The 70,625-nt window shown below is 45.4% G+C and overlaps 1 protein-coding gene across 1 annotated transcript; it reads left to right on the forward strand.

Moving 5' to 3' along the window:
- Positions 1 to 16,549: 16,549 nt before the first annotated feature.
- PTGES (prostaglandin E synthase) lies at positions 16,550 to 55,719 on the forward strand. The gene is made up of 3 exons (XM_066580514.1): positions 16,550 to 16,724; positions 27,294 to 27,376; positions 52,485 to 55,719. Exons 1-3 carry the CDS (start codon positions 16,620 to 16,622, stop codon positions 52,732 to 52,734), a joined length of 438 nt encoding a protein of 145 aa, XP_066436611.1. The 5' UTR covers positions 16,550 to 16,619; the 3' UTR covers positions 52,735 to 55,719.
- Positions 55,720 to 70,625: the final 14,906 nt, after the last annotated feature.

Here is a 70,625-nt window from a genome sequence, read left to right on the forward strand (position 1 = left end):
GCTGAGCAGCGCTCAAAGAGCCAATCAGCCATTGCATTGGTTCATCAAGCACTGGACTGATTGGCTGAATTGCATAACCAGCAAGTGATCCTATGTGAGCGGCTGAGGACTGCAGGAAGTGTGCCAAGGCTCTGGAAACCAGAAGGAGGGACATGGACCGAGCATGCTAGGTAAGTTAAAAAAAAAAGACAGCCCCCCCCCCAAATAAGACCTAGTGCCTCTTTTGGGGCACAAATTAAAATAAGTCAGGGTCTTATTTTCGGGGAAACACGATAAGTAGTGGCCACCTGTGTTCTGTATGATAGGTGTTTTGCTGTGCAAAACGCTGAAAAATTGAGCAGGTCCTGCTTTTTTCTGCACGTAAAACACATTCATGAGAACAAACTGATTGCAATCAATGGGTTCTATTCTCTGTGTTCTGCATGAGCAGATTTTGCATGCGCAAATATCCGTATGAACGCGGTCACGTGAGGAAGACCTTAGGCCGGTGTCACACAGGCGTTAGCACATTTGCATGCACCTTTGCAACACATATTTGCGCAATGGACACTGAGTATTTCCATGCGCATTTCTTTACTGTACTTTTTGAAATAGGTAATTAGTTCATTATGCGCTTTATCACTGCCCAAATGTGCAGGAAGATACAGCATGAACAAAATATGCTTATGTGAACAAACCCATTACAATTAGTAGGTTCTATTCACTGCAAATTTTGCAAGAGTGAAACGCTGTGCAAATATGTTTGTGTCAATAAACAGTGAATAGAACCTATTGATAAAGTCAAAGGGTTACAAAGTTAAAGGGGTTGTCCCGCGAAAGCAAGTGGGGTAACGCACTTCTGTATGGCCATATTAATGCACTTTGTAATATACATCGTGCATTAAATATGTGCCATACAGAAGTTATATACTCACCTTCCCTGCTCTGGCGTCCCCGTCTCCATGGTGCCGTCTAATTTCAGCGTCTAATCACCCGATTAGACGCGCTTGCGCAGAAGGGTCTTCTCCCTTCTGGTCAGTCCGGGCACGAGCGGCGTTCTGGCTCCGCCCCATCACGTGTGCCGATTCCAGCCAATCAGGAGGCTGGAATCGGCAATGGACCGCACAGAGCCCACGGTGCACCATGGGAGAAGACCCGCGGTGCATCGTGGGTGAAGATCCCGGCGGCCATCTTGGAGGAAAAGAAGGAAGAAGTTGCAGAGAGGGGATTCGGGTAAGTTACTTTTTTTTTTTTAATTTCAACACATCTCTTGGGTTTGTCCTGCGCTGAACGGGGGAGGGGGGGCCTATGCAAAAAAAAAGATTTCGGCGCGGGACAACCCCTTTAAGTAAATTGACCAAAGCGACATTGCCAAATGTTATTTCTTTTAAAAACATAAAATAAGATACCGTTTTTGTTTCTTCATTAACTTTACTCCTAATATAATAATAAAATAAAACAGTGTCAAACTGAGTAGACCAAAGACCGAAATAATGGTTGGAGAAGGACATAAAAAGTGGGGGAAAACACAAAAGGAGAAAATCTGAATTTTGCACCAAAACCCATTCCCTCAAGGATAAAAAATAAGTATTGCCAAAAGACCGTAAATCTATACTAAGGAGAAGTCTTCACCTATTTCCCTCTCCGTCCCAACTGGACCTCACAGACGGCATAATATCAATTGCCCGTCTTGCCTGGTCAGTGGCTTGCCGACCAGGGATAAATCAACCTGGTCTGGGTGAATGTACTGGCTAATGAATATATTTAGCCTTATGGACATAAATTTGGAGAGAATCTTTAGGTCATTATTAATTAAGGAAAACGAACGATAATTTTCACAAATTGAGTGGCCTCTATTAAGTTTTCGGATTACGTGAATAAAAGCTTTATTGACTGTGATGGATAGATAAGGGGTTTGTAGGAGGGTATTGAAATACCCAACAATGGGGCCACCCGGGGGGGGGGGTGTAAAATTTCTTATCTATATATATATAAAGACGAAAGCCCTCACTGACTCGCCACTAATTCTCCAACTTCCCAATGTCGTAGAAACATGAAATTTGGCACGAGCATAGATTATGTCCAAAATAGGAAAAGCTAATGGTCCCAACTCGATTATTCAATTCTAAGCGCAAAAGAATTAGCATCCAAATTTTATGCCTCGGCATCTCTAAAGTACCCACAACTTCATAAGATTTTCCGTGTGAACACCAGATAAACACCAGTACCAAGTTAACTCGGGCAAAGCCGGGTATATCAGCTAGTAGTATATGTTGGAGAAACAGTCTGGGCTAGGTGCCCTTGAACTTTTGACTGATTTTACGGCATCCCACGCCTTCTCAACAGTCACCTCCCTCTCAAGAATGTCCCTGTGTTCTGGCGTTAATCAGGGAAGGATCTTATCAAGTAATTTCTCGTAATCTCATAATAGAGGTCCAGAGAAGGGTTGGTTTTGTGTCGTTTTAGTAGGGCCTCTTTTTGCTGTAGTTCTGTTGCTCGTTGAGCCTTTATTTTGGAAGCTAGTTGAATGAATCTTCCTCTAACAACCGCCTTACGGTTTCACAATTGGTAGCATATGAAGTGTCTGCGGGAAGGTTATGCATGAAGAAGTCCTCAATAGTATCTAGCATCTCCTTGTTTACAGAAGCATTATTGATGAGGGACTCATTCAGCTGCCAGTATCCCGTGGATTTGTAGTTAGGCAGGTCTGTGAATGAAATTCAGTTTTTGCTTGGGCAATTTTGGGGATAAATCTAGCTTGTGTAAAGATGTGGTCTGTCCTGGTGTATAAATTATGAGCTACGGAGTAATATGTATAGTCTCTATCCGAGGGGTGAGAGTTCTTCCAAATGTCTACTAAGTTAAAGGAGTGCAGGAGCTTTGCGAATTGGTGGGCTGGAGCTGAAGGAGGAATAAGTTTAGATTTGTCTGAATTTGATTTGTCGAGGGAGATGTCCAGAGCTAAGTTAGAGTCTCCACCCACAACTATTAGACCTTTGAAATGTGGGAGCCAGGTGGATAAGAGATTACGCATAAATGGAAGTTGTTTAGTATTAGGGGCATAATAATTCACAAGTGTAACCTGTGAGTCGTTAAGTACATCTGAGACTATTAAAAACTTACCCTTGGGGTCTTGATGTATCTTCTGTAGAGCGAAAGATGTCTGTCCGGATATCCAGATGCCTATGCCTCTCTTTTTCTCACACGCAGAAGCCAAGTAATGTGTTGGGTAGCTACGGTGGAAGAATGTTGGGGTGGAGGCAGGGGCAAAGTGCGTCTCCTGAAGGAAAACAATGTCTGCACACATCCTGTGGTAGTATACAAAGACTGTACTGTTGTATCTTGTCTCCACCGGAACTGTGGGTGGAGACAAGGGGCTGTGCCGCAAGAGTAAGAAGGAGCACCCACAGCGGGCTATTGGTCCCCGACTCCCAGGTAATCCCCCCTCCCCGTCATCTGACCTCCCCACTGTTGTCAGTGTCCCAGCCACTTGTCTTTATCTGCTCCCTGCTCTGGACAAGCACTGTCCACCGGTCATTTCAGCTCCCCTCTGCTGTCACTCTCCCTGGCGCTTGCATGTCTCTGCTACCTGCTCCGGACAAGCACTCATCTCCCCTCTGCTGTGACTCTCCCTGCCGCTTGGAGTTATAGGCTCCCTGCTCCTGCGCTTTTCGTTCTGAGTGTCTGGACAGCGGCGGAGCTGAGAGGGCAGAAGGCACATTGCTGGGGACACTGACAGTGATGGCAGGGGAGGCTGAAAGCACCAGACATAGTGCTGATGGCAGGCTGGCGGGGAGAGTCACTATGGACAGCGCCAGAGCGGGGAGCCGATACATGCAACTGTCTGTGACAATGACAGCAGTGGTGAGATTACTGTGGGAGAGTGGTTCTCCCAAGTGGGGAGCAGATCAATTTATGCGCCAGGGACAGTGACAGCAGCGGGCACGTGAGATGTGGGGGTGGCATTTACCTGGGAGTCTGGGACCAATAGGCAGCTGTGAGCATCCCACTGTACTCCAACAGCACAACCTCTTTTCTCCACCCACAGTTCCGGTGGAGACTAGATACAACAGTACCTACAAAGACTTTGTGTCTTTTGATAGTTGAATTAAAATCCCTAGACGTTGTGTGAGATAAAGAAAATAGGTTTAACAGGCATAATTGGACAAAATATAAAAGTGGCTTTTAAGGTGCATGGTAATGAACAGGAGGTCAGAATGACCTAAAAAGAATCCATCTAGGCTACCCTGCCACAAAGAAAAATGCCTAATGCCCTGTATAGGAGAGAAGGGAGGCAATGATGAGAGGAAAGAAAGCAGACATGAGACAGAGAGAAACTGGGAATACAAGAATAATAACGAGTAAACTACAAGTGTGGGGAGATACATTCCCCAAAATAGTGTCACAATTGTGACAAAGGATAGAGGGATGGTAGATGTAACCATCAACCACCAGTCTATCATGGTAAGGAGCAACAGCTCCTGTAGCACATATCACATTCAAATGCAATAATATCAACTTCAAACTACATTGCAAGCAATTCAACTGTCAACATTAAACCCGGGTTATGGTCAGAAGGACCCCTGCGAGGCATGAGTAGCCGTAAACTATTCATTTAATGACAGGATTGCCGTATGACCTACAATTCGAGAGGAAGTCAACACCACCTTTGTAAAGCCATGTAGAAGAGAGCTCTCCTGAGGTGGCCAAACCACTAAAGTTCAGGTTGTGGGTCTTGCTTTCCATTAGGTTGCAGATTTCCAAAGCGGCAAGGGTGATCTTGGGTTTTCTGTAGAGCTGACCGGCAGCGGAGGCTCATTTGAGAGGACGCCAAGTTGGAGAAGAAGAGATTCCCCTTCAGCAAAGGAATGAAGTCTATATTTGTTGTTTATTCGTTCAGTTGCTTCCGAGTCTTCGTGACCTCGTGGAGCAGCCCACGCCAGAGCTTCCTGTTGGCTGTCGCCACCCCCAACTCCACCAAGGTCCAGTCCGTCATCTGAAGAATATTATCCATCTATCTTGCCCTTGGTCGGCCCTCTTCCTTTTACCTTCCACCTTCCCCAACATCATATTGCTTGTTGTTATATGAGAAGCATAGACAGAAAGGAAAAAAACATATAACATATGTCCCTATTTGTCAGACAAAGCAGAAGGGGCTTTGCACCTCTGTATCGTCCCTGGAGAAATATCAGTGAAAATTTGAACCTCATGACCTGCAATGGAGATGGATCGTCTCGCTCTGGGGACTTGGATAACTTTCTCTTTTGTAGAGTAAAAGGGAGGTTTAACGATAATATCTTGAGGGGGGCCTTCTTTATACTGTGCTGCCAGGGCCTGATGGGCTCTATCCAGTTCCATATGAGAAGGCTCGATGTCAGGGATAAGTGAAAGGAGGAGGTCCGGGACTGCTTTAGGGATGTGCATGATACTTTCAGGTAATCCCTTGATCCTAAAATTTTCCCTTATAGATCTATGTTCTAGATCTTCTATCTTCATGTTGGTGGCTTCCAGGAGTTCTTGTAGGTCCGACACCATCTTAGAATTTTGAATAACTCTGGACACCGTGGAGTCTATTTTGGAATCCAGTCTTCTCCCAATATTGGAAAGACCCTGCCTTAGAGTTTCAGTTATAGTCGCCGTAGTTTTGGATAGCTTGCTTGTAAGCATGCCTTCAAAACTGGATAGGAATATGGCGTCTGGGAAGTAATTTGGTTGGCATGGCGTAACTAGTACTGGTGTCGCAGAAGGGGTATCAGGGCCTTCTTGCGTTGTAGGTGTGAGGTCAGTGCCTTCCTGGCCGTAGAGATCTTGTGATAGACAATCTGAATCAGGATTCTGTGGGGGTAGAAAAGTTTAGCATCGTCCAACACTGCAAAAACATTACAGCTGGCTCTAGTAAAGCATTAGAAGTCATCACGAGGATTTCCGGACTTCAGCATATTTTTTCGCTAATACTCCATACCCGGCGAATTGACGAGAAAATGCAAATTTTAGCTGCAACTTGATCGCAGCTTTTTTCCATGCATTAGTTTTTCAGCCATGGTGCGGCCAACGTGAGAGGGCATCACCTCAGCCTAGTTTCACACGGTCAAATACGATATCCAGCCAAGAAACTCCGCACAATATCACGCTCATCAACGTGCATTTTACCCGCGGATGTGAGGCGCTTTTTCTGGCAAAAAAGCCTTGCAACGCTTCTGAAAAATTCAGAGTTTCACGCATGATAGAGGATAAGAAGTCTTTCCCATTGATTTCAATGTGAAGCCTAGCATCGCACAGCATGCGAGAGTCATGCGATGTAGTTATGGTTCCATTTAAATTAATAGGCGAGGCATTCCAAAAAACGCAAAAAAAAGCACATGCCGCAATTTTTTTCTTCACGGTATGACTGTGAGGGAGAACATCACTTATGTGTAAAACTCCATTGAAATGAATGGAGTTCATACGCGCAGGAGTTTTGTGCGCCCGTGTGAAACTAACCTAAAGCCACTTTTCGATGGTATATTTTAGCTCTGTATTTGGTCTATGTTTTGCGGGTTGTAATATGGAGCTAATATAAATCTATATATCTACTCACATAGCCATTTTTATTTCCTAGCCGTTTTTGTAAAAAAACAGTGCGCCCAATTTTTTGCATTTTTACCTCTGTAAAACGGGGCGGGAGCTAGTGTGCTGAGCTCCTGCCCCTCTCCGCCCCTTGCTGCTGTTTGCTAGGGGAGGGGCTTAGGTCCGCCCCATCCCGCCCCTCTAATTGCAAACAGCGGCAAGGGGAGGAGAGGAGAAGGGGGACGGAGTTTAGCAGTCATGCTGCTAAACTCTCTCCCACCTCCCTTCTCCTGCAGCTGTCATTGGCTCCCATAGGGGCCAATGCAGCTGCCGCCGCCGCCGGCATAGAATCGTCCGACCGGGCGCTTTTATGCTGCGGATATACGCCCCTGTGCACTGATGCATTGTGAATAGAGATGAGCGAACACCAAAATGTTCGGGTGTTCGTTATTCGAAACGAACTTCCCGCGATGTTCGAGGGTTCGTTTCGAATAACGAACCCCATTGAAGTCAATGGGCGACCAGAACATTTTTGTATTTCGCCGATGCTCGCTAAGGTTTTCATGTGTGAAAATCTGGGCAATTCAAGAAAGTGATGGGAATGACACAGAAACGGATAGGGCAGGCGAGAGGCTACATGTTGGGCTGCATCTCAAGTTCACAGGTCCCACTATTAAGCCACAATACCGGCAAGAGTGGGCCCCCCCCCTCCCAACAACTTTTACTTCTGAAAAGCCCTCATTAGCATGGCATACCTTTGCTAAGCACCACACTAGCTACAACAAAGCACAATCACTGCCTGGATGACACTCCGCTGCCACTTCTCCTGGGTTACATGCTGACCAACCGCCCCCCCCTCCCCCCCACAGCGCACACCAAAGTGTCCCTGCGCAGCCTTCAGCTGCCCTCATGCCACACCACCCTCATGTCTATTTAGAAGTGCGTCTGCCATGAGGAGGAACCGCAGGCACACACTGCAGAGGGTTGGCACGGCTAGGCAGCGACCCTCTTTAAAAGTGGTGGGGCGATAGCCCACAATGCTGTACAGAAGCAATGAGAAATATAATCCTGTGCCACCGCCATCAGGAGCTGCACACGTGGGCATAGCAATGGGGAACCTATGTGCCACACACTATTCATTCTGTCAAGGTGTCTGCATGCCCCAGTCAGACTGGTAATATGTACCTTAACAGTAACCGCGTTGGTGGTAATGTGGTGGTGACTGCGGACCTAGTAGCGCGGTTTTATTTTGTTGGTTTTCGGAATGTGGCCCGGATTAAGTGGGCCGTGGCGGGGGGATGGTGTGGGGGCTCTCTTGTTGTGTCGGTAAAGGTGAAATTCTTGGACTGCCACCAGACGAACCAATGCAAAGACATTTGCCAAGAATGTTTTCCCTGTTGGAGGAGGAGGGGGATGTTTTTGAAACACTACGTGTCCTCTCCACGTGTCCGTGGTTATATGCACCTTAACAGTAACCGCGTTGGTGGTAATGTGGTGGTGACTGCGGACCTAGTAGCACGGTTGTATTTTGTTGGTTTTCGGAATGCGGCCAGGATTAAGTGGGCCGTGGCGGGGGGATGGTGTGGGGGCTCTCTTGTTGTGTCGGTAAAGGTGAAATTCTTGGACTGCCACCAGACGAACCAATGCAAAGGCATTTGCCAAGAATGTTTTCCCTGTTGGAGGAGGAGGGGGATGTTTTTGAGGTACTACGTGTCCTCTCCACGTGTCCGTGGTTATATGCACCTTAACAGTAACCGCGTTGGTGGGAAATGGCCTCGCCGCCATCATGTCTTTGGGAAGCCTCTGTTTCCACACCCCAGAGACATACCATTAGCAGCGGTATAGGCAGAGCCCAGAATTCGTAACATTTCAGCCGTAGCATTAGGACAGGCCCCACTAACATATCAGTAGCAGCATTATAGGAGGAGCGCAGTCTTCGTTCCATGTCAGCAATAGTAGCACTCAAGGCAGGCCCCAGTAACAATTCCGAAGCAGCAGTATAGCGGGAGCGCAGTCTTCGTTCCATGTCAGCAATAGTAGCACTCAAGACAGGCCCCAGTAACAATTCCGAAGCAGCAGTATAGCGGGAGCGCAGTCTTCGTTCCATGTCAGCAATAGTAGCACTCAAGACAGGCCCCAGTAACAATTCCGAAGCAGCAGTATAGCGGGAGCGCAGTCTTTGTTCCATGTCAGCAATAGTAGCACTCAAGACAGGCCCCAGTAACAATTCTGAAGCAGCAGTATAGCGGGAGCGCAGTCTTCGTTCCATGTCAGCAATAGTAGCACTCAAGACAGGCCCCAGTAACAATTCTGAAGCAGTAGTATAGTGGGAGCGCAGTCTTAGTTCCATTTCAGTAGCCTTAGTATAGCCAAGGCCCAAGTTACATTTATGTAGCTAAAGTGTAGGCCAACCCCACACACCTTTCTGTACCATGAGTGCAGGCGAAGAACATACAAATTGCTATGATTACACTGTAGGTGAGGGCCCCAAAAAATTGGTGTACCAACAGTACTAATGTACCTCAGTAAAAATTGGCCATGCCCAACCAAGATGGCAGGTGAATCGCTTTGGTTAATGTGGCTTAAGTGGTAACTAGGCCTGGAGGCAGCCCAGTGTAACGAAAAATTGGTTCAAGTTAAAGTTCCAATGCTTTTAAGCGCATTGAAACTTATAAAAATTGTTCAGAAAAATTATTTGAGTGAGCCTTGTGGCCCTAAGAAAAATTGCCCGTTCAGCGTGATTACGTGAGGTTTCAGGAGGAGGAGCAGGAGGAGGAGGAGGAATATTAGACACAGATTGATGAAGCAGAAATGTCCCCGTTTTGGATGGTGAGAGAGAACGATGCTTCCATCCGCGGGTGCAGCCTACGTATTGCTTACGTATCGCTGCTGTCCGCTGGTGGAGAACAGAAGTCTGGGGAAATCCAGCCTTTGTTCATCTTGATGAGTGTTAGCCTGTCGGCACTGTCGGTTGACCAGCGGCTACGCTTATCTGTGATGATTCCCCCAGCCGCACTAAACACCCTCTCCGACAAGACGCTAGCCGCAGGACAAGCAAGCACCTCCAGGGCATACAGCGCTAGTTCAGGCCACGTGTCCAGCTTCGACACCCAGTAGTTGTAGAGGGCAGAGGCGTCACCGAGGATGGTCGTGCGATCGGCTACGTACTCCCTCACCATCCTTTTACAGTGCTCCCGCCGACTCAGCCTTGACTGGGGAGCGGTGACACAGTCTTGGTGGGGAGCCATAAAGCTGGCCAGGCCCTTAAAGACTGTTGCACTGCCTGGGATGTACATGCTGCTCGATCTCCGCACCTCCCCTGCTACCTTGCCCTCGGTACTGCGCCTTCTGCCACTAGCGCTGTCGGCTGGGAATTTTACCATCAGCTTGTCCGCAAGGGTCCTGTGGTATAGCAACACTCTCGAACCCCTTTCCTCTTCGGGAATGAGAGTGGGCAGGTTCTCCTTATAGCGTGGGTCGAGCAGTGTGTACACCCAGTAATCCGTCGTGGCCAGAATGCGTGCAACGCGAGGGTCACGAGAAAGGCATCCTAACATGAAGTCAGCCATGTGTGCCAGGGTACCTGTACGCAACACATGGCTGTCTTCACTAGGAAGATCCCTGCCAGGATCCTCCTCCTCCTCCTTCTCAGGTCATACACGCTGAAAGGATGACAGGCAATCAGCCGGTGTACCGTCAGCAGCGGGCCAAGCTGTCTCTTCCCCCTCCTCCTCATCCTCCTCATGCTCCTCCTCCTCCTCCTGTACGCGCTGAGAAATAGACAGGAGGGTGCCCTGACTATCCAGCGGCATACTGTCTTCCACCGCCCCCGTTTCCGAGCGCAAAGCAGCTGCCTTTATGGTTTGCAGGGAATTTCTCAAGATGCATAGCAGAGGAATGGTGACGCTAATGATTGTAGCATCGCCGCTCACCACCTGGGTAGACTCCTCAAAATTACCAAGGACATGGCAGATGTCTGCCAACCAGGCCCACTCTTCTGAAAGGAATTGAGGAGGCTGACTCCCACTGCGCCGCCCATGTTGGAGTTGGTATTCGACTATAGCTCTACGCTGTTCATAGAGCCTGGCCAACATGTGGAGCGTAGAGTTCCACCGTGTGGGCACGTCGCACAGCAGTCGGTGCACTGGCAGCTTAAAGTGATGTTGCAGGGTGCGCAGGGTGGCAGCGTCCGTGTGGGACTTGCGCAAATGTGCGCAGAGCCGGCGCGCCTTTACGAGCAGGTCTGACAAGCGTGGGTAGCTTTTCAGAAAGCGCTGAACCACCAAATTAAAGACGTGGGCCAGGCATGGCACGTGCGTGAGGCTGCCGAGCTGCAGAGCCGCCACCAGGTTACGGCCGTTGTCACACACGACCATGCCCGGTTGGAGGCTCAGCGGCGCAAGCCAGCGGTCGGTCTGCTGTGTCAGACCCTGCAGCAGTTCGTGGGCCGTGTGCCTCTTATCGCCTAAGCTGAGTAGTTTCAGCACGGCCTGCTGACGCTTGCCTACCGCTGTGCTGCCACACCGCGCGACACCGACTGCTGGCGACATGCTGCTGCTAACACATCTTGATTGCGAGAGAGAGGAGGAGGAGGAGAGTGCTTTAGTGGAGGAAGCATACACCTCCGCAGATACCACCACCGAGCTGGGGCCCGCAATTCTGGGGGTGGGTAGGACGTGAGCGGTCCCAGGCTCTGACTCTGTCCCAGCCTCCACTAAATTCACCCAATGTGCCGTCAGGGAGATGTAGTGGCCCTGCCCGCCTGTGCTTGTCCACGTGTCCATTGTTAAGTGGACCGTGGCAGTAACCGCGTTGGTGAGGGCGGGTACAATGTTGCGGGAGACGTGGTTGTGCAGGGCTGGGACGGCACATCGGGAAAAGTAGTGGCGACTGGGAACTGAGTAGCGCGGGGCCGCCGCCTCCATGATACTTTTGAAGGACTCCGTTTCCACAACCCTATACGGCAGCATCTCAAGGCTGATGAATTTTGCTATGCGGACGGTTAACGTTTGAGCGTGCGGGTGCGTGGCGGCGTACTTGCGCTTGCGCTCCAACAGTTGCGCAAGCGACGGCTGGACGGTGCGCTGAACTACACTGCTGGATGGGGCCGAGGACAGCGGAGATGAGGGTGTGGGTGCAGGCCATGAGGCGGTAGTGCCTGTGTCCTGAGAGGGGGGTTGCATCTCAGTGGCAGGTTGGGGCACAGGGGGAGAGGCAGGGGTGCAAACCGGAGGCGCTGAACGGCCTTCGTCCCACCTTGTGGGGTGCTTGGCCATCATATGTCTGCGCATGGTGGTGGTGGTGAGGCTGTTGGTGTTGGCTCCCCGGCTGAGCTTTGCGCGACAAAGGTTGCACACCACTGTTCGTCGGTCGTCAGGCGTCTCTGTGAAAAACTGCCAGACCTTAGAGCACCTCGGCCTCTGCAGGGTGGCATGGCGCGAGGGGGCGCTTTGGGAAACAGTTGGTGGATTATTCGGTCTGGCCCTGCCTCTACCCCTGGCCACCGCACTGCCTCTTGCAACCTGCCCTGCTGATGCCCTTGACTCCCCCTCTGAAGACCTGTCCTCCTGAGTAAGCGTTGCACACCAGGTGGGGTCAGTCACCTCATCGTCCTGCTGCTCTTCCTCCGAATCCTCTGTGCGCTGCTCCCTTGGACTTACTGCCCTTACTACTACCTCACTGCAAGACAACTGTGTCTGATCGTCATCGTCCTCCTCACCCACAGAAAGTTGTTGAGACAGTTGGCGGAAGTCCCCAGCCTCTTCCCCCGGACCCCGGGAACTTTCGAATGGTTGGGCATCAGTGACGATAAACTCCTCTGGTGGGAGAGGAACCGCTGCTGCCCAATCTAAGCAGGGGCCCGAGAACAGTTCCTGGGAGTGTTCCCGCTCCTGAGCAGGTGTCATTGTAGTGGAGTGAGGAGGCTGGGAGGAAGGAGGAGCAGCAGACAGAGGATTCGGATTTGCAGCAGTGGACGGTGTAGAACTGCGGGTTGACGATAGGTTGCTCGAAGCACTTTCTGCCATCCAGGACAGGACCTGCTCACACTGCTCATTTTCTAATAACCGTCTCCCGCGTGGACCCATTAATTGGGCGATGAATGTGGGGACGCCAGAAACGTGCCTCTCTCCTAATCGCGCAGCAGTCGGCTGCGACACACCTGGATCAGGAGCTCGGCCTGTGCCCACACCCTGACTTGGCCCTCCGCGTCCTCGGCCGCGTCCACGTCCTCTAGGCCTACCCCTACCCCTCAGCATGCTGTATTACCAGTGATTTGATTTCACAGGCAGGAAATAAATTGGCGCAAGACTGCAGGCCAAATATAATTTTTTCCCTTTTTTGAAAACGAAAGGCCCCACTGCCTCTAGTGAATGAATAATCTAAGTTTAATAACTGTGCTGTGTCCCTGCTTATGTGTCACAGAACGTGAGGGTAGCAGAGTTATTATAACTCTGGCAGAGCAGGTATTTTTTTCCCAATTAAGGAAAGCAAATGGCGAAGCCAGCAGTAAAACGTAGCTGGGTGCGTCTGATTTTTAAACGTTGCACACGCAGCCGACACGTACACACAGCCCTTAGGACGGACAGAGGCAGGACAAATAGATTTTTTTTCAGTTTTTTTCCACCAAAAGGCAGCACTGCGTATATTCAATGAACATGAGAAGTTTAATAACTGTGCTGTGGCCCTGCTAATGTGTCACAGAACGTGAGGGTAGCAGAGTTATTATAACTCTGGCAGAGCAGGTATTTTTTCCCAATTAAGGAAAGCAAATGGCGAAGCCAGCAGTAAAACGTAGCTGGGTGCGTCTGATTTTTAAACGTTGCACACGCAGCCGACACGTGTCCACCGCCCTTAGGACGGATAGAGGCAGGACAAATAGAATTTTTCTCAGTTTTTTTCCACCAAAAGGCAGCACTGCGTATATTCAATGAACATGAGAAGTTTAATAACTGTGCTGTGGCCCTGCTAATGTGTCACAGAACGTGAGGGTAGCAGAGTTATTATAACTCTGGCAGAGCTGGTATTTTTTTCCCAATTAAGGAAAGCAAATGGCGAAGCCAGCAGTAAAACGTAGCTGGGTGCGTCTGATTTTTAAACATTGCACACGCAGCCGACACGTGTCCACCGCCCTTAGGATGGACAGAGGCAGGACAAATAGATTTTTTTTTCAGTTTTTTTCCACCAAAAGGCAGCACTGCGTATATTCAATGAATAATAACTGTGTTGTGGCCCTGCCTACACAATTCTTTCCCTGCAGTATCAATGGAGGGTGCAATGCTCTGCAGAGGCGATTTTGAGAAGAAAAAAAATATGCAGCACAGCTAACAGCAGCCTGGACAGTACTGCACACGGATAAATATGGCCCTAGAAAGGACCGTTGAGGTTCTCGAAGGCTACACTCACTCCTAACACTCTCCCTGCCTATGCAACACTTCTGTCCCTAATGCCGGGTGCAATGCTCTGCAGAGCCGATTTTGAGAAGAAAAAAAAATTGCCACTGCTAACAGCAGCCAACACACAGCTATCAGTGGCCCTAATAAGGACCTTTGGGGGTCTTGAAGCCTACACTAACTACCAATTCTTTCCCTACAGCAGCTCCGGTACAAACAGCACTGTCCCTCATCTAACTCACACGGCATCTGAAGCGAGCCGCGGGAGGGGCCGACTTTTATATTCGGCGGACACCTGATCTTCCCAGCCACTCACAGCAGGGGGGTGGTATAGGGCTTGAACGACGCAGGGGGAAGTTGTAATGCCTTCCCTGTCTTTCAATTGGCCAGAAAAGCGCGCTAACGTCTCAGGGAAGGAAGTGAAAGTAACCCGAACACCGCATGGTGTTCGTTACGAATAACGAACATCCCGAACACCCTAATATCCGCACGGATATCAAGTTCGGACGAACACGTTCGCTCATCTCTAATTGTGAACTAATGCATCAGAGGGGCAGCGTATATCAGCCGGGGTGTGAAAACCAGGCTGATATACGCCCGTGTGAATAAGCCCCTATGGACCTTTTATAATGTTCTCATATGGAACTGGCTTAAGCTGAATTCATACGGCCAAGCGCAATATCAGTCTGAGATAATTGGACCAATATTGCATTTGTAAAAATGTGATTTTCACTGTGAGTGTGACGCAAATTGTGAAAAAAGTCGCATTGCATCACTGAAAATGCGATTTTCAGGTGTATGAAAATCACATGGGAGCTCATGCAGCGGCCGACGTATTCCGGTCACAAAGATAATTCCAGGACCATCTTTGCTGCCCGGCATAAAAGCGCCCAGCGCTATATTTGCCGACCGGGCGCTTTTACGCCACGGGAATACGCCTATGTGATCTGATGCATTGGAATCCAATGCATCAGATTGTAGCGTATATTGGCCGGCCATGAAAACGGTGGCCGCTATATGCTGAAGTGAATAAGCCCTAAATCCGCAGATACCCTTCAAAGATGGCTCCTGTTGCAACAGAATAGCAGGACTTTTGGTGAGTAAGGGCTCCAACACACTTGCGTTTGCGTTTCTTGTTAACGCGATTGTCAATGGGACTTTCTAATGTTAAAAATGCAACGCAGTGTTTGTGGCGCATTGCGTTGAGTTGCGTTTTTAACATTAGAAAGTCCCATTGACAATCGCGTTAACAAAAAACGCAAACGCAAGTGTGTGGGAGCCCTTACAAGATTATTTGTTATCTGGAGCTATACCCAAAGGAATCCTTCGTAAGGGTGGATTCAGACGACCGTATATGGGCTGGGTTTTCACGCCCAGCCAATATACGGCGCCTCTCTCTGCAGGGGGAGGAGGCTGGAAGAGCCAGTAGCAGTGCTCTGAGCTCCCGCCCCCTCTCTGCCCCTTGCCACTATTTGCAATGGGAGGGGCGGGGCGGTGGCAGAGCTAAGTTCTGGGACATAGCTCCGCCCCCGTTCTGCCCTTCCCATTGCAAATAGTGGCAAGGGGCGAAAAGGGGGTGGAGAGGAGGCGGGAGCTCATTACACTGCTCCCGGCTCTTCCAGCTTCCTCCCCCTGCAGAGAGGGACGACGTATATCGGCTGGGCATGAAAACCCAGCCTATATACAATTTTCTGAATGCGCCCTAAGTCTTCTGATCCAGAACTAAAACGGCTATGCAGAAAAGAAAAAGACTTTTCCTAAAAAAAGAATCTTATAATCAGGAGTTCTACTGATCCTGCATGAGGAAATCGCATTCATCAGATTCTAAGTCCTCGCAGAGATGCCAGCCAAGTACTGCTAGCTTACCGCGATCAATCCGGTCACTTTGGAGTACACAAAACAGAAGGTACAATAAGACACGTGTTTTACTGGATTGGCATGCTCAATAATATTGAGAAATGGTGTCAGGAATGCAGGAAAGTCCTATCTTTTCCCGGCGTGTGTAAAAGGGACCGGCCAGAATGCGCACCGTATGCGCTATGTTTTGTGGCTGGCCGATCTTGCACACCAAAAAAAATCGCCCATCTGAACAAATGCATTGGAATCCAAGGCTTCAGATAGTCGCGATTGCAGTTATCTGAGAGTTAAACCATGTGAACAAATAGCAGCTGAGAGTACGTTGCGGCTAGTATTTGCGAGAATGCCGCTCCCCCGCTCTTTACCGTCCGGCTCCTGTAGGAATCCATGGGATCTGCCAGTGTTGTGCTGTCAAAAGATAGGACAGGTCAAAAACGCATCGCAAGCTGATGCTTTCCAATGTTTGTGTGATGCGTCTTTAACATTAGAAGGTCCCATTGACAATCGTGTGAAAAAAACGCAGCGATATCGCATGAAAAAGACGTGCAAGAAAAACGCAAGTGTGCAGGAGCCCCTACTCTACTTTTGGCCCCATTCGATTAGTAATCCGTGAACAAATCCAGATGGTTCCAAACAATTCACTTGATTTCCTGGTAGGTGTTCCCCTACCTTCTGGTTGGCTGTGTCCGCTGAAATTAATGCCATTTAATAGATGCATTAGAATGACTCCAATTCTGGGATTATCCCTCCTTTCTCTGAGCTCCTCCTCCTGCCCCTACTACTACTACTGTCTGAGGTTCTCATCTAAGCTGCAGTCCAGGATAAGTGCTCCTTCCAGCAGCTGAGATGGAAAACAAAGTATTCATGTCGTTTGTCTTCTACAGCACCCTCCTCATACTGAAAATGTACATCCTGGCTATAATCACAGGGCAGATTCGGCTACGGAAAAAAGTAAGTCACAGTTTGTCAAACTTCTGCAAATGCAGCCGTCAGCCGGGAAGGTAAATTAGGGCAAGCAGAATGGAAAAGGTTCAACTTTCTCTTGCAGCCTGTTTACTGCTAGTCTATCCTTGGGGGCTCGCAGTGAATGGTGGGTGGATATATTTCTGGTAGAGCAGCATGTGGTGAAATAGATCCTAAATAGCCTGGGGAAAATGGAATGCCTGCGTAGAATGTTTAGTTTCTACCGGCGAGTAAATGTTTAATGGTTTTGGGCTCAGTGACAGTTGTTAACATTAAAACATGAAAGGGAAATAGATGAAGTGTGATGAATGTGTGTGTGGGATAAGAAGCCTGGAAACGGAGTGAAAGCCTCCAGCAACCAGGTATGTTTTTCAGAAAGGGTGCCCCTCTTGTTGGTGGCTGTGTTTGGTATTGCAGCATTCAAGTAAAAGAGCTGAGCGACAATGTTTCTGGGAAAAAATGGCAAACTTTAATCTCAACTTTTAAAGTGCACATTGCACTTGTTTTATTAGAGAATAGCTTAACTAACAATCCCTCCAGGCACAGCACTGGTATGAGCAACTCCGATGACCGAAGACTATAAACCATGAGGGTTATTACTAATAGTGCAAACTTATGGCACATTTATACTGGGCTATTGGCTGAATAATCACCCAAAATGGCAACTTCAAACAATAGTACAGTGACTATAGCGCAGGGTTGATGACTGACTGCTCGTCAACCCTGCGACTACCAGGGTGTCAAGCAGTAAGCCGCTAGTTTAGTTTCGCCTTACCAGAAAGTCATTGGATCAAAAGCGCTGTGGAGGTAAAGAATGCTGTGCAGGCGGAAATCCACTTTGGAACTACAGCTGACTTTGCATCAAACTCCGCCCCAATGGTGTAAACGCTTTTAATTTAATTATTTTATTTTTTTTTGTCATTCTGTGGATTTTGATCCATTTCTGCTAAGTGTCAATATACTTTTTTACATGGAGCAACTATTAGGTGAAAAATCGTTTGCATAAGCAACTTTGACTGATAGTCGTCCCAGGTAAGTGCCGGAGCCAGCGGTGTACTGAGTGAGAAATCACTCATCCGTTGCTTCATTTCAGCTCAATGAAACAAAGCGACTGAGGAGCGACTTCTCACTCGGTGTAAACAGGCAGTGGTCTATATAGTAACTGCCTGTTCAGTGAATGGAGAGGCAGCCAGAAGAGACCTCCAGCGCACTCCACCTCCACTCGCTGAACACATATCGCTGCTGTGTGAAAGGGCAGGCACGACCGTCATCCCGTGAAAAGCAGCCTCAGGCTTCATTCACACGGGGCAGCCATAACCAAGTCATGGCTGCAACTCCCATTTTAACTCCCGCTCAGACGGCCAAGGCTGCGGCACATATACGCCGCAGCCTCGGGATACCATCAGCCGGGCAGTGGACGTTTAGCTGCGAAACTCTCTCCCACCTCCCTGCTCCGGCAGCTGTCATAGGCTCCCATAGGAGTATATGGCGGCCGCCGTATTTCAGTCAAAGATGGTTCCAGAACTAACTTTTCTGCTGGTGTAAAAACGTCCAGCCTGAATGCGCACCGTATGCGCTAGCTTTGCCAGCCAGATATGTTTATGCATCTGGAAGACGCCCATCTGAACTGATGCAATAGATGGGTAGCGTATATTGGCCGGCCGTGAAAACACTACTGATATACGCTTGTGTGAAAGAGCCGTAAGGCTTTATTCACACAAGCATTTTTACGCGGCTGAGTAGCTGCGTTTTCGTGCCCGGACGACCATCTGAGGTATTGGATTCCAATACATTTGTTCACATGGGTGATTTGGACTACGAACAATCGCCCCGCGTGGAAAAATGGCACATATGCGACCGACAGTGACAGGAGCTTCTGCACGCGGCTGGAAAAGATAGTTCAGGGTCTCTTTCGACCGATATACACTGGTAGATCCAATAGACTCCTATGGCAGCTGGAAAAATAGGGAAGGGGAGGCAGTTTAACATCGTCCAGCGCAGGAAAAAGCTTACAGGTGCCTCTATCTAGGCATTTGAAGTCATTCCGAGGATTCATGCCGAGCGAGGGATTTCCGGACTGCGGCATATTTTTTTGTTTTTTTTTCTCGCTAATACGTCGCACCTGGTCATGTGGATGAGAAAACGTTAATTAAGCTTGGGACTTGATGGCGTCATTTCTTCATTCACACACTTCTATGCCGCATTCGAGAGACTGTAAAAACACATACTCATGTGAAGGGGCCCTAAAACATAGTAAATGTGGCGTAACATATCTGGAAGTATTGTGGTACAATTTGTGTCAGAAAGCTGTTGAATCCTGCCTACTACACCTGTGGGTCAGCAGTGGGTGAACTCAAAATTGTGTCCCCCCTCCCCCCTTCTCATTTATATAATGGAAGCCGTTCTGATTGAAACATTGCAGAACTGCCAATCCCCTAACATAATTAAAGGGGCTGTATGCCTTGGACATTCCCAATTTGTTAGCTTACATGATGTACTACCGCTTGAAACATGAGGGATCACCTGTAATCTATGCAAGGGAATCTGGCTAGTGTTCATGTTACCTACAGTGCCCCCCACGGGAGATTCCCTTTATTGTGGTCAAAGCTATCCAACTCCTGTCCTGAACATTGCAGTTATAGAGGGTCTGAAAATACGACCTGAAGGTTACGAGTTCAATCCCCGCGTGGTTCAAGTAGCTGGCTGAAGTTTGACACATCCTTCCGAGGTCGGTAAAATGGGTACCCGATTTTTATGGTGGGTTATAAGTAAATTACCTGAAAGCGCTGTGGAATAAGTTGGCATTATACAAATACCAAGATTTTTATTTTTTTTTTGTATTTGAGGGTATGATTCCATGTAGTGGTTGCACATAGCAGCTCTACAATCTCGGGGTATGGACCCACATAGCAGTAGCGATGTGGCCAAACACCCTTTTGATGATGCAGATCTGTGCGGCTTGCCAATGAATTAAAAAGGTTGTCTAACTTCAAATTAAGTCTTTAGAGCTAAATGGGTTAAAAACAAATGGTGCTGCTGCACTGTAATTCTCCTGTTCCAAAACTCTCGCCTCATGGGGCTCAGAATGCGAGCACTGATGCCAGGAGAACTGGTGGTGACACTGCTGCCTCTGATTGGCAGACAGCAGTCACCTGACTTCTGCTATCAACAGGCTGCAAGAATCAGGGGTCTGGATCATGAAGGAGGGTAATTTTCAGTAGTATTAACCCATTTGGTTCTGAGTTTTAAAATCTTAACTTTAACCGGACAACCCCTTTAAGTGTTCATAAATTGTTAATAGCTGCATGGTTTTAGGCAAACTACATAGTCGTTCACAACTTGCAGCTAATGAACACTTAAAGGGGATCTGTCACCATCTTTTTACAGCCCTCACTAAGAGGACCATAAGGTAGTGCCCATCACACACAGCAGACATATCCTTGTAATCTGTGTATCTGTGCAGTAGTTTAGGAGAAACTTCCACTTTATTACTAGCAGTAGACACAGAACTAGTCCTGTATATTCATGAGCTGCAGGCTAGCCACACCCAACTCTCCCTCCAGCCAATGATTGACAGTTGCCTCTCTATGCAGTAATAGGCAGACAGCTGTCAATCAGTGGCTGGAGGGTGGGATTGGGTGTGACTAGCCTGAAGCTGTAAGTAGTCCTCTGCATGTGCTGCTACTGATAAAATGGAAGTTTTTCCTAAATATTGCAGGGATCCTCACAGCATGCATATCGCCGTAATCGGAGTGACTGTCACTATCTTGTGGTGTCATCAGTGTCGCAAAAATATGGTTGGACTCTCTTTAATTAAGCTGCGTGTGCCCGCACTACTGGTGGGGTTGTCTGCCTCAGTGCGGCTGCTACATGGGACCATACTCTGAGACTGTAGAATATGTTGCCCCAGCTGCTGTCATATGCTTCTCAGTCTTGATTACAGGCTTTTCTAAAAAGGCATAGAACGTGTAGCCACTAAGCACTATAACGCCAATGAAGGATGTTTAGAGTAATTGGCAGGCTGGGTACACCTGTTCAATTACCTCAAATATCAACGTGGAGACAGGAATATCCAAATTTTGATAGGCTTTTGAGTATCATTCTTGGAAATGATAGGTCTACAGCACTCGCCATACGTCTACCTGGTGCAAACTGAACCATCAATATATTAAAACCACATAGTAGTAAAATAACCAAGACTACTCGGATACTGTTGAGGACATCTAGAGCTGCCATTGACCAAATGATAGAGATGAACATCTAAAAAGTGAAGTAGCTCTAGGTCCACGGCGAGTCAACTTCTAGTGCATTCTATGTAGTCTCAAATATCTTCTGACTTGCTGAGGCAGTAGCATGAAAACCTCATCTGTCTGCTGCACCTGGGATACCGATCAGTGTGCAAAATACATGCCCTGGAGGCATAGTACTGGGTAGGGGCAAGGGGCAAGGTCTATGGAGAAGTGAGTCAGTCTCTGGTAATGCATGCATCTTCACACTTCATTAGACCTACGTTGACTCTTAAGGACTAGTCAAAGCAGGATGCAATGTCTGAGGAGTTGGATATGGTGATGGGTACATTAACGAAACATTCAATTTCTCCCCCATATATATTTTTAAGCAAAACAAATCAACATGGTAGACATTACGGATAATGAAGCATGGCATAGCCTTTGCCAAGTGCACATTCAGCTCAATGCCAGTTCAGCTTTGAGCTAAGTAACTTGAACCAGACTGGTTTCTAGGTCCATGCTGTCTGACATTACTAAGGTGTGTGTAATTCAGAACTAGCAGTGTACACCTGTTTCTAATATGCAGGTTGACATCCCTTCCTTCAGTCTGCAATCTGTCAAAGGCTAAAGGCTGGCATCTGGTTGAACGAACACTTTTTTTCCCCCCCGGTCATTGCCCCATGTAAACATGCCCAACTATTGAATGACAAATGATAAAATGCTCGTTTGTCACATCTTTAATGACTTCATTTAAAGACTTCTCCAGAGCAGCACCAGTACTCTGGAACGCGCTATCCAAACTCTGACACGCAAAACTTCAGATGGGCTCTAAACACTTCTCTTCAGAAAAGCATACCATATCCCCTAAACCTGGCTTGCCGTGCTTTTCTTTTGTTTCCTGTGTCTCTAATGGTCAGCACATGACATCAAGTTCTGACCATAAGAGAAGCAGGAAGAGGAGTGCGGTGCTCCCATTGACTTTAATGGGAGTGAAGCCAGAACTCCCATTTCCTGCAGTGACCACTGATGACTGTCTGGCCTGCTGATGGATGAGAGTCCCAAGCAGAAGACTCCTGTCCATCAACTACTGATGGATTGGTAATCAGTTACAGCCCGGAATACCCCTTTAAACTGTCCAATCGTATTGTAACACATCTTATTTTGCTGATAAGGTTTAACTAACCGCATGAACTTGTGCATATTTTTATCTAGTCCTATATCCTGTCACACTTCCTGTCTTCCACCTAAAATGTGTGAATCTGTTAAAGATCAGTTGAGATATCTTATCAACTTCTGTTAAATCATCATGATAAAAGAGAAGTGTTAAGACGCTTAAAGTGTAAGAATAAATATTCTCCTACTGCAATGTTGTAATTATGAGCGAAAACCTTTTGGGAAAAGCATCTCCAGTCTTCTCATATGCCCTTTTCACAGGGAAGGTAAAATCCCTTTTGTGCAAGCATTTGAGTCATGCCTGGGTGACGACACATCGTGATTTCTTGGTGAGCTGTTTTTGCAGGGTGGTTTGCCACTGCCACCCCCCCCCCCTCCTCCTCCTCATCCCCCAGCAAGCTGGGTACTCATTTTACCGACCTTGTAAGGATGAAAGGCTGAGTCAACCTTGCATCGGCTACCTGAACCAAGTGGAGATTGAACCTGCAACCTTCAGGTTGTGAGCTAAGGACTGCATTTCTGCTGCCATAACACTTTGTGCCAGATGGGTCGGGAGGGGAGATGACTGTTTTTGCAGGGTGGTTTGCCATTGCCTTCCCCAATCTTAGGAGTCATTCATGATTTGGTGCTTGCACCAGGGGACTTTACCTTTCACAAGTACCTTAAGGGCTAATGCCCACGCCCGGATTTCTGCGCTGTTGTACGCGGTGGAAATCTGCGGCGTTATCCCGCAGCTATTAGGTTTTATTGAACCTAATGGCTCAATGTTCACGCTGCAGAGTTCCATTGCGGTATTCCGCAGCGTGAAATAAACCACGGCATGTTCTAAATGCCGCAGCAATACGTAACACGGCGTAGTATTGCGTGAATACATGTCCCCGTCCATCGCCGGCCGCGTAATTTGACACTGCCGGCGCATCATGCGCTGAACTGCACATGCGCGCCGGCCGTCCATGCGGAGAATTCGGAGTGGTAAGTATGGCGTTTGGGGGGAGGGGGTAGACTCCGCTGGCGGAGTCCAACACGGCCGTGGGCATGAGTCCTAATAGTGAGCTTTTCAGAAACTTTTTATTGCAAAGTGTATTTGTTTAATCTGATGTCTTGCTCCCATTATGCCAGAGAATGAGGCAGAGATTAAAAGGAACCTGTCAACATGTTTGAGCCCCATAAACTATATTATGGGGCTCAAAGGTGATGGAACAGGGAGCTGTGTGTAACTCACTGAGTGTCCCTGCAAATTCGCCACTCGCACTCATGACTATTTTCAGCTGGCTGTGTGATCTCCCATTCATCTCTATGGCAGAGCACACAGCTGGCTGAAAAGTCACATTGTGTGTGTGCGTGGCAACTTAACAAAGACACAGTGCAGGAACGTGAAGCCAAGCGCGTATCGAACAGCTTCCCCGACTCCCCATCCCCTCTCCTCTGAGCCCCGTATTGTAGTTTATGGCGCTGAAGCGTGACGACCGGTTCCCTTTGAAATCCTTGGTGTTCTGGCAGGATGCTTCTCCTTTGTTCGTGGCCAGCGGCCACCACAGACGTCACTACAGGCGCCATAGCAAAACTCGCAACGTGTGAAAAGCTTCTAGTTTGTTTGCGTAACATGTTGAATACAAGACTATAAAAGTATATAATGTTGCATGATAAAACGGGCTGTGTAATGTTATCCGGGAAAGAGCTGATTATGAATTCTGTGTGGCTGAGATGATGTGAGAAAAAACAGATGTGCTGCAGGGAGTTCTGGATTTCGCTCTACTTATGACGCCTATAATAAAAACCACCTCCAAGACCTCGCCGGGTCTGCGCCGTCATAGTCTGTGATTTAACAATGTTGCAATATAAAAAAAAAAAAAAAAATTATATATATAATTTTTTTTTATTTATTGCATAGCCTCTTGCACGTAGGTGATTTGTGGGATATCCCTGAGGGCAGCTAGTAATGTCTTCTATGGCATTAACCCTTTCCAATCCACTGTCTGACGTCTAAAGATAGTCTGATTGAGGGCTGTACAGCTCCGATGTCGGAAGACGTCTGGCAGGGTATTCTTACTGTATATTACTGGCTGCTCTGTTGTCGGGGGGGCTTCTCCAGCATGCCCCATACCGCAGTATAGGCTCTAGCCAGCAGATGGTGCCGTTGTATAATGGCAGAAAGAGAAAAACCCCTAGGAAACCCTGAATCCAAAATTTGATTGCAAAGGGTTAAACAGATAACAGGAGTTGGTGTGCAAATCAAGGCACCATGGATGATCCTCAGTAGACATTGCAAAGTCAGGAAATTATGAGCAATTTGTATTTCTGTGACTGTTGGGTCACGTTGCATGTTATAACTGACCATAGTCACAGTCATCACTTGTGATGTTGCTATGTGACCTTGTAATCTTAGTGCGGCTGTGTAGCCCTAGCCTGTATATATCTAATTAACCTTTGCATCCATAGCGATGCTAACGGTGATCTGTCACGATTAGAGATGAGCGAGCGTACTTTGTTCGGGTGTTTTTGCACTCGAGCACCGCTTTTTCCGAGTAACTGACTACTCCGACGAAAAGATTCGGGGGGCGGCGTGGTGGCGCGGGGGGTAGCAGTGGGGAACTCTTCCCCCCCCCCCCCCCCCCCCCATCCCAGCGCCCACCAAAATCTTTTCGGCCGAGCAGTCAGTTACTCGGAAAAAGTGGTGTTCGAGTGCAAAAACACCCGAACCGAGTACGCTCGCTCATCTCTAGTCACGATGCTGACATGAAGTGATGACTATGGATGTGCCCCCAGTCTGTTTTCTTTTGGATATATTCTGAGACTTTGGATGATCTGGATCCGTCTCCTAATTAACGGCTGTGCAGGGAGAGCCTCCCCTTGGATAAGGGTTTGCTGTAGTGCTGCGGGTATCTATATATTGTTGGAAGTGTATGGATGTGCTTGGATACTTTAAAAGTTTTAGTGTTCACAAGTGCCAGATCCACCGTGGATTTTTCCACTGCAGAAAATCTGTAGTGAATCCTCACCAAATGGGTGGATTTTGCCACAAACTGCCCTCTTGTATGAAGGCGTGAAATCTGCAGTGTAAATTGAGGTAGTAGAGTATTGATGCAGTGTCAATGTACTCCTAGGGGCATGTTCACATGCAGCTGACTTGCTACAGGTTTTGATGCAGATCTGCTGCAGATGGGCACCAATATGTGTGACAAAACCCCCAATTGGGTGCATTTAGGCTGCTTTCACACAGCTGTGAAAATCGCACTAGACGCATGAATTTGAACCCCAGTCTTTTGAACGGGGTGGGGTCATATGAGCGAATTGGCGCATGGTGGTGTGGGGGGAAAAAAAGGTTGTATTGCCCATTGTTTTTGATGGGACAAGAAAACTCATTGCACAGTGTGCGCTGTGCATGCGAGTGTGATGCAAGGTTTCCCACTGAAAACAACGGGAAACACTTGCTAATTTGGAGAATCGCAACCTCACCAAAGTAATGAGATTATTTTTTTTTTATTTAAAGAACTCCTTGCACCCGCCAGTACATCGCACGATATCTGGTTGAGGTTTACTGCCCGATATCGCAGTTGGCCGTGTAGAAGGCCTTACTTGTGGTGGGTTCAGTGGGGATTCTCTGCAGCGGAAAAATCTGCAATGACTATGTACTAAAATCTGCAAAAAATAAACATAAATCCCCTTTGATGGTGACAAATGGTGCATAGAACCGGAGTTACTGTTTAACAACTAGTAAATCTTTACACAAGTCTCTCCTTCAAGTATTACTAAAAGTCAAAAGATTTTCTTCCAGTCAGGCTGCAAAAAGCTAAATTCTATTGAGCAGGAGGTCTGGATTTAAAGGGTGTTAATAATTTTGCAATACATCTGCACCCCTGAAGGACCAGGCTGTTTTTGTACCTTAAGGACTACTTTCACCACTTAGTACTCATTGAGCGCTGTGTACTCAGGAAAGGAGAAGGCAAAAGGGGTTAAAAACCACTCTTGCCTTCTTCGGGTTCTCAGCTGTGACTAACAGCTGACAACCCAATCTGCTTCTGATTGATTGCAGAACAGGGGCTGACTACACAGGGTTTGTTTGTAGTCTGTAACCACCATGGAGATGTATAGGTGTAGTACCCCAGAGTTAGGGTCCCACAGCACTTTAATAGCTACCTCAAGTGGTATGTATGTGTACTAACATTTAGTTATGTATATTGGCCCTAAATGGCTATGAAATGGTTAATATCTGGTGTCTTTACTAACTAACTCTGAATGACTACACAGAATGCACCCTAACTCACTGTTACCTGTCAATCACCCCTAGCCAGCACTGGGATTGAGTAAAAGAATTCCCCTTATCTCAGGACTGGATAGTGGGTCAGATATAAAAGACAGAGCGTGGGTGGGGTTAGAGAGTTTAGTCTAGTTGAGGCCAGTCCAGGAGAGGCCGAGTAGAGAGCACAGTAGAAGAGGATGTAGGAGAGTCCAGTCCAGTCCAGGCTAGGCTAGTTTGGGAGCCCAGCCTTGGAGGAAGTCTTGAAGAGGAGTCAGTCTGGGCAAGTAGTCCTGGAGTCAGCCCCCAGTCTGGGCAAGCTTGCCCTGGGGGATTATTGCCAGGGAAGGTCTGCTTGTCAACAGGAAGGAAATTGGCCACCGCAATCGTGTGTCTAACTTGTCCCTGTCCAGTCAGCAGCCTCAGTGTCTACAGAAGAGCCTGCACTGTAACACCCCCCCACCCCCATTCCTCCACAAATAACCCCCCCCCCCCCCCGGTGCACCAACTGCTTCACTTAGCCTGGCTACCTCATTTCTTCTTCCAATTGAGAAAAACAGAAGTGAATGTATAGTTACCCCCTGTTGGACGGTGTTCTGGTTTCCAAGCTCCAGTAAACTGTGTGCCTTCGGTTTTACTGATGCTCTCTTGGACTTGTTGTTTTATTTCGTCACTACCAAAATGCACTCCCTAAAAGGCACTGGTGTCACAATGGACCTTCCGCCAATTGTTATCGCCCGTGCATCACATGATGGCGTATATCGGTCGGCCATAAATAAACCATAAAGACAAGGGTGGCGCTATTTCTTGAAAGTGGTGGTGGTGGGCGGGGGGTGGAAGCAGACCTATATTCTAAAATCATATCTCTTGAAAAAACTGCTATAACTGACACTGATATTTTGATGTTTTCTACAACAGGCTTTTGCGAACCCTGAAGATGCCATGAGACATGGAGGTGTAGAGTTCTATCGTGAAGATCCTGATGTAGAACGTTATAGGAGGTATGTGTCCTATACAATAAGGGGTAACTGCTCTTCAAACAAAGGGTACAGACACACAAAAAACACTAGTGAAACGTTAGTGCCAAGATAGCATTAGTTAACCTTTGGGCTTGGGATAAACTTCTGTAACTATAGTTCTTCTGTGCCAGCTTTCTGATCCGCTAGTTGCAGATCCTGTTTTTGGCTATCCAAGATGGTCACCATGATATTCTAATTACCTAATGTGCTCTGCTCATGTGGGAAACTCTGGCCAATCAGATCAGGTATAGTGCTTTACTAACAAGCAAGACCGGGTTTGTCAGTGCAAAAGATTTTTCTTCTATAACATAGTGGGACACACAGATAAAACCGCTAGATGCGTTTCGGACGATAAACGGCCTTTCTCACCAGGTAGTCTAACACTACCAATGCACTCTAAGGACTAGTCAGTCTGAAAAGAGTGTCGGTCATCTTGGTTGGCCGAAAATAGGACCCGGAACTGGCAGACTGGCGGGCTGGCTAGAAGGTGACTTAAAGAGGTCTACAAATAAGGCTCAATCATTATATAACAAAGTTGTGTTCTTTGTTTGTTTGTTTTTTTTTTTGTTCTACTCTTTCAACTTCTCATTAGTCCTCGTATCTCTGCTTACTGTTGCCGAATGAAAACCTTCTTGTATGCATCTACAGGCTGAAAATCCATTCTGATCTAAACTTTTTCTCAGCTGATGGACCTGTTAATGTCAGTCTAAACAATCTTCTGAGCTAAATACATCAGCAGCACAGATCTTTCTCCTGCCCTGATAGTTCGCTACAGTGTGTCAGTGCAGGGAAAATGTATCATCCTGGAATTTGGGTTGTTCCTACCGACTGCACCACATATACACCTTCTGGCAGCTGCTTATTTCCCACAGGAACAAGAGATATATTTTAGCCAACCGCAACATGGCCGATCTGAAGTGTATGACCACCCTGGCTTACGCAATGGACTCTTGCGTGTGGAGTACAAATGCCCAGCTGGTATAATAGAAGGCCGTACAGCTATTCTATGCCTCACTAAATAATTGAAACCAGACCTGGTTACCCAGAGTGAACAATCGGAACTCTGCTTTCATTTTCTAAACATCTATGGGCAACAAGACTACCCATATCTTCTGGCATTGTTCCTTTCCTTGTTGATCCAGATAGTGCCGTATATTTGGTGACTGTGTCCGGTACTGCAGCTTGGCTCCAGCGACCAAGGTGCAGTACCAGGCACAGCCATAACCAGATGTTCTCATAACCATAATTCTCATTCATTGTGCAGTTGGGGCGTACATTTACAGTAAAAAAGATAGAGAAGTTCCTCTGATATTTTTCCAGCCACGGAAGTCTATGCCTGTGCCTGAGTTCAAAGAACAGATTTGTGTGTGCTTCCAGCCCTCTGAGACAAGGCCAGAGAGTTAAAGCTGAGTTGCCTGCAAAAGAGAAAATGCAGAGAAAACAAGAGGACTTTCAACCTCCTTCTCATGTGTCCACGATGCGTTATACCCTGAGGAGAAATTGTGTGGTGTTACTAGACAAGGTGAGTTGCCTAGTTTACACATTATTCAAGAAGACGTGGAAGACAAGATGGAGACCCAAGATGGCACCCAGTCTTCCTCCTTACTACAGAATCCCGCAAAACTTTCCTGCCACTCAGTTCCTGCTGTGGTTGAGGGAAAAGTTGGGGGGGGGGGGGGGGTCACACCCACCACAGAGCAACAGCTGTAGAGTGCTGAGGACTGCCCAGGGAAGGGGCCACTCGTGCTGGTGGGAGCCTACTGAAGTTACTGCAGAGTCCAGCGAGAGTACCCCTGTGAGCAAGATAACTGCAGAGGTGACCCGGGGTATTCCCACAGGCTACCCGCCGCCAAGACCCCGCTTCTACTGGGGTGACGAGCCTGGACTGATGGGATTGATGCCCCAACTTATCTCCGTTTCACCTTCACCAGAGAAAAGACTAAGGGCGCCTTCAAATCTAGACTCTATTTCTCCTGAGCATGCTTCGCCTTCCAATGTTCCTCTAGCAAGAGAAAGGCTCTGGAGTCTTCAAAGATACCAAGCAGGGGATGGATGTGTGGAAAGCCGTTATCCCCGTGGATCTTAATCCACCGTGACAACCAGGAGGTGAAGGACGTTTTACCTGCACACCTTCTGCCCTTCATCAGAGAGTTTGGTGACAGGGACTTTTCCTTCACTCTTGTGGAAGAGCAGTTAGAGCGACCAACATAGCCAATATGTGTTGTCTCTGCTACCGTATCCCAGGATAGACGTGCATTTTCCCCAGATTGTCTCGGACAATGCCTGTTCCAGACTGTACACTATATCAGAGGCGTGCACAGGAGAACTCTTGTCCTATGGCTCTTTCCATGCCGCGTTCAGTAGAGATTTGCAGTCAAGAACAGAGTGAATAATGGCAACAAGAGTTTTTGATGTCTCCACAGTGAGGAGAGGGTGGACTTGGGAAATGGTTTTTGAGGTGTAGGTGACATGAGGGAGCAAGTGACTCAATATTTGGAGTGAAGGGAAGCTCAAAGTCACGCTGCTGGTGAGTTATGAAGGTACCACAGCCTGAGATGGAATCTATGTATAGACATAAAATCTCCATGCTTCAGGATCTGGGGGTTTGGTAGTACAAGTCAGACCCAGTTGTTTGTGGTATTAGTTTAAGCTTTTATTAAAATACATACTATGCGTTTCGGCCTGTATAGACACCCTTTTCAAGTATACAGATCAAGGTATAACATCATATACTTATACATTAAAACAGTGTGACAACTCACATTGGGTCGTTCTGCATCAGACACCAGCCGGGATTCAGTGACGTCATGAGTGGGGGGGGGGGGGGGGGGGAATCCCTCTTTACCTAGGTTACGGGAGACGGGAGGTGGAATGTAACGTGCATTCCAGATGTTTTCCTGCTCTTGGTCATCTCTAGGCAGATAATTTTTCCCTTGGAGATGATCAGCTGATGGGTCAAAACCTTTGCTGTTCCTAGTCTCAGGCACAACTCTCTCTTGGCCAAAGCAGGAGCCACTAATCAAACCTCTGCCGAATGGAGCAGATACAAAAGTAGCTAAAATGAACAAAGCTCTGTATACACAACATTTTGGCCTACTGTCAGGTGCATATGCTCAGAATGTGCATGGCTGACGGATCCTATTTGGTGGAATCCATGCAACTCAAAGCCAGGCGGTGTTCTGAGGCTAAAGCCATGCACTCATACATCTTGTATTATAGCCTCTGCACACCACCTGGTCTTCTGTTGTATGGTGGTTGTGTGTGGCTTTGTGCCTTATTTATGGTTCTGTTATCCTGGTGCTGTCTACCTCTTTATTGATTTGTAGAATAGCATCCATCGTTCAGTGGGTTTTTTTGGTTGTGTGGTTTTTTTAATTTATTTTTTTTTCTATACACATATTTCGCACAGACGTGGTGGTAGTGGGAACCTACCTCCTAAATCCAAGCAGACCATAAATGTATACAGTTTCTTAGAAATGTTCAGCTAAAGATGACTTCCTTCAAATGGATAACAGCAGGCATCCAGATCAAAAGTCCCACCCTCGTCAGCACACCCGCTGGTGGAATGCCAAGCAACTAACCCTGAAGGTGTCGAACACACGCTGACACTTCCAAGTAGGTCTAACAGTGGAACGCATTGAAGATTGACTTGGGCTCACCCAGAAGTGCTCACACAAGGCATGCATTCCAATGATGGGACGCATCAAAAATAAACACAAGCACCATAAACGGAAGGGACGATGGATGGAATAAATACAATTCATAAAGTGCACAAGCCAATAAAATAAAGTATCAATGAAAATGAAATGTACAGAAAATGGATAAAAACACAGTGCCTGAGCACACCTAAGGTGAAGAATACTAAAAACCAGGTTAAGTATATAAACAAAAAGAGGCATATAAATGCTCATAAAACACAAGATCATGGGGTGATCACGGAATATATCCTAATATAAATAAAGCGATTGTACCACAACTGCAAGTTATCACTTATCCATAGGATAGGGGGTAACTCGCTGATAGATCGGGGTCTCACTGCTGAGACCCCCAGTGATCTCAAAAGACCCAAAAGGAATAACAGTGTGGATACAAGGGGATCAAATATGGAAATATAAAACAAAGTATTGTTACATAGAAACAGTTGTGCCTGCAGTAGAGAACCGTGCAGGCACAGCTGAAGCGCCCTCTTCAGTTATGCTGTTACAGTAGCTAGCTATAGATAGATGTTCAGCCCCGTCTTCACCTAGCTCCATAGCTGAAGAGGGGTTTTGTGCAAAAACTGTACAGAATAGGCTAATAACATATTGCCAAAAATACGTATCGCCTATTCTGTCCTTTTTTTTTTCTTTTTTTTTTTTCCCTTTTTTTTTTTTTTTTATTTTTTTATTATATATGAAGTGCAGTTACTCTTTAAATACTCTAGGTCCGTCAATGTCTGTGGATTAACAATTCATGTTGGCCAAAAAGTAACTTTTACCAATGTCAACACCCACAGCATGAAGCAATCCAAAACCAAGTTTTGTTTTTGCTAAAGCTTTAATCTACTCATGTCACTTGTTTGGCTATATACCCCGTTGATGGTAGTTGTGATGTCACTGACCAGTACCATAGTGTCTCCAAAGCTCATCTGTATGGAAGCAGAATGATTGCCATTGAATTTCTGCATTATTGTGTTAATTCCCACCTGCAGAACAGGGACCAAACACAGATGTCATAGAGACTAGTCTGACAGCTTGAGCATCCATGTTTGGCCCAACATCTCCTATTGGTGGTCGACCCACTGAATGTTTGTATGTTCAGTCTTTTGTTTCCCTGAAAGATGGTGCCAGGAGGAAACTACAATTGAAAATGAACTGTTGGGAAAAGGTGTATTTCCACTCTGCTCAGGGGTTTCATCTGGTACTATATTCAATACAATATTGTATGTATTTCATGGGGATAAACTGTAATACTGGGCACAGCCTTTGGACAAGAGTGGTGCTGTTCCTGGGGAAATAAAAGCAGTTTTTATTTTATATCTTTTTCTAATCCCATACAACCTCATTTTAGAAATCTTACTTAACAAAACTTACAGAACTTAACTCTTCAGCATAAAGCAATGTCTTGAGCTGCCTATCTAGAAAGGGGGCCCAAGTGCACTATATATTGATAGCAACAGGCACAGTGTGTTGGAGATCCTGGTTATGGAAGCTTTTCTTTTTCAGCATAAGTATTACACTTCACATGGTCTTGTAATGCAGATTTTGGTTTGATGCCACTAAGATGATGATGGACTCCTCCAGCAACATCTTTCAAGCATGCCTGCTTAAGCTTGGCACTTGTTGGCAGCATTAGGATAGTATCTTGGGCTTGGCTCCTTGTCCACACTGACTAAGAGGAGAGATATTTTTGCATAGAGAGGAAGATATAATAATGCGCTTGCTTCTGGCCAGGCCGTATAAGGGTGTATTAATGGGGGGATAGATTGCAGATGTTGCTATGTAATGCTGTTGCCTCAGTCACATCTCTCATCTACTTGTCAGCCTCCTCAGCTCCGACCATCGCGGCCCCGGCCAAGTCTGACCACAGTACTACTTTTCCTCTGCAATGGAAGTAAACTGCTGGCATAAACAGTCTGATGCTCTTCACACTTAAATAAAACAGAAGTTGAGGAGTTGTGCAAAAGAAAGTGACTCATGCCAACGTTTCCTACAAGACATGGGACATTCTCTGAATAGAGTTCACTAACAGGTTGTATACTAGTAATCGGTAAATTAAAGTTCAACTCTGACCTAAATGGCCATAGCTGAGAATAAAAGCTATATATTGAAAGGGTTTATAGACTTCTGCCCACTTTTTATACTCCAATGCACCTAAAATGAGAAAGGAAGAAAGTTAATTAAAGCAAATTACTAAAGAGATTTTCTGAGTAAAAAATAAACCTTAATGGGTGAGGTTACTGAAGTGAGAACATTGAATGGCAGAGCGGTTACGCATGCACGGTGCCACTTTATTCAACTACAATGGGGATGCTGGAGATGGCACTTGTACAGTAGTTGGCTATTTTAATCGGCCCCATTGAAATGAATGGAGTGGCAACCACACATGTGCGACCGCGGCTCCATTTCAATCTGACATTACTGCGGGGGTGGGGGGTAGGTGCAGTGAGGCCACAATTGTCGCAGTATAGGCATGTGGCACGGGTACTAGGACACAATGTGGACACCAGGCTTACAAAAATAATTTTAATGAATGAACTCTTAAGATGCAATGGCAAAGAAAGATTGTCACATACACAATTAGGCAGTTACTACGGAAACATCAGATGACCTAACTAATGTTAACGCTATTCCTACTTTTAGTTAAGGTCAAAGGGATTCTATACCCATCTTTTATTAATCAAAAAGTTCTAATGAAAGCATTTGGCACTGTTAGCCTGTAGAGTAAAATGTGATTGTTCCCAGCAAGAGAAACCAAGTAATCTTGTAGATATGATACCTTTTTAATGGCTAACAAAAATACATGATATAGCAAGCTTTCGAACCTCTCAGGGTCCTTCGTCGGGCATAATGAAATGTATCCGAAGAGGCAGGCATGTGTATGTGTGTAAAATATATATATATATATATATATATATATATATATATATTACACTCACACAGACATGGATGTGATTAATTTGCACCTAAAAGAACACCACAACAGGATGAGTAGAGAAATGAATACTTAGTCAACTGATAAAATGTGAAGGCTTCATGGTCCCTGAACTAGTGTTAGGGGGTCACCAGTCCTGTGTGTCATCTCTGTCAATTTCTCCAATAACCCATGAATCCTCTTGAAGAATTTAACCCTCTGTTGAAAATGTCAAAAGATGTAAGACCTGCTCACATGTACTGACCACAGACAGGATACACAACCCCAACACACAGCAGGACTATAAGATCCCTGGAACATTCACGTCCGATGTTGTGTAATGTCCTGTTGGGCCCCTTTATGTTGGAGAAAGAGGACAAAATAAAAGTGAGCATGAGATCATAACGCCACACAAAGAGACTGAATTGCCTGTGGTCAAGCCCTTTTCTAGTCACGGGCACAACATAGAACACATGAAAGTTATTATATTTAAAGGCAATTTCAAATCCCAAAGCCATAGAAGAATTTCAGAGTGCAAACTTTTAACAACTTTTGACACTTTCAATGGAGGGTTAAATTTAATAGGATTCATGCGTGACTGAGAAGTATGATAAATCTATAGCACAGATAACACTGCTGGCCTGGTGACCCCTTAACGCTAATTTATGGACCATAAATAAGAAATGGGGGTTTACCGCACTATCTGAACGTTAGATAAGAATTAGCCGATGACTTATTCAACTGATAGATGGGTATTCCTGCAGCAAGTTCAAGTTCCTGGCCCGTTTCCATTCACGTGTCTGTAATTTTATTGTTTACTCAAGCATGTGTTTTGCGATTGACAGGCCTGCTTAGTCGTTGAAGTTTGGTATTGTGTACACAAGTAGGTTTTTATCAAGGACCATCCTCTACTTACAGTTCTCCAGGTGTACTTGGTACGTCAGAAGCAAAGAAGTATCTAAGTCTGAAGGAAATGATTAATGCGAAGTGTTGCAAGAGCGTGTGTCTCTTCTTTCTGTTGTGGTTGCTTTACCTGCAGCCCTTGTGAGTCTGTAGTATTGCTTCCTCTGGTCTCTCTTGGCAGTGGTTCCTGACACTGGTCGTACAGGCAGCATCAGTCGGCACTCACAGGCTGCCGCTGTTCACCTGTGCCTATCTGCCCTGTTTCGCTACTGCATTGCATTGCTTTCCGTTTCTATATCGCAACTTCTCTCTGCCACCTAACACAGGCCTCAGACCCCAGAACATCTCCCTCTCTTAGGACTCATGGGCATATTGTCAATGCATATTACACATGTGTAATACACAATGCTAAAAGCCCATTGATTTCTATACTCCTTCTTCCCCCACCCCCGATGCGCATGGCCTATTTTGGTGCATATTATGCACCAATATAGGCTATGGGGATTTGACATGTATTGCAAATATGCATATTACATGCGTATTTGCTGTGTACTGCAAATTATGCTGGTGAAAAACATGTACATAATATGCAGTAACAATGCGCCTGTGTGAGTTAAGGTCCCTTTACACAGGATGACTGTTGGGCAAACGATGCCTGACACTTGTCTCTGTGCTCCTGCACGGGAGCTAGCAGTGCTGGCTCACACACAGAGCGGCCAGCAGGAGAGCAGGGCAGTGCAGGAGATTTCTCTCCTCTCGCTCCCCCACCTCTATTGAGATAACACAGCGGCTGTTCACTAGTGAACAGCAGCTGTTTAAACTATACGATGAGCTTCATCGCTGATCTTTTATGCAGCATAAACAATGAGCTCATCGCTCAGTTTAAACAGCTACCATTCAGTAGTGAACGGCCGCTGTGTTTTGTGAATGGAGGGGGGCGGGGGAGTGTGAAGAGAGAAATGTTTCTCTCCGGACGCATGCGGTTCTTGAGCGGCTTTCCATTGTCCCAGCCCATGGTTAGTGACTATGGGGAGCACCTCTGAAATGGGTAAGCCCAAGCAGGACAGTGGATCACCTTTCAGCCTCCCCCATGTCTCCCTCACTAACACTCTGCACTCCGGTCAGAACCGAACTCGGGACCTCACTCCTGAGCTCAGGACCTCACTCTCTCCAACCTTTTAGGACTCACATGTGACAACTCTTTTATACTGCGCACAGGACAAAATGATGCATTTTCCAGACATGACTAGACATTAACCCATTCATGCCTGCAAACTCTAATACACAACTCCAATTCACTCCACATACAAGACACTGCACAAGACAAACATAAAGCATGCGTTCTGAGGTGCTGAAGGGGACCCCTAAACCTGGGCCACTACAGATGTGCAGCCAATGCAATGACTGGCATAGTGCAGTGGCATCTGAGAAACGGCTGGATAAAAAAATTAGCCCAGCTGCCGTGTTTAATATGGATTGGAGAGGGGAAAGTCTGGTGCGGGGAAGGCCAATGAACATTGAGTTGCAGTAGTGGAGTTGGAAGTTGATGAGGGCAACGAGTGTCTTGATCGTGTCTGTGGTGAGGAACGGCTGGATTCTAGCAATATTTCTGAGGTGCAGGTGGCATGTTCGGGCCAGAGATTGGATGTGGGTGTAAGGGCTCCTACCCACTAGCTTTCCCCCCCCCCCCCCCCTCCCCAAAATGTCAGTGGGACTTTCTAATGTTAAAATTGTATCGCACAAAAATCGCAGCAACGCAAACATGCGAATATATATATTTTTTGGATTAGAGTCCCATTGACATTTGGAAAAAAAGCAACGAAATTGCAGCAGAAAAAAAAACGCTAGTGAGTAGGAGCCCTAAAGAAGTATCTGAAACGCCAATACCTGACTAAACCCTTCCTAATCTGTCACTGCTTTAGATAAGATTTTAACTATTACCCTCAGGCGTTTGAGCTCATGACTTTTTTGCAGCTTGGTCAAAAATCTGCAAATTCCATTTGTGCAACAGACGAATCCTGAAATAACACAACTGGCATTTGTTCTGTTTGCATTGTATGGGAAGTTGACTAATAAAAAGTTTCCATTAACTACGGTAGATGAGGACTTGTGCTCCAGGCAAAGCTATGGAGGGTGGGCACACTATGCTGACCCACTTGAACCGTTACATGGACGATGAACGCCCAAACAATTATCGCTTGCTGTATCGCTAGTTGGTGCTCATTTACTGGCATTTATGTTTTATGGCTACTCCAGGGAATTTGCAGCATTAGATTGTGGCTATTTAAAGGAATAGGCACTGATGTAATGCATGGCGGCCAAGTCTACCAGACCTGTAGAGGGCTGTTCATATGTCCAAATAGTCTTAAACTATCCTTCTAACTCCTTCATGTCCCAGGGCATACATTTTATGTCCTAAGCATGCGGGGTGAATGCTAATTGGGACTTTAATCCCTTTAAATACCCCGATCAGTGTTCAGAAGTCATGAGTGCCCCCTTCCCTGTATGATGGGATCCTGAGGTGCTGTTTAGTTGCCATGGCAGCCTGGGGTTAGTACTAGTGTAGGATGTCTCCACAGGAAGACATGGGTTGGCCGGGCTGAGCTACAGGTAATGCCACAGTCACACCCACAGCTGCCAATTGGCTCCCTCACACACACCTTCAGATTACTCATGCCAACGTCTGAGGGGGGGGGGGGGGGGGGGCGCACGGCGGCCCTTTCCAGGATCTGTGTGATCTGCAGAGCCTCTCCCGTGGACTGACATCTGTGCGACGAGGGTGTGGAGAATTACAGCCTGGGGAGGGGAGGGGAGGGGACGGCATGGACTGTGAGTGGGGGACGGGGAGCGGAGGTGTGTGCGTGTGTGTGTGTGTGTGTGTGTGTATCAGCAGCTATGGGTATGACCTGGGCATTACCTGTAGCCCAGCCAACCCATTTCTTCCGGTGAAGACACACTACACCGGTACCCCTGGGGCCTTCAATGGAAACTCCTGTAAAACGTGCGCCAAAGATAGTGCATGTCCTATCTTTTTTAGATAAATCTGCGCAGATTTGTGTGATGGGTGTTGTGGGTTTTTGCTAGCATGTGCATATTACTTTTTTTATTTTTGCATGTCTTGCGTATTTGCACACGGAAAAATCATGCAAGCATGCTGCCATTGGTTTCAATGGGAAAATAGTTTTAACTAGTTTAATGTTCTATTGTGCGTATTGCGCTCGCAAATAGCTAACATGTGAAATGTTCACGCAAAATCTGCTCATGTGAACAAACCCATTGACATCAATGGGTGCCAGTCACTGCAAATTGCGGGTACAAATTTTGCAATTGCGTATCTGTAAATAAGCCCTATGGGGTTAATAAAGCTATGCTAAGGAATTGTTTTATATGCAATTCTCTAATCTATCGGTGTAGGTTCACCAGTTGCACATACCTTGATGTTGTTGTGTTATGCCTCCAGCTGGGGCCTTATTAAATGTGGAGAGGTATGAAGAAAAGCCTTCAGACATCAATCACATCCCACAGACCACAGAGGAAGAGCGGTCTTTGTTGTGTGTCTGGCACTTTGCATGATTTCCTGTTCTCTTCATTCCCTGGTTTGAAGCTGTCCAGGAATCTAACGTTTCAGATTGTTCATATTCTACAGCTTTAACCCCTTAAGAATGCGCTTTTTTTTTTTTTTTTTTTTTTTCAATGTTTTGTCTCTGCTTTCAAAAACTCTATGTAGCTGTGTGGGGACTCGTTTTTTGCAGGAGGAGTTGTATTTTTCAGTTGTCCTATTTAATGTTCTGAAACTTCTAAAGTAGTGAGAGAATTAAATTCTGCTATCTTTGAAGGGGGGTTGTCTTTGGTGTAAAAATAACAAACTTATTTTATGGGTCGGTATAATTACTACACCATATTCTATATATTTTATTTATTTATATATTTTTTTGCTGTACTAATAAAAGTGAAATCTCTTTGGGAAAATAAATTTTCAGCTGCTATATTTTTTTTTCTCCTTGGAGGAAGGAAACAGCTCAATTCTGCTTTTATATATTTTTTCATGTTCACCATGTGTGATCGTTACTTTGATAGATCACTTTTACTGACACAGCAATAACGTGCTAATCTTTTTTTTACTTTTGATAAGGGGGAGAAGATATTTTTAATACCTTTAAAACTTTACTTTTTTTATTTTTTTTACAATTTTGAGCATTTATCACTCATTGTATAATGCAATACCGGACCCGCAACCCATCCGCAATGTCATTTTGCAGAAAGGCTGCAGGTCGTACGGCTTTTATTGACTTCAGAGGAAGCGGTCTGTGCGGAATCCACACTAAAATGGAACATGCAAGTGTAAATCGCAATTGCTTTCCACTAGTGTCCAGGAAGAAGAACTTTTGCCTAGCATGTTCCAAATGGTATTTGTTGCAGATCTGTGGTTCAGACACCCCTTAGTGGATTCCGAAATGCAAATCCGTTCACTTGCAGGCAGCCTTAGGGCTTATTCACAGGAGCATATATTGGCCGCCGTTTTCACAGCCGGCTGATATACGCTACCATCTGAGCTGTCTTTCCCCTTGCCTTTCTGCCTTTCTCCTCCCATTCGGCTGTTTGTAATAGGAGGGAGTGGAGCGAAGCTCCAGCTGCTCCCCTTGTCCACAGCCAGCTTAGCTCTGGCCCATTCTGCCCCCTCCCATTGCAAACAGCTGGAGGGGAGGCAGAGTTCCGGGGAGGGAAAGGGGAAGATGGCTTAGACGGTAGCGTATATCGTCTGGCCGTGAAAACGGCAGCCAATATACGTTCATGTAAATCGGCCCTTAATGATCAAAATGTGTAGAGTAGCAGGCTGTATACATAATGTCTGTTTAGCTTCATAGTTTGTAATGTTTTGGTGCACACCGAGGCCAAAAAACGTATCGCATACAACAGCCAACAGAATAGGACAGAGTCCTTAAGTGATGGCGTTCAAAGTTCTGTTGGCCTTCATATTGTGATTACTGTTATGATAAAAACTCCTTCTGCTCCCAGCTAGGATGTGCAGCCTGGAGCAGAGGGATCACTGGGGACCGCTGTATGCGATCCTGGTCACATGATCACTGTTATCCAAAAAAAATTCATATCCGTGAGGGAGGATGAAATTACATACCTAAGGCCCCTGGATTTATCCATGGACCTTACCCTGGTCTCTGCGTACACGCCCGTAGTTAAAATGGTGAACGCATGTGCAAAAGCCACAGATTGCCAGGGTAATTTAAAATCTCCCTGCCCCTGGCTACCAAATGTAGTCAAGGGCCTCCCGTCACAGATCCGATCCATGAGGGGAGGTGAAATTACTTACCTAAAGCCTCCAGCTATGTCCCCTGACGGGATCTTTATCCACGGACCCCCAACTTTGGCGCATGCGCCCATTGGCAAAATGGCGGACGTAAATGCATGAGCTGGGGAGGTGCCGGGAAATTTAAAAATCTCCTGGCTACTAAAGGTAGCCTGGAGCATTGACCAAGGGCCACAATAGGTATGATTCTGAACACTGGACAAACAGGGGTATCCATTTTGGGACTAAAGTCTTCATTTATGTGTGCTGTGCAAAAAAAACAAAAAATTTTAATATATATATATATATTTTTTTTTTTAATGACAAGATTGCAAAAAGAATGAAAATCTAATATTTTTTTCCGTCTGCTTTGCTTAGATTCATTGAAAAACTGTGTGGCCAAAATGGGCCGTACACCCCTAGATGAATTCGATAAGGGGTCAGGTTTTCAAAATGGGGTCATCTGGGTGTTTCTCTAGCCTTTTGGACACTCATGGACTCTACAAGTGTGCAATGGGGCGTAAATCTGTTCTGATAGCTACCGACTGCTCCTTTCGGTTTGGGCTCCGTTGTGCCTACGGACATATTAGGGCCACACTGGGTATGTTTCTGAACACAAGATAAACACGGGTATTCATTTGGGGGTGTAAATCCTCATTTTCATGTGCACTATAGAAAAAAATGCCTTTAAAATGACACAATTGGAAAAATATGAATTTTTAGTTTCTCTTCTAAATTGCAATAATTCCTAAAAAAGTGGGGTCAAAATATTTGACACCCCTCAGCAAATACATTAAGGAGCGTAGTTTTTAAAATGGGGTAATTTTGTGGGGGTATTCATCATTCTGACCCCTATGAGCCTTTCCAAACTTGGCTTAGTGCAGCAAAAGAGAATGTTCCTCAAAATGTTAAGTAATGTTAAATTTGTACATCTCCTAAATGGTTACACCTGTTTTTTCAAATGTGTGGCCAGAATAAAGTAAACCGATGTAAAAATATATTTTAGCAAAAATTTGTACAGTATGTTTGCACATTTTACAGTTAAATGTGAAAAAATAACTTTTTCAAAAATGTTCCAAATTTTGGCACTTTTAGTGTGTGTGTGTATTATATATATATATATATATATATACATCGGTCTATTTTTACCACCTAAATGAGGAATGTGGCGAAAAAATGTCATAATCACTTGGATATGCAAAACCTTAACGGAGTTATTCTATGTTGAAGTGACACATGTCAGATTTCCAAAATTTGGCTCTGTCACTAAGGGGTCAAAGTGCTTGCACGCTCCTATGGAGTGCAAGCACTAATTAACCCGTTCAGTAAAATGTGTTTTCTATAAAACCTATTGCCTCTGTCATGGCTGCACCATCCTGTACCTGTTACACCAATACTGGGTCATCAATGTAAACATCCTGGAAAACCTCATTCATGTGACTTTTCTTCCACTTGGAGCGTGGAGCTGCTGTTGTGGCCCCCTGACGGTACAGGGCCTGGGGCTACTGTATAAATTACATACTGTCATTCTAACAATTAGACTCCCTTTCGTCTTTTCTATGCCCTTTGTATTCCTTGGGGAAGACTTTCCCGGCATGAGAATGTCAACAGACTGAGCTGTCCAGAAAGCCACAATTAAGAGAGACAGTAATCCCTGTCTAACTTCTGTTTTTCCCATAGTAAACCTAATATTTAGGGCAGATTTACAATGTTTAGCTAATAACTTGGCAGAAAAATGGAAGGTCTTTGAGGAAAGTACAAAGTTTCTTCTGTTTTGGTATTACTGCAATGTTTGTCAGATGGAAAACTGGAGTAGGAAGATTTGCAAGTAGACATAGATCTATATTGCATGTTACTGTAGTTGCACAACTTGATATGTAGCTTGACTAACTTTTGGGTGCCCCTTGGGACCCCTCCTCTTTTTTTTTTTCCAAATAGGTGACGGTAACCATTTACATGCATTGGTTGCTATGGGTATATTTTGCATACTATGTAAAGCTTGTCAACTTTACTGCCCCAGGATGTAACACAATTTCCTATTCTCAAAAGCATATAGGGGTATCACGGGGCCCTTTTACATGGGGCAATTGTTGGGCGCTAAAATGCCAAACAGCGGTCCCAGTGATGATGGCTCTTCTACTTTCACACAGGAGTGATTATTGTTTAATGAATGGAGGTGGAGCTGGAGATTGCTCTGGCTGCCCACCTTCATTCACAGTACACAGACAGTTCATGGATGACTACCTGATTTACACGGACTGATGGCCCATTTTTTTATGTCTGCCTAAACTGAATGATGAGCAGGCAGGTTTACTGCAGTCATTGAGGCCAAAGGCATACCAACCATATTGAAGAAGGTGACAAAATTAAATTTTTGTGTCACAATACTTTTATCCACATAGTGTATGTCAGTCTAGACAAAGGAATTCTAGTTGGAGGGGTGAGTTTGTTTCCAGGAGTGAAACATGAAGAGGCAGCATGGAGAATTTCTTTATTTTTGTTTATTCTTGCTTTAGTCTGTCGACCCTTTACTCCCATTGGGCGGTGAAATTTTCCCTTAACTATTTCCCATGTAATTATCCATGAAATGTTCCATTTCTCCCAGAAGCCACTAGAGTACAATCTATAGGCAACAGTTCCTACAATTCACTCTTCAGCTTTGCTGTGCAGACTGGGACACAAACAGCAGAGTTCCCTCCCTTTTTTTATTTATTTATTTATTTATTGGGTATCGGTTCTTATGACTCTTACCTCTAATCTCATTATCTTTAATAACCTCCTTTGTACTACTGGAGACTTGTATGAGACAGCATTGCTCTATACAGGCCTACAGTATATAGGATACACCATACACATATTGTACTGTAAGGTTGTATACAGCTTCCTGCTATTCCTTGGCCTCGAGGAGAAGGGCTATATGCCATTTCTTCTTGATTGCTGTCTTAGTCTATGGACACTTCTGTCCATTGTCCAATTCCCTTTCATTAGACATGCCATAAAGTGCACACACCATCTTGCTCTGCCTACATGGCCTGCCTTGGATCTGTTGCAGGAAGAAAGTTTGTGCTCCCCAATATGATCAACAGGACATGTGCCTTAATAGTTTAACAGCAAATGCCTAATCTCTTCTTCAGTGCCTGCCTGGCTGCTTCCTGCTATAGTTAATGGGGCTGAGAATATGCTCTTTATATATTTACTTCTGGCAGTATTTGCCATCTATTAACACTGTTCCTTTTTCATAGTTCCTAAACTTAAAGGGTTGTCCAATGTTAGGAAAAACATAGCTGCTTTCTTCCAAACACAGCACCGCCTTTTTCCATGGGCTGCCTAGTATTGCAGCTCGACTCCCATTCAATTTAATTGGCGCTGAGCTGCAATACCACACGCAACCCATGGACAAAGGTGATGCTGTGTTTGGAAGAAAGCAGCCATGTTTTTCTAACCCTGGACAACCTCTTTAATTTCATGAGCAGCTTTATATATGACCCAGGGCATTGATTTAAAGGGAACCTGTCACATCCCACAGCATCATAAGCTAAATTATAGTGCTGTTATGGGATGTGACAGGGAGCTGGGTGATGTATTTTTTGGCTTGGCTTTTTTATATACTCTCCGGCTTCCATGATCCAGTGGTGTTCCCCTTTTGAAGTCTTTGGAAAGAGTCAGATTTTCATGGCGTGTTGAGTCCAGTACTTGAGCTCTCCCATAAAAGTCTAAAAAATACCTTGCCCAGCTCCCTAACAACTTGCTGTGGGGATGTGACAGCTAAATTCATGCTGTAGTTTGCATTGTCCAGCCACCCCAGATGCTGTAGATCTTTAGATAGAACATTGGTACTTGAGTTTGTAATTGAGCATTGCACTTGTTGATCCCACAGCTACATGGCCTACTTTGGATCTGTTATACGCTCTCCTACCCAAAGTAATTGGATACCTGAGCAAGAATCAAAAGGAATTCAAAAAGAATCAAATAAGATGGATGCTGTTCCTATTTCCTGCCCCAACGTTCCAGTTTATCCCAAAGATGTTCAGTAGGCTTCAGGTCGGGATTGTGACGAGGCGCATTGTCTTGTTGGAAGTATTGCTGACCATTCCCGGAGTATTGCCATATTATTGGCAGCCCCTTATTGTCTAGGATGTCAGCGTACACCTCATGGTCAGCGTTCATGGTTCTTGTCACTACAACCAATAGACTGGGACCATACCATGTAAAATAACCCCTAGACTATAATGGAACCTCTGCTGTGCGTAACTGTTTGCACAACACACTCAGAGAAAAAGCATTCCCCAGGATCCTCCATACCTAGATACCTCCATCTGATGTGAAGATGTAGTGTGCTTCATAGAATGTTCTTTGACTGTTCAACTGTCCAATGATGATGATGTTTCTACCATTGTAGATGGACCGATGCTTTGTGAAGGACCTGTATATTCAAAAGGGGTTGTACGACAACTGTAAGCTATCCACAGGATGGGGGGTAACTTGCTGATCTGTGTCTGTTTCATTGCTGAGACGTCTTCCCAACTCAAACAAGACAGTCCCACGCTCCTGTCACTGTAAGGGGAGAAGCAACCCCCACAGTGACATCGCTGTGAGTAGAGGTCTGGCCGTGCATGCGTAGTCTATTCATGTCAATGGGGCTGACGGCAATGGCCAAACAGCACCCACTCTGGTCTCTACACACAGTCCCACTATAGGTGAATAGAGCACTAGTGCACTTGGGTAACCAGCGCTCCAGTCTCCTTCTCACTGTGCTGGGGGTGCAGTAACTCCGCAGAGGGGACACTGGACCTATGGTAGTGACCCAACTCTGCCAATACAATGCACAGGAGCCTGGATCCGGTTGCTTATTTGAAACTGGCATTGTTCCGCTCTGGGGATGGTGGTTGGGCAGTGAAGCCTGGGGCAGCAAGTTGGCTTTAATTCCCATGTGCTGTTTGTCTAGGTGCAAGCTTAACTTGATCTAACTAGATTAGTGAATTGGGCGCTGGATCTTCTTCACAAAGGGCACTTTATTTTGTTGCTAGGTGAAGTTACGTCTATAATCCATAAAACTACATCTGCCATCAGCAGGGTGCATCAGCAGAAATACTGGTCAGTCTAAGGGTACAATGACTCTTGAGATATTGAAAGGCTTTCTGTAATGATATGATGCTACATGAGACATATGTAATAACACGTTACATTTTATGATAATTCCACCCAAAGATGACTGTTCAGTTTGGCAGAATTACAATGTAGCCTAGTGTGGCGCTCCAGCTATAAATGCTGGCCATGCTGCTATTATGGGGCACATCAGTAGCATCAAACTCTGCACTCCTCAAATGCACACTTGCTATACTGTAGCACTGGCTTATTTAACTTTCCAGGGTCTACCCCCACTTTGACTGTCTGTCTAGGAGTTGTGGCACCCCCTTCCAGAATGCAGGTCGGGGTGAACAGGAGATCGCCACCAGGTCGCACTTCTGGTATTTCCGACAATCGGCTGCTTTTGTCAAGGGAAGCCCCAGGCTGCTACACACTTTCCCTGCAGTTGCCATTGCAAGGGAAAAGTAGAATTACAGGATGGCCATGCACATGAATGTCTATCCAATAACACTAGGATGGTGCTAAGGCCACCAGGGATGGGGCTGCTCTTACCAAGTGGTGGTTCTTCACTGAGTCAGAGGGGTGTCTAAAGCAAGGGACTATAACCTTCATATGCCTTACTAGGGCATATGAAAAGGGGGTTGTGCTCTTGTCAAAACCTATTTTTAAAGGGGTTAGTGAGACTTTGCCTTTCAAGAGCAGCGCCTCTCTTGATCATGGGCTGCAGCAATTACTGCACTTGGGCTCCATTCAAGTAAATGGAGCTAAAGGTACTTTTCTTTTTCTCATGGAACAACATTTGCTCAAATCGCTGGAAACTGATTTCAGACGACAGTCATCTCGAGTACATGAGGCCACGGATGGGGCAATGAGAAAGCATTTGGCTCACCCGTCGGGAGTCTCCTGGTTTTTAGCATATCTAAAAGCCTAACTACTATTGGTCGTTGTAAAACAGTAGTCATTAATCTATGAACTGCCTGTTTACTCTGAAGGCAGGTGGCCCGAGGCTATCTCGGCACGCTCAGCCTCCACTTTCTGAATGACTATAGCTCCTGTGTTTATGCACAGAAGTAACAGTCGTCCTAAGCTATAATTCCAGATACATCTCGTGGTGTTTCTAGGAAAATTGTTAGTATATTATTTTTTCCTAATTTTGGACAACCCCTTTAGGCTCTGTTTACCACCGACTTGGATGAAGATTTCGCTGTAAAATCCACACCTTTTTAACATTCTATTGAATGCTGTAGAAGTCTGTACCATGGTTCATATAGCATAGACTTTGAAACTGGCATTGCAGAAAACGTTCACCTGTCAAACACCGCCTGACACTCGTCCCTATGTGTCCACGCAACTAACAGAATAGTATTTAACAAGAAGAAATGCAAAGTCTTACATCTTGGCAAGAAAAATGAAAAAAGCACATTCAGAAGGGGAGGAACTGGGCTAAGCAGCAGCACATGTGAAAAAGACTTGGGTATACTAATAGATCATAGACTGAACATGAGTCAACAATGTGATGCAGCAGCCAAAAAGGGAAACACAATTCTGGGATGTATTAAGAGAAGCATAGAGTCTAGATCACGGGAGGTAATTATCCTCCTCTACTCTTCCTTAGTCAGACCTCAACTGGAATACGGTGTCCAGTTCTGGGCACCCCACTTTAAAAAAAAAAAAAGACAGACAAACTGGAGCAACTTCAGAGAAGTTACCAAGATGGTGAGCGGTCTGCAAATCATGTCCTATGAGGAATAGTTAAAGGATCTGGGACTGTTTAACTTCCAAAAAAAGAAGGCTGAGAGGAGACACAATAGCTGTCGTACAAATAATAGGGCTGACAACCCTTCAGATATTTGTAAAGTAAAGACTAGAAGCAATGGGATGAAACTGAAAGGGTGGAGACACAAATTAGATATTAGAAAAAACTTTCTAACAGTGAGGGTGATCAATGAGTGGAACAGGTTACCACAGGAGGTGGTAAGTTCTCCTTCAGTGGAAGTGCTCAAACAAAGGCTGGACAGACATCTGTCTGGGATGATTTAGTGATCCTGCACTGGGCAGGGGGTTGGACCTGATGACCCTGGAGGTCCCTTCCAACTCTACCATTCTATGATACGATGGACTATGATCTGATCGCTCATTGCCAAGTGTAAATAGAGGCCGTTCAGTACTGAACAGCCGCTATGTTAACTCAGTGGAGAGGGGCAGAGGAGCGAGAGGAGAGAAATCACCTGCAGCCTCCCTGCTGAGGGCTAACTATGCTAGCTCCCGTGCAGGTGCACGGGATCTAGTATGTGCGGGGATGAGTGTCGGACATCGTTTGCCTGACACTCATCCCATCTAAAAGAGCTCAAACAGTTGGATGCAATTTTGTTCTGTTGACTGTGGCTTAATTGTAGTGTGGTTCCACGTGAAAATTCACAGAAGATTGAGTTCTACTGCAGATTACTTGTCAAATCCACATCAGCAAAATCTTCTACAGATCTGACCCATAAAGTATAAATGAAGCTCTCAGACTCGCATCCCTGGACTCAGTGTGTCACTTCATGTGAGCCCCATAAACAGATTCCCTTTCAACTTCTAATATTGCTCAGAATGGATAATAATAATGCTTCAGTCTTGCGCCCGGCTTTGTATATATGTGAATGGTATTGGCGTCCCGCCATCCGATCTGGCCCGGCAACATCCCTGTTTATATGATCTTCTGATGCTTGTGTTTCCTCCAGGTTCTCAGGTTTTCTCCCACACTACACAAGCTCGCTGATAGTTTTACAGGCTTTCTATGAACTTGGCCTTAATGTGAATGTGAAATTGGATATGTAAATGTTCTGTAGAAATGAAGAAACCTTGTTTAGTGACCCAGACTTGTCACTACAAAAGTGTATGCAAATTAAGGTGACACATTTAAATAAGCCACTTTATTTAGAATGGATTTGGTGACTGGAGGACCAGCAACTCCCATTAAAGAATAGACACTGCCCCGTCTACTCCCAGGGCTTCATGCTCAGTGGAGGACCTAGAATCTGGGTGCAATTAATTTATAGATTCTGAGTTCTGTGATTGAGATCAGAGTAGTTGTTTATCAGTTAGACAGCCTTAGGCCCCGCGAGAAGATTAGACAAAAAAGATTATACAAAAGAATCTAGAGGAAAGCTGGAAGACAGGTCGTTAGACAGCCATTCCCCAGGTCTGAGAGAAGATGCAAGTATAGCGGTATCTCAAGAGATGGATACAGTGCATTGTTCCAAGGGCGGTATCTGCAGTCCCCAAACTCCAGATTGCTGTGGATGCAAATTGAACCTGAATCGGATGTTGTATTTTCCTGAATCCTTAAAAGTGAGTTTAACCTATTAAACTTTACCCTGATTCCTGGAGAGCCTTCTGCGACGTCCGGGTGGAAGGCTGGTCGTTGCGGGTGAGACCACAGGGCTCGCAAGATGGTTGTCATGGGTGACTGATCTATCCCCAACTATGGCGTAACGTGGCACAGCTCGGCCGTGCGCAATGCAAAGTGCACAGACAGATACCGATGGAGATTAGTCTTAACAGTATTGTCACGTGACGCCAGTACCTCTGTTCAAGCAAACGGTTGCCCGTTGTTAAATGAGTCCATTGACAAAGTTTTCAAACCAGAGGTACATGGTTTTGTTTACTCATAGTCCAACTTTGTCTTTCTATATACTTGGAAACTCCGTCTCAGAGACAACACTGGTGGCAGGCTTCCTTCCGATTCAACTGTTACACACACATGCGTTCTTTTAGGAGACACTTTTCTTCTCATAATCTGGATGTCCTCAGTCAGTTATCTGCAAGATGATCCCTGGGGGTACACTCCTGACATGCTGGGTCAACACACAACTCTTGCCTTTTTTTGCTTGCTAGTTACTCCTCCTGACTTCATAGCAGGAACCATTACTCTGAGCTTTAGTCCCCGAAGGAGAATATCCCATGGCAAATGAGAGAGGCCCATGGCTCTGTGTAGGCAGAAGCTAAAGCAAGCTTTAGCCTCCCACTGACATGTCCTCCACTGACTACGTCTCTACCTCTCCTCTCTCTCTCACCTAGGCTCAGCCTCTCAACTTCTTCTAAACTTCCACAATGCCACACACAACAAACAAGTTAGGTAGGATAGCTTTTACCACAACAAAGCTTGTTAGCACTTACATAGAACAACACAATTACACACAAGACAGGTTACACAAAGCGGAGATACGCCTACTCTAAAGACACCCCAACTCTGGGCCACTACATTTCTCACTAAAGATAACCTGTACTACACCACCCTCCAGGAGAAGGGACTGCAACCCCCAACATGCAAACCTTTTGTTCGTAGCACAACCTGGCGGCCTCACATTCCGGCCTGCTGTGGACTGGTATTTCGAATTACTACCACCACGATCATTCCATATTTCCCCCTTTTCACTTGTAGTGAAGCGGTTGGGAGTTAGCCAGTGGGTTCATGGTGACTACAAATCCTAATTCCATATAACTTTTTAAAATGAAGTCTGGGGAATCTTTAAACTTTTTTTTTTTTTTTGGAGGGAGTGGGGGTCGTGCAGAGAAGCGTTTTTAATGCACTCAAAATGCAGTAATGACACGAACTTGTATGCGCCAGTACGACTATGGTGATGCCAAATTTTGAGTTTTTTTGTTATTTTAAATATTTTAAAAAATTTAAATGTTCGTCCTTATATTGCTTACCATCGTCATATTCCGAGACCCATAACTTTTTTTTTTTTTTTCCTGACTAACCTGTGAGAGTTAATGATTTGCAGGTTGAGCTATTCACTTTTTTTTCTTTTTTTAATTCAGTTTTTTTGAGCCAGAAAAAACCCCGCAATTCTAGCATCCCTTCATTTTATTTTTTTTATGGCCTTCACTGTGCAGGATAAATATTGTGCTGTTTTAATAGCTTGGACCTTTATGTACATAGAAATACCAAATATGTGTTTGATTTTTTTTTTTTTATTAAATTCTTTTATGGAGAGTTTTTTTTTTTCCTTTTTTTTTTTTTTTTTTTTAAATTTTTTAATACTTTTTAACTATCCCACATGGAATTTGAATGTGATCATTTGATTGCTTGTGTTATACTGCAATATTAAAGTATTGCAGTCTACAGAATGTATTTATTTTTTTCTTTTAGTGTTGCCTATGAAGCCCTACCACGGGCAAAGCTTGATAGGCATATGTGCATAGTAGGCTTCACGCTGCCATGTAGATTTATAACCCCAATTGTGTCGCAGGGTTTGTCGGGGCCAGGAAGGGGATACCTCCCTCCTGCTGACTATTTAGATGCAGTCAGCTTTAGCCATGGCAGTTACCAGCGACTGTCAAACAGCTGATTGCCGTCGTGTATGGAGTGGAATTTGCTCTTGCGTCAGCTCCATACAACCTTCATATTCATGTGAATTTACATTATGCGGTCGTGAAGTAGTTGAATTGTACCATTAGTGAATACGACTCATCCTGCCAAAGCCTTCGTATGGCTGTGGTTGGAAACCTAAAAGTTCTTGGAAGATGGGCAACAAAATGAAAAATGCAAAAAGCTTAGGGGGTGAAAGGGTAAAAATAGCTAAATATAAAAATCGAGCTCATGGTATAACTTAAGTGAGGACCTCGCTGTTCTGTGGTTATAGTATTTTTGGAAACTTTAGACACGCGGAAAGATCTGAAAACTCTGCCCCTTCCATGTGTATATATGTACGTATACAGCTGAGATTTGTGTATACAGAGCTTTTGCTTGTGTTACTAATGAAAAGGGAACTCCCTAGCTAATGTTTATACAACCCCTGTTTATATAACGTCTCACTTGTCGTTCTGATTCTCCCTCAGAGAAAGTGGAGAAGGGATCCATCCCATATGAAATCTGCACTTAATTACCATGCAGGAGGAGAGTGTCTGCTTTAGAGACGGCCTTTCATTCTGTCCAAAAATTTTCCTGGATCACGTTCCAAGCTCAAGGCTACAAGGGAAATTGGAGACAAGTTGCAGAATGAAAAGATTCAGCTGCAGATCTTCTGTAGTCGTTCAGTCTACTGCTGCTTGTTGAAATGGGAAGGCATTTTTTCAGGGGGCTGCTACCTCTGGGGACCCCAGTCCCAATAACGCGTTTCAGGCACCCATAGGCACAAAATGTTCTCAACCATGGCAGTATTATATGAATACTTTATGGGATTTTTTGTCACGGCAGGTAGGTATTAAAGGAGTATCCCACCAGGGGTTATATTCTCAAATTGGTCACCTCTGATCACCCCACACCTCACTTTCGGCACTAAATTTGCTGGGAAGGGGAGCCATAATCAGTCAGGTGGTTGTCCATGCCGCAGGGAAAATGCAGTATTACATGACAGTCAGCTAGATGGCCGTCCTTACTTTACAAGGATGGCTCAAGTTCATCAGAATGGAAGCTGCTTTTGTAGAACCCCCCCCCCCCCCACCACCATTACCAAAGATGGCTCTGAATGGACACGAGAGATGAACAGTGAATGTCCATTCCTGGCAAATAATACTGTTATACTTAGTGGACAGCCTGTGGTGGCGGTGCATGATAGAGGGATACCAACTATGAACTGTTGTCGCTGGATTTCATTATTTATAGGTCATCAGTAGTTGAATGGGGGTCTGCCGCTTGGGACCCCCCATCAATCAGCTGATCGTCCAGCTTGCTGCCCTGGACTGGTGGTAGTCTGTAATCGGGTGGGGCAGGAAGTGGGAGCACTAGCTTCACTCCCATCTAAATAAATGGGAGCGCTGTGCTGCTCCCCACTTCCTACTTCTCTTGTGGTCAAGACATCATATTCAGTCCTGACCATGAGAGAAGCAGGCAGTGGAGAAGCAGTGCTGGTTTCAATAGGAGTGAAGCCAGAGTTCCCACCTCCTGTGCTGACCGCTGACGTCCCGCCTGCTACACTGATTGTTGGCTGGATGATCAGCTGATGGACGGGGTTCTTGAGCGGTGGACCCCTGTCATTAACTACTGATGGACAGGTGTTAAAAAGGAGCGGAAAACACAATTTTTAATTAGGAGTGTCCTCTTGAATTTCATATGATCAATCACTTATAAAGTGTGACTACTGAAAGCCAATATCAAAATACAGTTGAAGGAACTTCTGCTTCTTTTTACTCTTGTGTTTTTAATTTTCCAATTGCATCATATAAATGACCCTATACTTATTTTGTTTTCGCTAGGGCTCATCGCAATGACATGGAGAACATCTTCCCATTCCTTTTCCTTGGAGCCATCTACTCCTTGCTGGAACCCAGTCCAAGCATTGCCAGGATCCACTTCCTAATTTTCTTCATTGGCCGTCTAGTACATACAGTAGCCTACGTGTTGGCCCTGAAAGCTCCCACACGTTCCTTGGCCTACAGCATAGCTCAACTACCATGCGTTTCTATGTCTCTCCAAATTCTTTATTCTGTTTCCTCCTATTGGTAGACCAAAGATTGACATGCTCATGTACTACATAGCTGTCTGAATTTCAGTTCGATATGGTCTGCAGGGGCAGTAAGGAGGTGATGTCTGAACTTCAGTAAATGACCCCAAGTACCCCATGGACCTTATTCATTGTGACTATTTTACTATGTGGTCTTTATTATGTAACCAAACATCAGTATTGTGACTGTACATTATCGATTGAATGTTTTTGGATTGTAATAGGATTGTTTTTTCCACCTGGAGTCTTAAAGGGGTTGTCTGAGATTAGAAACTGTGCCACTTGTCAATGGTGCAGACCTCTCACAACCCCTTTAATGGGAATCTTCAAGGTCTCTAGTCTATTCTGGGCTGCAGGCGCTACAGTATAGTGACAGACTTGCTCATCCTATACTGATGGTAATATACATTTTCAAGACTTCCTGAAGCAAAGTGTGCAATGAAGGGTAAAGAGGAGTCCAATGCAGCTTATTAATCATATATTCACTGCTCGCCCTGCCCCCTACTGTTGACTAATGAGTATATCTGGACACAGTAATGCAGAGAGACCCATCAATCTGTGGTGGAGGAGGCAGGATGATGAGTATGTTTGAATATTAATGAGCTGCATCGGACTCCTCTCTGCCACTTGCTGCAAACTTGGAAATGTATTTTTCAAGACCTCTGGAAGCAGTAGGTTGATTTCAGTAGTCTGTTTTACTGTAGTGCCCACAACCTGGGTAGCATTAAGGATCTGACTGCTTCTCTTTAAAAGGGGGCTGCCAAGTAGATGGTGGGGGCAGTCCCTTTCTTGGCTGTATATCTGAAGCTTTAGTGCCTTACCCTATAACCTTAATTGTATTACAGAAGAAAGGATGTACATAACATTGTGATAATTAGTGTGGCTAATTGGTCCTCTGGAGTGGTGGACCCAGCTGTCCTCCTCCTACTTGGATTGTATAAACCTTAACTGGACTCCCATATTAGGCAAGCGCCACAATATTGGCAAAAATAAAGGGGAGCATGTGCCCAAAGGTGTTGGTGCATCATTCGTCCCCCAAAAGAAGGGATTAGAGGGTGCAGTAGTTGTGGGCAGACGCAGACCATGCATTTTGGTCTTGCAAGAGAAGCACTCGTGTGTGTGCCTTAAGCCATCCTTTCCATGATACGTGGCCATTTCACCACCTCTTGCTGGCTAACAATGCAGTTCTTCTGCACAGGAGTCCTGCCTATGTTCTCAGTAGCCTGGGCTGCCTCTATGCAAGGGCTACATAGGAACAACATGGCTGATCTGTATGTATACTTTGTGTTACGTATGACAGTCAAGGGATTCTGTTACGTTTTGCACTCGCACCCAGCAGCTTACATTTACCTACAGGACAGTGATCAAGTGTATAGCTGTTAAGAATCAAAGTGGTTCAATGGGCCCCCTCCTCTTCATATAGGTCAATGATGAGTAGAAATATAAAGGACTCCACAGTTACCGTATAACCCGCTTCTGCTTTCCTTTTATACCAAGAAGGACTTGTTTTCTGCTTCTCCATATCATGCTTGCCAACAATCCTAGTTTTGTGGGATGGCTCCATGAACTGAATCACACTAGGGAGGCATTCTAAATTTAAGTATTTCTGCCCTATTTTGGGACCTTCCTAGTGGAATGGGGTGAGTCTTGTGCATAACCCACAATTTTGGACTCCAATATAGGTAGTTAGATGTGTATATACACCCTATTTATGTGAGTTTAATGGGACTTGTTTTCTCAAGATAGTCTTTGCAAACCTGGTTATTAATCCACTTTTGCAAACTACAACTATCACGCCCTGTTCTAGATGTGTGATATGGCAGATGCATTAGATAAAGGTTGTGTTGTGCACTTGTTTGTAAATCTAATGGAGGCTGAGCAGATGCTTTCTGAAGATACTGTGAGGCCTGGTAAGAGGGGGTAACTTGCATTAATCTATTATTTTGGGACCTAGTTAGGGGTTCTTATCCACCCCCACCCTCTCTCTACAAGTACCAAAGCATGGAGCCAAAGACTATGAACAACTTCATAAAAAAAATTGCAAGAGGGTCTGGAGGCAAAGTGGATGACTCTTATTGTGACTGACCTATAGGGGAGGATCTAATGTGTCCCCCATAATGAACCCACTGGCTCTTGGAGATTTTTTTTTTTTTTTACTGCTATGGGCTCTGGACAGGGATGGTCTAAGCCAGTGACTCTACATGAAGGATTAGAAGTGCAGTGTAGGAACATTGATTACATGTTGGGTATGGGGTCATTTCCTCTGCACCCATGTTTATAGATTGCTTTGTACTACCAAATGTCTAAAAGGTAGACCCTCCGTTTGTGACTAAAGAGCTGTCCCCTCGTAAAGGCAGCACGACTAGCTGCCATGCTTTGCACCTGCGGCCCTGTTGACTCTATCATTGCTTTTCTCTTGATCTTCACCTGTATGGACTCCTCTTAGATCCTCCTTCTGGAACTGTGAATATGGCAGTTCCCATTACTCATGTCCGATTGAAGTCTGACATCACCCATTGACAGTGAGCAATGCGGATTACCCACTTCACAGAACCAGGAGCCAAATCTAAGAGCCTAAACGGGGGAACAGGGATGAAGAAAGTGTCGAAATTCAGCGGTTTCACGGCTGCAGAGCTATGCCAGGGCTATTTAAAGGGACGGTCTATGTATGCAACTTTTTTTTAATTGACTTATGATCTAGAAAAACAGGTCATGCTTAGACTTGGGCTGAAGGCTAGTTCACACGGACACTGCAAGCTGCAGTCTGGTTGTCCAAGAGACTCCACTATCCAATTGTCTTTTCATACAGTTTTATTTAAAACCTTAAACCTTTTTATTCTTGCTAGAAAAATGTATTTTGGATTCTGAAGATGTTAAAGAAACAAGTGGTGATATTAATGTTCTGTCTGGAAGGAATGTTCGTCTTGGAATTTGTTTTTGCAATTTGTTGAACTTTTACGTGCAAAATAAAACCTGCTTCCAGTGTATCCTTGGTTGTGAGTGCTGCCCTCTTGTGGACTAACACTCAAAATGCATAACTTGCTGATATAGATTAGATGTCTTTCATTATGGAAACCGATGCACTGTGACTTCCTAGCACTGATACCACTTTGTTCTAGCAATCAGACCCACACTGGCTCTGCCAGGGGCTACGGTCACCTCTTTTTTTTTTTTTTCCCCCTGTAACTGACTTCTATGGATATACTTTTTTTCTTTTCCTTAGCTTTTTACTCCTAATAAAACTAAAACAGGGCTATTTTTTCCCCCGTGTCAGAGAAAAAGCATCAAAAATAGGTAGCTGAAGAAAAACCTGCTTTAAAAAAAAAAAAAAAAAAAAAAAAAAAGTTCCTATTTGGAAAAACGGGTTTCTGTTGGCTTGTGTAGTGATGTGATGTGAGTTTTTTTTTTCTCTCTCTCATATCGCACTGGCATCGAAGATTGCAATTTTTACAAGCGTGATCTGTCCAAGTTTCTCAGACCAGTATCGTACTTGTCTGTGTAAATAGTGCCTTAGACCAGCATCGCACAGGCGCAGTTGCACATGCTATATGCAGAGAATAGAACCGATTGATTTTAATGGGTTTGTTCACATTTCCGTATTCTGTTTACGCATTTTGGTCGTGCAAAACCGCACATAGTGTATTCTGTGCACTTATGCAGCAAAGGTTCCCATAGAAGTCAATGGGAGGTGGGGGTGCAAATGCGTGCGTAGATGTATAATTCCATTGGAGAAAGAACACATCTGGAACTTATTAGACGAATTGGCCATTTTAATCGGTACGTCTTTGTTTGGCGATTGCAAATGAACATGCCCTGCAGGTGGAAGAAATGCTCTTTTCTCCTTAGGGAGAGCAACTATAAACTAAGTGAGGAGACTCAAATGGTCATGCACGCTCCTCTGGGTAATATGCAAATAAGGGAGATGGAATAAATCCTCCACAGTGCCACCTATTGGAAGGCAGCATTCCTTCAAGTCAAAGTCAGACTTTTTATACAAGCCTTGTTACAATGACTGGGAATTAAAAGCAAAGCCAGACTCCATGTACATACAGCTGTTTCAGGGTTATTGCACTTCATCAGTGTACAGTAGGAGTCTGGCTTTGCTAGTGAGAGGCCTGGGACGGGGGTCAGAAACGCTCTTTTCTCCTTCGTTTATAAGAAAAGAGCGTTTCTGACCCCGTCCCAGGCCTCTCACTAGCAAAGCCAGACTCCAGGGTTATTGTCCTTCAGTGTACAGTAGGAGTCTGGCTTTGCTAGTGAGAGGCCTGGGACGGGGTCAGAAACGCTCTTTTCTTATAAACGAAGGAGGAAAGAGCGTTTCTGACCCCCGTCCCAGGCCTCTCACTAGCAAAGCCAGACTCCTACTGTACACTGATGAAGGGCAATAACCCTGAAACAGCTGTATGTACATGGAGTCTGGCTTTGCTTTTAATTCCCAGTCATTGTAACAAGGCTTGTATAAAAAGTCTGACTTTGACTTGAAGGAATGCTGCCTTCCAATAGGTGGCACTGTGGAGGATTTATTCCATCTCCCTTGTCTGCAGGTGGAAAAGGTACAGTAACATACACTGATACACATGCAAAAAAAGCCTCATTCAGTGCGCAAAAAAGTTGCACTGGCCTTAGACAGCAATGGCGCAGGAACTAGCCAGCTGCTATTACAGCACATTCATGGTAAGGAATGAGGAGTTGTGTTGTCAAACAACTGGAGCACCAGCATTGTTATTTGGCTGCTCTTGACTGTGCAGGACCTGTCCATCAGAATGATTACAGACATCCTCCTCTGACCCCTGTCTGAGTTGTTCTGCTCACAGGATCCGCTTTTCATTTAGCTTTTTCCTTGATCCCACTTTTCTCTGTATACGCTACACAAGAACCCCACAAGGCTAGCATTGACGTCCTGGCCTCAGCTAGTCTAGCGCTGATGACCCGGCCTAGTTGGAAGTCGCTCAGATTGCTGGATTTCCCCCTTCCAATGTGGATTCACACTGAAACTTGTCATGTGATTTGTATGTACCGGATGAGAAAAAAAGCAAGCTGGGGAGCGAGCGGAGTGGTGGTCAGCCTTGAGTGACTGCATTACAAGGGGGGAGAGCAGCAAGAGGAGGCGACTTATAGAGCTGTGCAAGAAGAGTCCTGGAGATTTTGTACCTGCTAGAGTAGGTCCGTGGCACAAGAAGGGAGGCAGCCTGTAACTGAAGTGTGGCCTCATAACACGTCAGACCGGCATAGCTTAGAAAGCAAAGCTGCAGGGATTACAGCTGAAGAGACTGTTAGAGGTCCAATTATCCTGCAGCTCTGCTTTAGGGTCCCTCCCAACAGATGTTCAAAGACCTTCTTTCTATGCTATGATACTAAACCCACTGTAGATACGTAAGTGAGGTTGGCCCTTATAACAAAAAAACTGAAGTGTACATAGTGACCAAAGCACAGGCCTGCCAGGTATAAATGGGCAATTTTGAGCCAACACCAAAGAAATACATATTCATCTGTAGGTTGTGAACAAGATATGTGCAGGTGACCGCCACTGCTGAGTTGAAATATTCTGTAGTACTGCCATATGCTTTACCAGAGGTGTATTGCAAATCTTTGTAAGCCTGGTGTCCACATTGTACTCTGGTTCCCATATTGCCTCTTTTTCCCACAGGGAGACTCATTACCCTGTATGGAGGCCCTATCAGAGTACCTTCACATGTACCGGAAATGACGCGGACTATCCGCATCAAAATCTGCTACATTGGTACAGATTTTGCTTTGGACCTGCAGTAGAATGTATCCCTTCTATTGAAAGGTTGAAATCGGCTGCAGATCCGCAACAAAATTTGCCTCAAATATCCGTACTATTCCTGGTATGCGTGAATGTTCCCTGAGGCGACTACCACGAGCGAGACTCTTGCGTGAGTTTTAATCTCGCAGCATCACAATGCACAAAAATCACTGCATGTGCCGTCTTTTGGGGTTCTCTCAGAACGCTTCGCCCATGCAAGTGCGGTGTGATGTTTTCCATTGAAATCAATGGGAAACACTTGCGATCCTCTGACGCACGTGAAACGTGTTGGGAAGTGTTTTTGAAGCAAAAACTCCTCGCATCCATGTATAAAACTCATGTTGACAAGCGCGTTTTCTAGGCCCAATCTCACGCTCGTCCCTTGTGAATGTAGCCTTAAGGAGTGTTTCCACAGCTTTTTTTTTCGTCTACCCGGTGAGATTCGGTCTGGTTTTGCTTTACACCTGCTGAATCAGCATTATGATGGCACCCTGAACGGAAATGAACTGATGTCATTAGTCACACTGATTCTGCTTTGGTGTCTATGACAGGGTTGCTGTTCATTTCCATAATACTTGGAGATATTCTATCAGAACCCTTGTTAAGCATACGCCAGTGTGGTATTCTGTTTACCAATGACAGTGAATGGTTCAGCTCTGGGTACCGTCACAATACTGGTTCAGCAGCTGTAATGGAAACCCAGACGGAATCTCCAGCAATTAGCTGGAGAAGTCATGAAGGTCTGGAGCGGATGGAGAAAAGGAAGGAGTCCAGAGGACGTCACCTGTGAGTCACTCGGTGTCATTGTGTAATCTGTCAGTGACTGTGTCACATCAGTATTATCACAAGTTCTATCTTGTGAAACTACAACTCTCAGCATACTTGTACCATTGCTCACATACTAAGAGCTGTAGTTTCACATGGTAGAATGTTCTATCGCACACTGTGGGTTGCCAATAGTGCTTTGGTGCACTAAGTATTTCAAAGCATTCAGTGATTGGTACAGATATGGTACAGCTGAAATTGTAGTGACCACAGCGAACAGTGGAATACATTGCATCAGTTTTACTGCGGCACATCATGAGGCTCTGGCTGTGATCTCCTCTATTATAACTGTGTGACAGCAGCTGTGTGAGTATCATCACTAATGTTATACGAGTGTCTGTGTCCCCCTGTAGGCAGTTTCTGTGATAGGGATCATATAATAGCATCACACAAACTGAGAATCTGACTAGTTTTAGACCTCATAAACCCAAGCAGTTCTGAGCTGGTCAGAATTGAGATCACATGACCATCTGAGAAGAAAGAAGCTGGAAGCTTTAGGACTCTTGTCCACAAGCGGATCGGATTCTGCATGCGGGAGCTCGCAGCGGTATCCGACCCTGCCCACTGCCGAGGATACTGCTTACCCGTCCGGGTCTTCTGCGTGCCTGTCTGGGTCATCCATTTTCTTCGCTGCGGATGTGTGCGGAAGCGCCAGCCGGCGCAAAGGCGCAGTAGAGTTGTTTTTTTTTTCTAAAACTCCTGCTTTCTTGAGGAATTTGAAGCCCATCCGCAATTTAATTGTGGGCGGGCTGCGGACTGGACAGCTTCCATTGACTTCAACCGCACTAGAATGGAGCCTGCTGCGATTTTTTTTTTCCCGGACCAAAAGGTCAACAAAACAAAGCTGCATGCTTTAATTCATGTGTGAACGCGTATACTTCCCTATGGGCAGCTTGATTTGCAAATCTTCCGTGCATCAGATCTGCCTGTGGACATTGGGCCTTAGACAGAAAGGAATAACTAAGAAGGGTAACAGTAGCCCACTTATATATGCTTGGGGGATAGTTAAATAGTGAATGAATAAAAAAAAATAATCCCAGAGTATCCCTTTAATTCTAACATCATGTAGGAACTATATGGCCGTCTTGTGTGAACCCTTTATGGGAATATTATTTGAATGCTGCATATTATTTGAGCTGAATATGGCAGTGTTGTCTTGGCACTATACAATATATGGCAGTATGATGGTAATAGGTTAGAAAACGGGACTTGTTGCTTGTTGCACAGGGACCCATATTTTATAAAACCTGCTCTGCTAAAGATGACCATATAGGATTTGTCCAACAAGTCAAAGAGTATGGTAGCAGCCTGGCTGGATGTAAACTTACCTGATCCTGTGTTCTTCTAGCAGATGAGTGTTGCTGGCGGTACCTGTCAGTGGAATATCTCTCTCTTTATCACATGCACACTTCAAGCATTAACACGCAAAGATAATCTTTCAAAAGACTGAAAGATTTAACAATCTTTGTGCATAAAATGTTAATGGCCATTAACACTTTATCATCTTCATTTGCATGTAAAACAGCCTCCAGGAGCTATTTGCAGAGCCCAGTATGTGATTAATCATACACCCAGCTGCATTGTTCTGCTCGCGGCTGCCTGCAGGTTACAATGTTATCTCCCGAGTCCCGGTGGAGATAACAACAGCCTGCAGTCTACTGAGAGAGAAATGTGTTTGTTTTAGCTCCAGTAGCTGAACGATGGATTTTAAGTTCACTTTAAAATCATTGCTCAAACAAAAAGTGCACGCTGTCCGAATTTACATGTAACAATTATCGCTCTTTTTCGGTCATTTAAACGAATTTTGAGTGGTAATCGTTACGTGTAAATGGGCCTATACATGCTTCTGAGGGGATTGGGGGAAACACTTATTCAAGTGTTGGGACATCTTGTGCATGACCAGTAGTGGGTCTTACCCAGTCAACATCACTTGTCCTCCTATGCTGTTATTTCTGTAATCCAATTGTACAAACTCTGCCCGTTACAAATATAATGACGATGGCACAAGCAGCAGGTGGCATCTGAATACCATAATTGTACTTGTACGCTCCTGGGAAACTTTCCTGCTTTGCCATAACTAATCATTGTCGATTGTCCTAAAGGTGACACATAGGGAGTGTCCATGGGAAAACAAACCATAACATGATCCCATTAACCATAAACCACCTCCAGGTATGTTTTAATCTTTACACCCCCTCAAAGATCTAATGGCCCCATGGAATTTCTCTGGAAACTGCTATATTGCCATCGTGTACCGGGCCGAGCCCATTATCGCATGGAAATCTCCATGGTTGACCTGTAAAAGAAAACAGCAGATGCCTGTATACCGTGAGACTCCGGTTCTGATGTGTGACACACCAAAATAAATAAAACCTATATTTGTAAGTGAGAGCGCAGCATTGTGTTCAGAAACATTATTCTTCAGGGCCCAGGGGTACGACGTGTTGGCAGAAGAGCCCGCCGCCCCCTTCCCGGGCCCCCGGTGTTAATGCTCTCTATGGCACTCACATTCACTTTCCTACTCTTAAAATGCCTTTAAGGTATTTCTGTGCGGGAGACATTGCTCGCTGTGGTTATCTGGATCAAGTTTTACAGCCACAATGGAGTCTACATTCTTGGGGGCGCACATATTTTTTTTTTTAGTTCACCCCGTATACATTTAACCCTTTGTCTATTTGCGTGCAGTGATGGGTATTAGTAATACTTCTTTGTCTCTCTGGGGTTTCCTATGACGTCTGGCGGATTAAGTGTGACGTTGAGAGACGGCTGACTCTTCGCCCAGACTCGGCTCCGCTATTTACGTCTTGTCGGCTTTTACAAGACTCACTGTCGGTAATAGGACACTCCGCAAACAAACTTCGGAAAAATAGAGCGTGTTCTATTACAAGCAGGAACTATTAAAAAAGTAAAACACACGAGGCAGGGAAGACGAAAGATGTACTGGAGCCTATAAAAAGGATTGTGCTATAGAAGAGTAAAGAACAAAGAAACCCGCGTCCTAGTGTCCATCCAAAAGAAAACATCATGTACATTGTGAAAAAGAAGCTCCGCATCTGAAAAACATTGGCTGTATAGTGAAAAATATCCTCACTGCTGGCCATTTACTTTCATGTTTGTACTTGGAAACCATCAGCAAGGAGGATCTTGTTTCGTACTTCAAGAATCTAATGCTTTCTTTATAGCATCTTTCTTATACAATATATTTTGTTACCTTTTTTGTTACTTGCAGTTTGTGCAGTATGGAAAAACTCACTAACTGGAAACCATCAACAAGCAGGTTAGCTATTTTTCTAATAGGTTTAACTAAATGGAATTGTGCTTTTTTTCAACTCTACTGTTTTTTGTAACTGTGACTCTAATATGAGCACCTGATGGTCTCCTGTTATCACAGCCATATTTAACACATGGATACTCTGTGTAAAGGGCAGAAACTTAAAGTGACCCTCCAGTTTCAGTACAAAATTCTGTCCTTGGACTGAAGGGTTAGGGCCATCTGCATTTGATCTTCCCTGCCATCTATCCTATCTGCTGGTTCTGGTCCCAGTTTTCAACCATTCTAGATGGCTGCTGCAATTTTCTATCTAGTTAATTGCACACGATGCACTGATCATGTGAGCAGCACTGGCCAATCGGAGAACAGGTATAGTGCATTGGTAGTCTAACACTACCAATGCATTGTGGGATTAGGTAGTCCGAAGATTGCATCAGCCATTTTGGACTGCTAAAGACGGGACCCAGAAGTGGCAGATTGAACAGCCATGCAGAGAGGAATAACTGCAGGTAATATATCCCAACCCACTCCTGTTTCAGGATAGTTTTTTTCCTAAAACCAGAGAGTTATTTTAAAGACGTTTTCCGGGACAAATATTGATAACCTGTCCTTAAAATACGTCATCGGTATCAGATTGGAGGGAATCCGACTCCAGACACACCAGCTGATCACTTGTTTGTAGATGCCGTAGCAGTCGGGTGCATGCTGCACCCTTTTCCTCAGTTTGTGATGTCCTGTTCACTGGTTACATTTCCTTTGTATAGCCCAATCCTGTTCAAGTGAATAAAATTGGGCTGCAATACCAGGCACAGCCACTGCAAAATGAACGGTGCTGTGGCTGGTATACATTGAATGGGCCACAGTGCTTGCTGGAGTGACAAGACCTCTTCAAAGGCTGATCAGCTGGGGTGCTGGAATTTGGATCCCAATTATCATATATTTATGACCTATCCTAAGGATGGGTCATCAGTATGTAAGTCCTGGGATATCCCTTTAAATTGAAGCTCCTGATCTTCAATGCAAAATCGATAGCAAGACCCCCATCTTATTTATAATACTAGTGTCTTCTATTGGGCTACCTCTTCTCCCCTTATAGCTATACCCTGAGGCGAGCTACGACTTGTGATCATATGTCATACATATAAGAGCCAAAATGAGATGCATCAACTGAAGCCTGCTTGTTTATGGTTTCCAGATGTCATCAGTCCTGTCTACACTAAGGCCTCCTTCCCACGAACGGATTTCCGCCGCGTAATTCGCGGCGAAAATCCGCTGCGTTGCACGCAGCTATTAGGTTCTATTGAACCTAATAGCTCCATGCTCACGATGCGTAATTCCACCGCGGAATTACGCACCGCGATTTCTCCCGTCCTCACCCGCAGCATGCTCTATTTTCTGCGGGTGAGGACGGGCTGTACGCACTGACGGCTTCCATTGCAGTCAATGGAAGCCGTCCATTCACGCTATCTCCCGCTGTAACCAGCGGGAGATAGCGTGAAAAAACGCTTTCCCGCCCACCGCCGAGCGTCATATGACGCCAAATGACGCGGTCCGGCCGCGTCACGTGACACGGCTGGTGACGCGAGAGCGGTGGGCGGTGACGAGCGGTGACGAGCGGTGACGCGGCGGTGGTGGGCGGGGAAGCGATTTCACGCTATCTCCCGCAGGTAAGTATAGGGGCTCTGGGGGGCGCCGTGACGGGCTTCACAGCGGAATATTACGCTGCGGAGCCCGTCACGCTCGTGGGAAGGAGGCCTAAACGTACATTGAATTAGATACATTACATTTGGAAACTCTTCAGACACTTTCACCTTCTTACATTTTGTTATGTTGTCGCCTTATGCAATTTTTTTTTTTAATTCACGTTTTCCTCGTCATTCTGCACTCCGTACCCATAATGACAAAGTGACAACAGAATGGTGGAAAGCTTAGTAAATTTATTAAAGATTCAAAACTACACAGTCGAATCACATTATTATGACCACCTCCTACTTTCGACATTGGCAGCACATAGCCCATGAAGGAAGTGACGTGTGGTGGGTATATAAGCTGTCCGATAGGCTGTCTGCTCACATATCACTCGTTGTTGTCAGGGGTTAAAGGGAACATTTCTCAGAGTTGCAAAAAGGGATGATTACGGGCTGATGGTGGCAGTATTTATCAAACTGCGCCTTTTGTGAACGGTTCGCGTGCTGCTGCGGGGAAAGTGTATCGTGAGGGGACAGATGCCACCATTGCAAATAACTAATGTGGATTCTGCGGCGCACCACGTGCCACTGATGTGGGTGGTGAAGTCGCCTACAAAGGTGCGCGAGGGCCGACCTGTACGCTACTGTGGAGCAGCTCACCATGAAAATGAACCAGTGGGCCACCAGATGCGTCGATAATAGTGATGAGCGAGTATACTCGCTAAGGGCAATTACTCGAGCGAGCATTGCCCTTAGCGAGTACCTGCCCGCTCGAAACAAAGGGTTTTGGTGATGGCGGCGGGCAGGGAGCTGCGGGGGAGAGCAGGGCGGAACGGAGGGGAGATCTCTCTCTCCCTCTCTCCCCCCCTGCTCCCCCGCGCCGGCACCCGAACCTTTTGTCTCGAGCGGGCATGTACTCGCTAAAGGCAATGCTCGCTCGAGCAATTGCCCTTAGCGAGTATACTCGCTCATCTCTAGTCGATAACAACAGTTCAGTGAACCCTACTGTTTATCGGGCGCTCCTCAGCAAAAGACACATGAAAGCCGCTTGCAGTTTACCCAAAAGCACCTAAAGGGCCACAGACTGTGAGAAATCCCCAAATCCAGATGTGTAAACCCTGTAGCATCACACCCAAGAGGACTGGAGGCTGTAATCACTGCTAAAGGTGCTTCAACGTACTGAGTACGAGGCGTGAATACTTACGGAAGTGCAAAATGGTAGTTTTCTATTTTTAGAAAAATTGCAAAGATTTCTACCATTCTGTTGTCACTTTGTCATTATGGGGTAATCAGTGCAGAATAATGGGAAAAACTTGATATTTTACTTAATTTGTACAAGGCCAGAATGTAGCAAAATGTAAAAGAGGTGATAGTGTCTGAAGACATTCCGAATACATTGTAAGTGAAAACAGCAAAAAGTTTGTTACAATATAATAGTATAGAGAAAGTTATCCTAGAGTCCACAACAAATATGTTGCTCTCTGGGAGTCGCCTGCACTGGTACATTTCCTGGTCTGGAGGTCTCTTTCATGCATTACACCAATTATGTACCTGGCTGCATGTAATAATGACTCCTCACCAGGAGTGAGCCCCCACGATCAGCACATTATCAGAATGTGATTGTTCTCAGCAAGAGAAACCAAGTAATCTTGTAGATATGATACCTTTTAATGGCTAACAAAAATACATGATGTTATAGCGAGCTTGTGAACCTCTCAGGGTTCTTCCTCAGGCTGAAATGCCAGGAGACAGTTACGCTATTGTAATGCACATTTCTTTACACTAGGTGGTGACAGCGTCCTTGGTACAGCAGAGAAGTGCTTGTATGTGGGTTCACTTCAGGCTAATGGTCCCAGATTGCAGTAAGACGTTACACAGTCATCAGCGCAGACGTTCTCCGAGTATTGTTTCTTGTACGATACAAGTTACACCTCATTCCTTATAACTGATTATACCCACTCAGTTCCTCATCCCAATTCATAGCACTGAGTGCACCTGTATATTACACCCTGCTCTGAGGGAATGTTTGGGAGACTCCCAATATAGGGTGGTGATGGGGAATCTCATCAACATTGGGACTGTATTGGAGGACCAGGTTAACCCCTTAACGACCGGGCCATAGTGTTTTTACGTCCTCAACAAGTGGGCTTTATTCTCTGAGGACGTAAAAACATGCGTCCTGCAGAGAATAGAGCCCCGTGGGCTGAGGACGTGACAGCTCCATGCTGTCAGTGCCCGCAGGTAGCCGACAGCATGGAGCTGTCATCCTGGGCTGCGGGGACCCCCCCCCCCCCCCCGGCATTGCGATCGGCGCTATCCAATGGATCGCGGATAGCGTGGATCGCAAAAAAGTAAAGAAAAGTACACAAAAAGTTAGATATTCAGCTCCCCTGATGGATCGGAACCATCAAGGGAGCTGAAAATTCTCACCTGTCTTGTCGGCGGTGTCCCCCGGAGATCTGGTCCTCCCGGACCCGCCAGCGGCCTTCTGCACATGCGCGCCAGACGATTACGTCACGCGCATGCGCAGAAGCCCAGGAGCCCCCGGCAAATTCAAAACCTCCTGGCTCCCGGCTCCTGAAGGGCCCGCGATCGCCGCTATCCATCGGATAACGACGATCGCGAAAAAGTTTGCAAAGTTAAAAAAAAGTGCTAGTTTCACCTCCCCTCATGGATCGGATCCATGAGGGGAGGTGAAAATACTCACCTAAGTCGTCCCCGATGTCCCGGGTGCCCGAATCCCCGTCTGAGCATGCGCGCCCAATGATTGACATCGGGCGCGTGCACAGAGGGGCTCGAGCCCCGGGAAATTTAAAATTTCTCTGCTCCAGGCTGCCATGTGTAGTCTGGAAAAGAGGGATGTCACTGGAGACATGATCACTGTCATCCAATGGATGACAGTGATCATGTATAGTAAAAAAAAGTGTGAAAAAGTAAAAAAAAAAAAGTTAAAAAAGTTTGAAAAAGTTTTTAAAAAGTTTAAAAAGTGTACGTTTCATCTCCCCTCTCGGATCATATCCGTGAGGGAGGATGAAAGTACGCACATAAAGCCCCCAGATTTATCCGCGGACCTTACCCCAGCTTCTGCGCACACGCCCGTTGCCAAAATGGCGGACGCATGCGCAAAAGCTGTGGATTGCCAGGATAATTGAAAATCTCCCTGCTCCTGGCTACAAAACTGAGCCAAGAGCCTGGAGATTTCACGGGGGGCCGCGGTGAGCGGTTCCTGATCACGTGTTCACCGTTATCCAATGGATAATGGCGATCACGTAAAAGTTTTAAAAAAAATTTGAAGTTTCATCTCCCCTCACCGATGCGATCGGTGAGAGGAGATGAAATTTTTTACCGGAGGCCTCCGTATTTGAACCCCGATGCAATCCTCATCCGTGAACTTACCCGGATTCTGCACATGCGACCGCCGGCAAAACACAGGACACATGCGCAGGAGTCGGGGAGCCCAGGAAAGTTAAAATCTCCTTGCTCCCAGCGACCAATGGTCACCGTGAGCCTGGAGCAGTGACGGGTGGCCTCGTTGAGCGGTCCCCGGTCACGTGATAAAAAGGTAGCGATCTACCTTTGGCCGGTCTCACATGACCGGATAGGAATTACGGATTCCGCATGCGTCTGATCCGCGGTAATACGCAGATCAATCGCATTGGATTACCCAATTCCGCTCACATTAGTGGGTCGGAATTGTGTAATCCACTCGCAGAAAAGAGAACGCAGCAGGTTCTATTTTACCGCGGCTATCCGCAGCATAGAGCCCATTGTGCTCTATGGTCGCGGATATACCCGCAGCCCATACGCAACTACCTTGTATACGGGCTGCGGGTACCCGCGTCATCGCTAAGCGACGGTGCGGGAAATCCAAACAAAAAAAAGGTACTGCGCATGACCGCCTGTGTGAGTAGGCAGTTATGCGCAGTACATTACGCGGCCGTACGCAGGGTCACAGCCAGGCTCACAGCTGGGATCCGCTGCGGGCCTCCGCAAGCGGATTCCACATACGGCTGTGTGAGCCCGGCGTTATTCAGACCGCTACCTGTAATACGTATTTTACAAGAAGCCCCGGGAACGTTCGCCTTCCTGCAGTTCCAGGAGCAGCTTGTTGAGCGCCTTCTGTGTGAGACCGCCGCACCTCATCAAGCTTACGGAGACTCACGGAACGCCACTTTTTACACCCCATACCCGCTACTGAGGTCAAGAAATGACCCCCAAAAAGCATGAGAGGAGGGGGGATACCGGTTTTATTGCCCCATAGGCCCATTCCAACCAGCCTCCGTAATTACCCCTGTCTTCGGAAATACCACACAGTACACATTATTACTTTTATTTAAGATTTGCGAACGCCAAAAAGGGCGCGGAGTGGGTGTGGGCGGGGGGGGGGGGGGGGGGAATTTTAGGGAGTCAATTTTTATTCCGTTCAAATAAGCAATGGGGCCTGCGATTTATTCAGTTGTGCCCTGAAATCCAACGGGTGTTCCATCCTTTATAGGCCTTGCCATGTGTCCTGTAAGTAGATTAGGGCCACAATGGGTATATTTCTGAACACGGGACAAATGGGGGTATCCATTTGGGGTGAAGGTCTTCATTCCTATGTACCCTGTACAAAAAAACAGTTTTTAAATTTAAAAAATTGCCAAAAAAATTGAAAATCGTAACTTTTTCCTTCTGCTTTCCTTAGATTCATTCAAATACTGTGGGGTCAAAATACGCAGTACACCCCTAGATGAATTTGTTAAGGGGTCTAGTTTTCAAAATGGGGTCATTTGTGGGGGTTCTTTATCGTTTTGGCCGCTCAATGGCTCTATAAGTGGGCAATGGGGCCTGAAATTTATTCAGTTGTACCCTGAAATCTAACGGGTATTCCTTTTATTGTAGGCCTAGCCATGTGTCCTGTAAGTCTATTAGGGCCACAATGGGTATGTTTCTGAACACGGGACAAACAGGGGTATCCGTTTTGGGGTAAAAGTCGTCATTTATATGCGTGCTGTACAAAAAACACTGTTTTTAAATTGACGCAATAGCCCAAAAAATGAAAATCGTAATTTTTTTCTTACTGCTTTGCTTAGATCTATTCAAAAATTGTAGGGTTAAAATACACAGTACACCCCTAGATAAATTCGTTAAGGGGTATAGTTTTCAAAATGGGGTAATTTGTGGGGGTTCTCTATGGTTTTGGGCGCTCAAGAACTCTACAAGTGGGCAATGGGGCCTAAAAGGACTTCAAGCAAAATCTATGTTCTGAAAGCCACCAATTACTCCTTTCATTTTGGGCCCCGTTGTGCATGCGGACATAAGATTAGGGCCACAATGGGTATATTTCTGAAAACAGCACAAACAGGGGTATCCATTTTGGGGTGCAAGTCTTCTTTCATATGTGTGCTGTACAAAAAAAGCTGTTTTTAAAATGACAGAATTGCCAAAAAAACGAAAATCCTAATTTTTTCCTTTTGCTTTGCTTGAATTTATTCAAAAACTGTGGGGTCAAAATACACAGTACACCCCTAGATAAACTCGTTAAGGAGTCTAGTTTTCAAAATGGGGTCATTTGTGGGGGTTCTATATGGTTTTGGGCACTTAAGAACTCTACATGTGTGCTATGGGGTCTAAAAGGACTTCAAGCAAAATTTCTGTTCTGAAAGACACTGACTACTCCTTTCGTTTTGGGCCCCGTTGTGGACTCAGATATAATATTAGGGCCACAATGGGTATATTACTGAACACGGGAGAAACAGGGGTATCCATTTTGGGGTGTAAATCCTCATTTTCATGTAAACTATAGGAAAAAAATATGTCTTTAAAATGATAGATTTGCAAAAATATGAAATTTTACTTTTTCTCCTCTAAATTGAATTAATTCCTGAAAAAAAACTGTGGGGTCAAAATACTCCTGACCCCCCTCAGTGAATACACTAAGGGGTGTAGTTTTTAAAATGGGGTCATTTGTGGGGGTATCTATTATTTTGACACTCTCAAGTCTTTCCAATCTTGGCTTGGTGTAGGAAAACAAAGTGTTTCTCAAAATGCTAAAAAGTAATGTTAAATTTGTACGTCTCCTAAATGGTTAAAAAAAAACCGAAAGTTTTTCCAATGTGCACCCAAAATAAAGTAAACGGGTGGAAATGTAAATCTTAGCAAAAATTTCTATATTATGTTTGCACATATTTAAGATATTGCAGTTGGAAATGTGAAAAAATGAGGATTTTTTCAAAATTTTCCCAATTTTGGCGCTTTTAATAAATAAACACAAATTCTATCGGTCTATTTTTTCCGCCTAAATGAAGTACAACATGTGGCGAAAAAACAATGTCAGAATCACTTGGATATGCAAAACCTTTC

This window comes from Eleutherodactylus coqui, chromosome 10 (genome assembly GCF_035609145.1).
Source record: "Eleutherodactylus coqui strain aEleCoq1 chromosome 10, aEleCoq1.hap1, whole genome shotgun sequence".
NCBI classification, from domain to species: domain Eukaryota; kingdom Metazoa; phylum Chordata; class Amphibia; order Anura; family Eleutherodactylidae; genus Eleutherodactylus; species Eleutherodactylus coqui.

Bases quoted from the DNA above. Each gene is read 5' to 3' on its own strand.
- PTGES (XM_066580514.1), top strand. From the start codon at position 16,620: ATGGAAAACAAAGTATTCATGTCGTTTGTCTTCTACAGCACCCTCCTC. The intron at 16,725-27,293 runs GTAAGTCACAGT...TTTCTACAACAG, and splicing joins AGATTCGGCTACGGAAAAAA to GCTTTTGCGAACCCTGAAGA. The intron at 27,377-52,484 runs GTATGTGTCCTA...TGTTTTCGCTAG, and splicing joins GATGTAGAACGTTATAGGAG to GGCTCATCGCAATGACATGG.